The sequence below is a fragment of the Thalia democratica genome, chromosome 6, assembly GCF_965202585.1.
Source record: "Thalia democratica chromosome 6, ktThaDemo2.hap1.1, whole genome shotgun sequence".
Classification (NCBI taxonomy): domain Eukaryota; kingdom Metazoa; phylum Chordata; class Thaliacea; order Salpida; family Salpidae; genus Thalia; species Thalia democratica.
The window spans coordinates 25,387,097-25,459,185 of NC_139170.1; the positions used below are offsets into that span (position 1 = coordinate 25,387,097).

The 72,089-nt window shown below is 26.5% G+C and overlaps 2 protein-coding genes and 2 non-coding genes across 9 annotated transcripts in view; all 4 read left to right on the plus strand.

The window, feature by feature from the left end:
- Positions 1 to 8,641: 8,641 nt before the first annotated feature.
- LOC145839550 (S phase cyclin A-associated protein in the endoplasmic reticulum-like) lies at positions 8,642 to 51,732 on the plus strand. Of its 6 annotated transcripts, none has more exons than XM_082947149.1 (31): positions 8,642 to 8,757; positions 11,106 to 11,202; positions 11,282 to 11,383; positions 16,296 to 16,474; positions 17,081 to 17,181; positions 18,244 to 18,336; positions 19,014 to 19,330; positions 19,758 to 20,092; positions 20,612 to 20,815; positions 21,471 to 21,579; positions 22,798 to 22,927; positions 24,144 to 24,327; positions 26,176 to 26,289; positions 28,241 to 28,363; positions 28,785 to 28,927; positions 32,126 to 32,207; positions 33,334 to 33,482; positions 33,602 to 33,668; positions 41,991 to 42,094; positions 42,448 to 42,513; positions 42,656 to 42,782; positions 42,878 to 43,017; positions 43,241 to 43,364; positions 45,552 to 45,697; positions 45,862 to 45,963; positions 46,120 to 46,269; positions 48,395 to 48,680; positions 49,549 to 49,710; positions 50,034 to 50,225; positions 51,096 to 51,141; positions 51,202 to 51,732. In XM_082947149.1, the coding sequence occupies exons 1-31, from the start codon at positions 8,716 to 8,718 to the stop codon at positions 51,303 to 51,305; spliced, it is 4,320 nt and encodes a 1,439-aa protein (XP_082803275.1). In that variant the 5' UTR covers positions 8,642 to 8,715; the 3' UTR covers positions 51,306 to 51,732. The 6 variants fall into 6 exon arrangements, with proteins under 6 accessions (XP_082803275.1, XP_082803278.1, XP_082803277.1 ...); XM_082947152.1 differs by having other exon boundaries at positions 49,561 to 49,710; XM_082947151.1 differs by having other exon boundaries at positions 28,788 to 28,927.
- LOC145839631 (U1 spliceosomal RNA) lies at positions 36,886 to 37,049 on the plus strand. Its single transcript, XR_014370080.1, has one exon. It is a non-coding gene; the product is annotated as a U1 spliceosomal RNA (small nuclear RNA).
- LOC145839639 (U1 spliceosomal RNA) lies at positions 38,339 to 38,504 on the plus strand. The gene has a single exon (XR_014370085.1). It is a non-coding gene; the product is annotated as a U1 spliceosomal RNA (small nuclear RNA).
- A 13,709-nt stretch (positions 51,733 to 65,441) lies between the features above and the next one.
- LOC145838907 (piwi-like protein 1) overlaps positions 65,442 to 72,089 on the plus strand; it is an 11,466-nt gene continuing 4,818 nt past the window's right edge. Inside the window, exons 1-8 of the mRNA XM_082946528.1 lie at positions 65,442 to 65,481; positions 65,653 to 65,763; positions 66,585 to 66,797; positions 67,844 to 67,925; positions 68,040 to 68,175; positions 68,998 to 69,134; positions 70,677 to 70,848; positions 71,639 to 71,760. Coding sequence (XP_082802654.1) covers positions 65,442 to 65,481; positions 65,653 to 65,763; positions 66,585 to 66,797; positions 67,844 to 67,925; positions 68,040 to 68,175; positions 68,998 to 69,134; positions 70,677 to 70,848; positions 71,639 to 71,760 — 1,013 coding nt within the window. The remainder of the gene's footprint in view (positions 65,482 to 65,652; positions 65,764 to 66,584; positions 66,798 to 67,843; positions 67,926 to 68,039; positions 68,176 to 68,997; positions 69,135 to 70,676; positions 70,849 to 71,638; positions 71,761 to 72,089) is intronic.

Consider the following 72,089-nt stretch of genomic DNA (forward strand, 5'->3'; position numbering starts at 1 on the left):
TTATCTAAACTTCACGATAGAGATATTAAAATAAGTTTTTGGGTAAATTCAAAACTTTTGTATTTAAATATTTCTTTCTGCGTTTTACTTCATGCCAAGTACTAACTTTATTAATTTAAATTACGTTAGTTTGCCAGTTGAGCTCGTATTTTTTAGTCAAAAGTTTTGTGTTTAAAACACAATTTTAATTAAAAAAATAACCATTAAATATATATTTTTACTTAAATTAAATACATTGATAAAATACAATATAAAACTAAGGCTCTTCATATACTAATCGAAATTTTGATACGTTTTTAAAGAACCATAATAAAACAAAAAATGAAGTTACTCTGCGTTCAAGTAAAGACATGAATTCCAGCCATTAAGTTATTTCCTCAAGGGTAAAATTTTTAAGTGATTATTTAAAAGTGATAATACGATCAGACAAGCATAATACAATTTATAACTATAGTCTAAATCAGGGTTTCCCAAACTTTTTTGCAAATGGCCCCCCTTAAAGAATTTGAAAAAGCAATGGTCCCCTTCAGCAAGAATACTCTTTTTCTTTTTTTGCAACTCAAGAATATCTAGTGTAAATTTCTAAACTACCATAAAATACACACAAGACCTTTTTTTTTGCTCTTCATCTGCAACTCAAGAATATCTAGTGTAAGTTTCTAAACTACCATAAAATACACATAAGACCTTTTTTTTTTGCTCTTCATCTGCAACTCAAGAATATCTAGTGTAAGTTTCAAGTTATGGCCTCATGCCCCCCCTGTGGCTCCTTTACTGCTCATGCCCCCCCCCCCCTCTTCCCCTTTTGCTGCTCGTGGCCCCTTGAGTATATGTCATGGCAACTTGGCCCACTTTGGGAACCCTGGTCAAAATCAACTCACATGTTTTGTTAAACACTGACGAGATTCTTGATGAATTATATAAAGACTAAGATTTTGTTATGTTCGCTCTTTTGGACTCTGTTTTTAATTCATCTGGAAGCTTGGTATAATATTTTTTTACATATCTTAAAACTTTAGATATTTTTATTCTGTCTTTTTTTCTTCATCAACAATTATATACAAAAAAAATACTAAAACACATTTAATTCTAATATGTTTTATGAGCTGCAACTATTTTTTAGTTAATGTGTAACTCTATGCATACGGTAGACGCTTTGTTTATTTGGACTGGAGAGGATCCAGGTTCGACTCGGTTTGGACTGGATATTATACCAAACAAAAAATTTATCTAGTTTAAGCTATTAATTAGTTTTCATAAAAATCTAATTTAAAAATACTGGAATACTTAGATAGGGATTTCCCAAACTTATTTTCGTAATCGCCCTCCTTTATTAATTATCGCCTCTTTATCAATTGATTCCCAATCAATTTTTTGTTGCCTTACTCTGGTTATTGCCCAAAAAGAGTGATATCGCCCATTTAAAAAATATTTTTTATACGCACTTGATTTTTTTACTTAAGAATGTAAACTTTTTTTTTAAATCTCACCAAAAGTCAAGTATTGAACCTAAAGTAAAAAATTTTAAAATTACTCTCGAGTCTTTAAAGTTACTCAAGAGGACTAGCCCTTTGGGAAAATTTTAGTTCTATAAATTAAAGGTTTAAAAACTTTAGAATGCGTAAATAGAAGAAGTTTAATCGATGCTTAGTGGCATTTTATAAGTAGCGGGCCAGTTTTCCTAGAAACAGCTGTTCACAGGTCGCACTTCATAGAAAAAAGTCTTCTGCGGGCCACACTCATTTAAAATAATTGTATAAATCAACAAAAAAGTATTATTTAAATCCGTAAATTAGATTTGAAAATAAAGCACTAGTAATTATTAATAAGAACCTAACTGTAATTTTTTACCACATTTTTTTAATAGTATGGTTTTAGCAAAGAAGTATATCGGGATACTAAGAATTTAGATTAAGGGTCGTAGTTTGTCGACCGCTGATGTAATAATAAGAAATGAGCTACGAATTAAAAACAAAGTTACATTGGATAAAATTTCAACTAAATGTAAATATATATAAGTAAACAAAAAAACTACCTTTTTAATTATAGAAGTATTAAAAAAATATTAGTTTTAAATAAACATTTTCAGAAATATAAAGGTCAGTTTTAAAGATTAAATTTCGGTATATATTTTTTTTATGGATAAGGTTTTACAACAATTCAAACTTGTTTGTACTGGCACACAAAGAAATATTTTTTAATGAAAATTAAAACAAAAACAAACTAAAGTCAAGTGAATCTCCAAACTATTTGTAGAAATTATAGTTTTTTTCATGTAAAACATAAATATAGAGCTTTGCTTTAAAATTTACAATTCAATAAGTTACAGGCATTTGGTTGTCGCAGAGATAATTTTAAATATTTAAATTTGCTCGGGCGGCAGTCGTAGTTTTTGTTTTACACATAAACAGATCATCTAATGAAAATTTAAAATCTTCCAAAATTTTACCTCAAACCTTTTTTTTTACTTTTTATTTCGAAGCTCACAATATCTAGTTTCAATTTTTTTATCTGCAGGCTACATTTACATTCTTGCGGGCCGCACTTTTACCCTTCATGGGCCGCAATTTGCCGACACCTGCTATAAACAAACTAAGTAAATTAATAAGTAAAGGAATTATAAAATGAAACTTATAAAGGCTGTTCTGTATAAAACAAAAGCAAAATTGTTTTTATTAGATTTAAACAAAATGACTTTGATAAATTATGTAAAAACTTAGTTGTAAGTTCGTATTTTTCATATAACTAAACTTTTGTTCTTTCTATGTTTGCAACTTCTTTTAAAGTTACATAACGAGCGTACATTTAATAGCTTTTAGAAGTTTATGTATAAGATGTTTCCTTACTTAGTTTCAAGAAGTTTTTCTTCGTAGGATGCAAGTTTGGTAAAGCTTTTTGGTTTAATTTTTGTACTCTAACTTTGAATTGATCTGTTAATGTCATAATACTTTTTAAAATTCTTGCTTGTAGAACTAACGCATTTTAATTCGCTTCTAGTAGATACCTTAGAGCAGGGGTCGGAAAACTGAGGCCCTCGAAGTGTAAATCTGCGGCCGCGAAAGAAAAAGTTGCGGCCCGCGAGCATGTAATTGTGGCCCGCTGAGCGCAAATATATTTTAAGTTAAATTTTTCGGTAATTTGGATTAATTTTGTTTTAAGTCCCTGCATAACATTTTGAAACAATTAGAAGACTTTACTGTTTTGGCTTAAAAATGTGAAAAATACAGATTAGGATTAGAGCAGTTTTTTTTCAGTTTCATAATAATTTTCTTTTTACAACACAAACTTATTATCTTAAAAAGAATGTTAAAAGTACTTGGACTCAGTTATTTTTAAAATACCTATTCAGTAAATTGACTAAATGCAAATGATTTTCATTGTGTACAAAAGTAATGCACAGTAAATAACCAGAGTGTCATTTCTTTACTGTTTAGGTATTTTGTTTAACATTTAATTTATATCAAAACTTTTTCAATAGATACTTTATCAATATATGTTATACTTGAGTGTACACAAAAACATTTAAAATAATACAAAAAAAGTTTTTTTTTGGCAAATTTTTGTTGCTTTAGAAGTTTTCTGTGCACTTTAAGTAAACTACTTGCACATCCATGTACATAGATGCTCATTTTTTAACCACGTTCTTATTTAATAATCAAATTAGATTAAGTGTAATTTTAGCACAGATATCCATTTTAATTTTTTTTACACATAATATCTAAGTGTGTACAGACACATTTAAAATAATATATATGACTTAAATAAAAACGGTTTTTGTTGTTTACTTATTTTCATTATTTAAATAAACATTTTTGGAAAATTAAGTTAGTTTCTATGCGGTAAATACAATATGGACAGATGCTGTTTTTTTAACTACTTATTTAAGACAAACTAGAATTAGGGATGGTAAATTTGTTAATTCTTTTTATTGTTAATCAAAGTAGTTCAAACTTAATCAAATAAATAATTTACCATCGCCACACAGTTGCAAAGTAAAATTATGATGTATGTTTTGTTCAATTCACAATTTGGTTTTGAATATAATATATGTTAAATTTTAAGTCTTGCAGGTGCTATAATTTGAAATATTCTTTATATTATTGTAAACATATAAGTGTGAACAATCAGTGTTGCCAATAAATCTTAAGTTATAAAACTTCGAATTTGACAATTTAGGCTAAAAAATCTAGAATAACATGAAGTTTGAAAATTAAAAAAAAAAACAGAAATTTTTAACGGTTTTTACATGTGAAGTAATTAAAATTCGATTTTACAAAAAAAAAGTCTATCATATAATTATTTAATTGTGTTTTAAGCAATTTTTTTAAACACCTTTAAAGTAGCTTATTAGTGCCTTTTTAATGTTGCTATGCTATTTTAGACTGTTTTTTCTTAAACTTAATTTATACTAAAATTAGACCCAAAAATTTTACTTTAAAAAACGTGGAAGAAATTCAAATGACCAGAAATTTTTTAAATTCTTTTCAAGGATTAAAATATTAGCACAAATATTTTTTGTTTAACATATGTTGTTTTTCATACAACACAGGAAAGACAAGCATTTGCAAAATTAATAATAATGGTGGTTTTTAGTATAATGACCAACTACTTTAATTTTCTCATATTTAATATCCCTTGTAGGTAAACACATTTTTATAGGTTCGCAGTATAACGTTCTTTTATTGTGTGTAAAATCTTGACAGAAATTATCATAGTCATTATGCCAGTACACAGTAATTAACTAAACTGTCATCTCTTTACAAGTTAGGTAGTTTATTTTACATGTAGTTTATAAAGTTTTTTTTATAGATGTTTTATCACTATAAGATATATTCAAACGTACACAAAAGTTTTTAAACAACATAATAGTAAGAAAAAAGGTTTGTTTCATTTTTATTTTGACACATTTTGATTTATATATAAGTTTTCTGTGCACTTTAAATTAATCCCTATACGCACCAATGTACAGAGGTGCTCATTTTCAAACCAGCTTTTAAAATAATACCTAAGTTAGAAAAACTCCTCTAATTAGTATTCCCAGCTAAGCAGTATTTATTGTAGCAGTGGTATTATCTTAAATTATCAATTAAAGTCCTATTTTGATTTATGCGACTTTATAATATTCAGACATTTCCTAAATACGACTTTTTGTTGTCATTGAGAAAATAAACAAAATGCATTTACTACAGCAAACACAAAATTTTAAAAACATTTTTAACTCTTAACGGTGTCTCTTTTTAAGTATATACTTTTGCTACTTTATAACTCGACTTGATACATTTTTCTGATCTGACTGTAGTTACTGAAGATAATACTGAAGTTACTGCATGCTTTGTTGAAATTAATTTAAGCGCTTTGTTTGTTGTTGCAATAACTCCTAACCAAGTTTTATAATTCTTATATTTCATGTTTTATTTCCCATTTTCTGTTTTTTAAATGCAATACTTTAATTGAAGATAAAGAAATTGATAATAGCTACAATAAAAAAGCTCTTCTTCATTAATAACTTAATAAATTTTTATACTTTACTAAAATTTAAGAAGCTTTACTGTCCATTCAAACTGACTTATAATAATTTTTTTTTGCTGTATATATTTGTTTCACCGCTAATAAACTTCGATTTTTTTTATTTAAAACAGGGTTTCTAAACACTAGATTAAACCTGTTTTTGACATTTCAAAAAATCAGGTGTGAGTATGAAATTTCTATTTTACATACTTCGAATAAATTTTGGAATTCTTAGAACAGTTTTTGTGATTGTTGTGTAGTTTATTAATTATTATTTTTACTAGACCTTTTTGTTTTCATTACAAAACCCAAATATCTAGTGTAATTCTAAATTTCTCGTGAAATGTACCTAGATTGACCCCTCATAGCCCTCTTTTGCCTATTTGCAGCTTATCGCCCCTGACTTGCTAAAATAGCGCCAAAAAGGACCAAATGACCACTGTAAGAAACTCTACTCTATACTAAATAACTTAACAACATTTTAAACAAGTTTTAATAATTTATTACTTAACAAATTTTAGAATCATGTCTTGGACTAGACGTTAAAAGGTATCCGTGGTGTGCGACTCGATAACCGAAAGGTTTTTCGTGCACCAGGTCTTTGAACCAAATATTTTGAGCGTATTTTTGTCGTTACTTAACCAATATATTATACCGTTTTATACCTCTTTTTACTATAAATACTCGATTATTGGTTTTTTTCATATATTATCTGTGTCCTGGACAAGACGTTAAAAGGTATCCGTGGTGTGCGACTCGATAACCAAAAGGTTGTTTGTGCACCAGGCTCTAAGACCAAATATATTGATCATCTTTTTTTTTGTTCAATAAACTATAAAAATATGTATCATTTTAAAACTTGATAAAAACGAAATTGTTAAGTTTAAATCACTATAAGAATTAACCGTTAGAGGCAGCAAACAAAAATTTAAACTGAAGAAATATTTGAAACAAAAATTAAAATTAACAATGTTTTTAATATGTGTAAAGTGTTTATCATAGTTTATCATAGTCCTTGACAAGACCTTAAAAGGTATCTATGTGGGGTGCGACTCGTAAACTGTAAGGTTTTTTCGTTCACCAGGTCCTATGACCAAATATTTTGAGGTTTTTTTGTCTTTTAATATACAATAATTTTCTGTAAAGTAAAAATTGATTAACTTTTAAATATTTAAGGCCATAGGGGGAGGGTAAACCATGTTTTTTACAAGTTGATCTTATTTTAAAGAGTTTTTTTTAAGCTTGAAGATGCTTTTTATCCTTTTAAAAATTTCAAATTATTTTTTGAGATATGACTAGTCAAAGTTGGGCTGCATAATAGGTTCCCTATGGAAAGAGAAAACTAAAACAGCGAAAAAAGACTATTTTATTTAAAATCTATCTCCTCCTACATTTTTCAAGCAATCTTCTTCAAACTTTCACAGTCTAATCTTTATACAATAACAAAAAACGTTACTTTAAAATTAAAAAAAAAATTGTAAAAATATTATTTTAAGAAAAAAAAAAACAATTTTTTTATTTATTTTTGTGATAAAATTTTTATTTTTTTACATTTTTAAAATTCTAAAGTAACGTTTTTTCCTTTTAATATAAGGAACATTTCCTGAAAACTTGAAGAAGATTGCTTAAAAAGATAGATTTTTAGTGATTTTTTAAGTTTCCGAGAAAATTGACCCCAAATTTTTGCGGTCCATACGTCTGTATTGGAAACTTTTTATAAAAAATAAAATATCTCAAAAGTTAAATGATATTTTTGATTTCTATAAAAACAGGCTTGTTATTTGTATTTGAAGCTTTCATATAAAAGACAAAGTTAATTTTTGTAAAAAAAAATGTTGGACCCCACCCTATGGCCTTAATAAAAACGGTGTTAGAGAGTTAATAAGAATATGTTAGCATGTTATATTTGAACTATAATGATAAAAATGTTTTTACTTTGAAAATAAATATAACTTTATAAACATTAGTTGAATAAAAAAACTAATAAATTACTTTTTTTTTATCAAGTTAAGCTCTGTTTCATATTTATAAGGATAATTTTTTATTACTAATTATTTTTTTTGCAGATTTTACTTTCAAAGCTTTAGTTAGTATAAAATATTTGTGTAAGAATTATGTTTGAAAGTGTGTTGAATAAATTTTTTTTGAAAAATTTAAGTGACCTTCAGAGAATTGCATGTATGTCATCATCACAAGCAAAGCTGGAAATAGCTAATATGCTAGGATTAGACAGAGATAAATTGAAATGTGATTTAAAAATGGCTTCTTATGTAGATTTTTTGCACCAAACAACTCAGTTTGTTTTGTCAGTTGGTATGCCATTGAATGAAGCTTTTAATTGTGTTTTGTTTTCAAAGCAGTATTTACAAAATACAACAAAACTTACATTTTCTGAAGCTCTTTTAAAATTAAAAACTGATTTAAATGTTTACTATAAATTAGAAAAAATTGGTATTGTTTCATGCAAACTTCTTTGTAGACACCTCACTTTTGTGTTATTAAACAACTTTAAGTTGTATAAGCATGTATTTACTCAAGAGCCACAAGAGAATAGTAAACAAAGAACCTTGATAGTTGAAAGTGTTTCTAAACCACAACCCTTAAAAAATTCTAAAACAAGTGAACAGCATGAGCATTGTCGTAAACTGATATCTGTTGAAGTTAACAAGTTAATTAATAAAGCATTAGATAATGCATATCAATCAGAAGTATGTGCCCAGTTAAGTTCTCTTAAAATTAAAACAAAAGAAGTTTTAGAATATTGTACTCATAAGAATAAAAGTAAAGTATGTATTGATAACGCTCTTAAGATGGGAACACCTATCATTGAAAACAATTTTTTGCTTCTAAGAGAACAACTTGTTATTGATTTAAGTACTTTAAAAGGTTCTGTTGAAGCAGCTTTAATGACTAAATCTATTAAACCAGTTAAAGATGTTTTAACGTCCTATGAGTTAAAAGAACTTCATATAGACAAAAAAAGTTCTATGAAAAGTGTAAAGAAAAGAAGAAAAGTATAATTAAAACTGTTCTGTCATTGAAAAAGCTTAAGTAAACCTAATTTTTAATTAAAAATATACAATTTTTTTTTAACTTGTGTATGTTTTAACCTTAACAATTTTTTAATTTTTACAGGGCATTATTTATCTATTGTATACTAATGATTAACACTATTTAAAAGATAAATATCAAGGCAGATTGACTAATATGAGTTCTCATGAAGTATCTAACAAGACTCCATCACCAAGGGTATGTATGTAGTTTTTAAATATTTTTTTAAAGTTATTTATTATAATGGTATCAACCATTTAAAAGAAAAATAAGCTGTTTTTTTGTCTGTAATCAATTTAAAAATTTGTGCTTCTAAAAATAGGGGTAGGGAGTACAGCACATTTTTTTGGTTATATTGTGATATTCATTCATATCAATATGATTTGGATGTGTTTTTGCTTCATTAAGAAGAATCTGAAAAAAAAAATCCAAAAAAAAAATATACTTGCAGCCCAAAAAACTAATTTCAACCCCAAAAATCATATACTTTTTGAAAACAGTAATAAAACCACTTATACTTGCCAGGACTTATAATTTATGTGTTAAATGAAAGCTTATACCTATTGACATATATTTTAAGGCATATTAATTGCTTTTGATGTATTATGACGTCATAATCACCATAAATGTGCAAAATTTGTCTGTAAAATGTAGGGGTAGAGAGTACAGCACATTTTTTTGGTCATATTGTAAAATTCAAATCAGTAAAAATGATTAGGATGTGTTTTTGCTTATTTAAAAATAATCTTAAAAAAAGTTATAATTTTGCAAAAAAAATAGTTGCTGCCCAAAAAACTGATTTCAACCCCAAAAATCACATATTTTTCAATTTTTTGGCATCAACTTTTTTTTTTGCAAAATTATAATTTTTTAATTATAAAATAATGACATATATAAAAAGTATATACTGAAAACTTTTCATAAACCTGACTATATCTTGTATGTCACTTATATCTTTATTATAAACTTTCAAAATGGTTTTATCTTGGTCAGCATGACTATAACATTTACTAGATTTTTTTAGTTATTAATTAACTTTGAACTTTTTTCTATGTCAATAAAACTACTAATGGCCTATAAAAAGCTGCAAAAACTAACAAAGTTATGTTGGTCAAAATATGGTTTATTCTATGTTTTTACATTATTAAACATGTGGTTGAAACAGGTTAGACAAAGGAATCAATTCAAGTTGAAGATTGATGTATTAAAAAATATTTTCTGAAAAATTTATACAGTTACTGAGTTTCACCGCAAACAAATTTTAATACTGTGATTGTTATTGAAATTTAATAATCTCACTCAAACTGAATATTATATTTGAACAAGATTCACAGTTTAAAATTCCGTTTGCAGTGAAAAACTCAGTAACTGTATAAATTTTTCAGTAAATAATTTTTATGCTTAGTACACTTATATAATACAGCTTTACTTTAAAGAAAATTATTTTAACAAACTGTAAAAAAGTTAAATCCACCTTTTTTTATTAAAAAATATATATTAAGATTATAATCAATACTTGATTTTTTTTTTGCTGTTCAGCTTTTTCCGACCTAAGTATTATTTATTTTAATAAAAATATACTACAAAAGTATAGGTATTTGTTTGAAAGCTTTTCAAGTAACTTGTTTTGCGTACTCGTGTTATTGACTTTTATCACAGGAAAAATTGTTTTAAGTTTAAGGTATACTACTGCTTATCAGGGGCAAGGCGTGATAACATTTATGTTTAAGGGCATAGGGGGGATCTGACATTTTTTTTTTACTAAAAATAACATTGGATCTTATATGAAAGCTATAATTACAAACTACAAGCCAGTTTTTAAAGAATTAAAAAATGGTTATTAACTTTTGAGATATTGTAATTTTTATAAAAATTTTCCGACACAAATGTATGGACCACAAGTTTTTTGGGAACAAATTTTCTTTGAAATTTGAAAAATGACTAAAAATCTATCTTCTCCTTTATTATTTAACCTAGAGACCTCAAACATTCAGGGAATATTTCTTTTATAATTTCAAAGACTTTGAATGTTGGAATTTAAAAAAAAATTAAAATTTTACATAAAAAAAAACCAAAAAAATAAATGTTTTTTTTTAAATAAAAATTTTACTTTTCAAAATAAAAAAAAATCCTGCACTCAATCTTTTTAAAATTTTAATAATACACTTTCTGTGAAAATTTGAAGAAGATTGCTTAAAAAATGAAGGAGGAGATAGATTTTTACTGAAATAATCTTTTTTTTGCGTTTTTAGTTTGCGCCATCCATTAGGAACCTATTGAGGTCACCAACTTTGATCGCTCATATCTCAAAAAATACTTTTTGAGTTTTTTCAAGCGGTAAAAAATTTCTGATAGCTCAGATAAAACTCTATAAAATAAGATCAACTTGTAAAAATCTAGGTGGACCCCCTATGCCCTTAAAACTTCAGTTTATGTTAAAGTGCAAAAAATAGATTAAAACAAAACATTCAAGTATAATATATAGTTATATTCGAGTTAGTGTTTGTTACTCTGTGGTTTTAACAAAAATAAACAAATTAACACAGCATTCATGTCAACTGGAAAATATGAAGAAAATTACAGAAAAGGAAGGAAGATTAGCAAGAAATCTTCTTTCATGGAGCATTCCAGTTGACGATAAAGGTTTTAATTGAGAAATTTTTAGTTATCTTTTTTCTTTAAATATTCATGCTTTTTTAGATATTTAATAGTTTTGTTTTAGATCGAATGAAAAACAAGCGTTCTAGATATAACAAATACTCAAAGAACGGAGATGCATGTAATCAAAAAAATACTTCTAAAAAGTATTGTTACGGACGGTCTAGTAAGTTTCTAAATTATTTGTGGTTGTAATAAAATTTTGTAGCAAAGTTTAGTCATTAGTTAAATAAACATTTTCTACAACTATTTAAATTAATTTAAATTTTTCTCTAAACTATAAAAACGTATTTTGTAAATATATTTATGTACTTTGTTTAAATATATTTTATACAATATAATAAGTAGTATTTTTTATTATGACTATTTTTTACTTGGTTTTTAATTTTATACCAGGGTTGTCTCACACTCAGGATACCTCAGGCAAGTTGAAATTTATTTTCAACTCAGGCCATCTTAAGCTAGATTGGATATTTTCTTAAATCCCAGGATAGACTATTTACATTAAGACAGAATTCTAAATTGTGATTTTGATAATGATTAAATATTTGAAGGTATTTCAGATTGATAAACAGTGTTTTTTTTTGTTTTTGGATCATAATTTGTTTTTCAATATTCTCTCAAGTTTAGGCCAATTCAGGATAGTTTTTGGCTGTTTTTTTTTGCCTCCAGAAGTTATGCTAAATATTTTTAATAAAATTTTCTATTTTACTAAGTTGTAATCTATAGAATTAGTTTGAAACTTTTTAAAGTTTAGGCTGACTTAGTTTAAAATTTTGACTAATTTCTAGGTACTTTCTTAGCACTATGTCAATACTTGTATTAATTTAGCTTTTATTTGTAAATTTCTTCATTCATAGAACTAAGAATTATTTCTTGTGGCTACCTCTACTTTAGATGTTTTTACTTTTCCTGCCATAGCTATACTAGTAGACTATAGCTAAATTTAGTGACTTTTTCTAGTTTTTGGTGACTCCAGCTGTTCTACTTATTTTAAGAGGCGTAGTGCTAATAAAAGCCTTTTATTTTTATATATTAATAAATATTTCTTTAAAAACTATATCTTTAAATAGATAAGATTTTTTTTTCTGTCTATTGAAATTAAATAATGATCAAAAAACTTGACTTGGTGTAAAACAAATTGTTTTTTTTTTAAACTATTATTTCTAAAATTACTTGCTAATAGTTTGCTAATAAAAATTATATTTAAACAATTTCTCTGGAATGGACAATAATAACAACCAAACTCCGTGGAACTATGTTAATTGCTTAACACAGAGAAATGTATGTCAGTTGAATAAAGCAAGTACTGTGCTAATTGTTGTTATTATTGTATATTCCAACAAACTCGTTTCGTTAGGATCTTTATTAGCAAGTAGTTTTTGAATATTTATTATTTTCCCATTGCTCTCTTCAATGGAAATTTCGGAGAATCTCTCTTTTATGTTATAAGGTAACAAGAATAGAACTTATACATTAACAATTACACTCATATTCATCTCTTTTATCTTCAACTTTTATGCAGTACATATATTTTTAAAACTACTTTGAACTGTGTTATTTGTTTAACTTAAAAAACACAAATTCTTGACTTTATAAACTAAAGTTTTGAAAGATATTTTACTAGGCACACTAAGGTTTTAGCAAAAATGTTTTTTATATTATGTTTGCTGTAAGTTATTTAATATATATTGTATTTTTTGCATTCATGTTCTAACGATATCCATCAATATCAAACGGCTGGTGCTATTTGTTAGACGTATAAACATTTAAAATAGTTAACTTAAAATATAGGTAGAAATTGGCATTTCAAAAGATTACAAACTTAATAGTCGCACGAGTTTGTTTTTTAGTTCACTTTTTTGACAAATAAGTTTAGCAGTACTTTTGTTTCAAACTTTTGTCTTAATTTTATGAAAAACTGTTTAACTGTTAATTATTGAAGTAGTTAAAGTTAAAAATTTAGGACTATAAGTTGTCTGTTTTGTTTTAAATTAAAAGCAATCTTAAAAGGTATAAATTTTCAGTCGTTGTATATAAATCTTGTCTAGCTAGATTATATTTCTTTGAAAACTATATTTAAATTATTATAAAATAAAATTATTTAAAAAAAAGTTGAAAAAATATTTTTTTTTTATATTTCTAATAAAATTTTTATTTTTTTACATTAACAAAATTCTAAAGTAACGTTTTTTCCTTTTAATATAAGGGAAATTTCCTGAAAATTTGAAGAAGATTGAAGAAACTTTGTATTGAAGTTACAATATTTCAAAAGTTAAATGATATTTTTGAATTCTATAAAAACAGTCTTGTAGTTTGTTTTTAAAGCTTTTATATAAAAACCAAAGTTAATTTTTGTAAAAAAAAAAGTCTGATCCCCCCTATGGTCTTAAGTTAAGTAAACACATGGTATGAAATTATTCTTGCCTGAAAAATCCAACTTTTTTAAATTAAAGTATTCAAAAGACAATGATTTTCAAAATTGATTAGTGACGTCAGCATTGTCTTTTGCCGTGCAATGTTCATTACATTGTCCACTAGGCAAGATATCTGGTACACTCGTTTTGAAGACTATCAACAAAAACATTGGCGAAAGTCTACAGAGGGTTGCCACTCGGTCAGGAAATCAGGAAAAGTCAGGAAAAACTTAAAAAAATGACAAAAGTCAGGAAAAAATGGGGGGTTTTGAAAAAAAGTCAGGAAAAGTCAGGAATTTTAATAAAATTTAAAAATAAAGTCAGATTTTGTCAGTTTAAATTTACAAAATTCCTTGTTTTCCAAAGCCTTCAAATGGTAGTAAAATTTAATTAAAAGTCCTTTAAAGTCGGAAAAAGTTTCCAAAATTTTCCTAGAAATTTACAAAAATATTTGATTTAGTTTCCAATACCTTCATCTGGTATAATTTAGTAGAATATCCTTTATACAACTGCAAAAATTTTCTATTAACATATTTAACAAGTACCCTACTTGAACAAGCAGATTTTGTAAGCTTTTTAGTATTGATGATCTGTAGCAAGGACATTTCAATAGTGAAACTGTGATATATACACAAAAGTTTATCTACCATAATTTTAGAATCAAAGTGTTTTTTGTTTAAGTAAACAATTGAGTTCTTTATAACTAAGCAGTTAGTTTAGTATTTTATGTAACAAGTTAATGTGTCTACTTTACCTCTTTATAATTTTTTCAAAGTTGTTTAAATTTATAAAATAAGCTATAAGAGAGGTATTAGTGGCTGATTGTGCCATCGAAATTAGACCATACATTAATTTGTTTTTTCATTATTGGAAGTTAGGTCTAAAGAGTAAATGTCCTGACAGCAGGTGTTACCAAGTCGTAAGGGATGCGGTGGCTGATTAACTTGTCTTATTGAAGATGCATTTCTTTAGTTATATAGCATCTCTCATGCAACCTTTTTTGACACTATACCAGAGTACTCAGCCTATTGTTGCCTTTATGCATGAGGACATTTCGTGCTTGGTGATTAAATTGCTGTGTATTTTTATGAAAGACAGGATAGTTTCGAACCTCAGCCTTCCCAAGTTATTCAAGATTGAATTAATGATCAAGCCTCCCTGAAACCTGCACTTGATCTTGGTTGTGCAGCATCCAATTTGCTTTCAAATTTTAGGAAAAAAGACCTAGTTGAGGAACAAAATATCTTAAATTTTAATAAAGAATGTAGAGTATTTATTATAAAAGCCGTTGAAAGTCTCCGGAGTAGAACATTTGTTTATCTAGATCAGGGTTTCCCAAAGTGGGCCAAGTGGCCCCCTAGGGGGCCATGACAGATACTCAGAGGGTCATGAGCAGTAAAGGAGCCACAGGGGGGCCATGAGGCCATAACTTGAAACTTACACTAGATATTCTTGAGTTGCAGATAAAGAGCAAAAAAAAAAAGGTCTTATGTGTATTTTATGGCAGTTTAGAAACTTACACTAGATATTCTTGAGTTACAGATGAAGAGCAAAAAAAAAGTCTTATGTGTATTTTATCGTAGTTTATGAGTAATCTATATGTTGAAGGGGGCCATTATTTTTTCAAACTCTTTAAAGGGGGCCATTAGCAAAAAAGTTTGGGAAACCCTGATCTAGATAAATTCATGCTAAGAAATGCTAAAAAATATGTCTTTTTTCAGACAAGCTGTGTTTATAAGGTAATTATACAAGTATTTTGCTGATAGAGCTGTTTATTACAAACATCAATCATACACAGATGGTTCAAGTGATGTACTGATAGTTTGATGACTGTTGTTTTTAACCTGTATTAAAATTTGATTGAAAGCTTTATATAGTTTCAAGTGTTAGATTATATATTTTAGAATAAATTTACTTTAAGAGTTTGATTTAGAAAAGTCAAGAAAATTTTTATAAAAAGTCAGGAAAAGTCAGGATTTTTTTCTCAGCTTGATCAGTGGCAACCATGTCTACAGAACCGAAGCCTGGACTTTTATATGCCGTGAGACAAGCTCAAGTTTACAAGGTTTGATCATACAAATTCGATCATCAGACCACAAGCTTTCGGTAGACTAAGACCGGTTTTGTCCTGATTAGGACTCATCAGTCGGTCACAACCGAAAAACTTGCAGTCTTCATGAAGGTTCTTTCATGAAGACTGTAAGTTTTTCGGTTGTGTCTGACTGATGAGTCCTAATACATTTAGCTACTTTTATGTAGTTAAACCAGGTCTTAATTCTGTGGTAAAGTTATTCAATATTTTACGTAATTTTTAACTTGAAAAAAGGATAAGTTGGCAATACTCCAACTTAGCTAACTCCTAAAATACTTAAAACATGAAAAAAAAAAAACAATTTTGAAAAAAAAATACCAAAATAATCAATGTATGCTTACCAGTCCACTGTGATCTTGTCTTTACATATTATGTTTAGTAATTGGTTTCCCTAAATACTATATTAGTAAGTGTTTTTGTGCAACTATTCATTCTTAAAAATGGCTTATATTTTTCTACATATATCTCATACACTTAAGCTATAAAATCAAATGGCATTGAAAAAGAACAACCAATTTATATACTTTCCTTACTTAACATATTTTAAATTTTCTCAATAAATTTACTAGGGTACGAAACAAAAGAAAACGAAAAGATAGACAACGAAAATAATTCAGAAAGTAACCATAGTTCCAAAAAAATAAGTTTTAGAGCCCGTTATTGGGGATACTTGTTTGATAACTTAAAGAGAGCTGTTGATGAAATTTATGCTACATGCCAAAGTGACTCTAGTGTTGTTGAATGTAAAGTTAGTATAAACATTTTTAGTGCTTGCTTATCTAAATAAAACAGTTTAAAGTAGTAGTTGCTTGAACTTTTATGTAGTTTATAAAGAACTAGTTTCATAATAAATTTAAATATGTTATTTAAGATATTAATTTAGAGACTTCTAACCAACTAAGTCAATCAATAACTCAATATTAAAAATTTGTTATAATTATATTTTTGTTGCCTCTTGAAAATAACATTATGTGTGACTCAGGGTTACCACAAATTCAGAATAACTTACAACAGTTTAAAAGTCTCCAGATAACTCAGGCTATTTTTAAAATTATTTAAAAACTCAAGTTAATTCAGGCCAGTTTGTTTTTTTTATATAAAATTAATTATATTTATTTTAAATGACATTTAGTTGTTCCATTTTCAGTATTTTGATATTTTATAACCAATTTTGTTCAAAAACTAGATTTTATTGGTTTTTAATTTTTAGTAAAAGATTTTGTTTTCAAAACACTGATAAATTTCATAGAAAAGTTATTCAGCACTTAAACTTATCTATGATGATTATCTAAATATAACCTTTATAAGTATAAGCTCATCTATTGAATAACAGTTTGTTTAAAAACAATATTAGGAAGTGCTGTTAATGCTTGACAATTACCGTCACGACTTTAAAGCTCTAATGAATTGGATTCAACTTGAAGAAAAGCTTGAGAACACAGATTTAAATGACAGGTAATTATTTTTACATTATAGATGTTAAAAGTAGTGATCTACTGGATCTAAACTTATCCAAATTTGGAACACAACCAAATATCAACAAAACTTTAAATAAAAATTTTAATCAGAGAAATCCAAAAATATAACTACTTTTAAATGAAATTTATGTTTTGTAGAACACTTAATAAGCTGTTTGTTTCTTTCCAGTTTATTAAGAGCAGCTTATTATGTCTTCATTAATTTATATGTTAGGTCTTTTTTTAATGAATTTTATCTGACTGAAGTATTAGTAAGGATTTTCTTGTCCAGTTTTCAAAAAATTTATCAAGCCTTGTATATTCATAAATAATATTTAAAAAGTATGTATATTAGTTATGTACAAAACTGCATAAGCATTTAAAAACACGTGAAATAAAAACATAATAGAAAATTCTGAATGTGGTCACAGGTAAAAGTTGGCAAAGTTAATAAACCAAAAACTGCTTATATAACCTCATTTAGTTAGAAACTAGAATACATGAATGTGTTAAGGATGGGCAAAGTACGACCTATGGGCTGGTCTTGGCCTGCCAAGCAGAAACCTCTAGCGTGCGTTGAGTTTTTTAGTTAGAAAACAACTTGTGCATTATAGTTAAGATAATAAAAAAGCTTTGCAAATTAGCTTTAAGTTTTATCTTCCGTACACAGTAAAACTTAAAAATAGTTATTTCATTACACTTTTGCATTACAAAAATTGAAAAAAAAAAGATGACGATCGTGGTACTAATTTGAAAAACATATCCCCTTTCCAGTAGGTCACTAATTAAAAGAATTTGTTAAAACTTTTTGTTGAACATTTTTTTGTATAATTCGCTTGCGTGTTTTTTTTTTGAAAGTATGACTTGTTCAGTTGAATTTTTATTTTAATTGTTTTTGGTCATCTAGTAAAGAAATAGCAGGAAAATAATTTTTTATACTATATTTTGGTAGAAAATATACTGAATAATCTGAATTTTATTTTTATCAACATTTTTTTAAACTTTTAGATACAAATTAACATCTATAGCACTCTTTTTAATTTAAAAAAAAAATCTTTAGGCCTACGTCTTTGAGCTGGGAAGTCAGAAAGTCTTCCCTAGGCCCTCCTAAAAGAAATCAAAACAAAAAGAAAGTTAAATCTACTAATAATAAGTAATTTTCAAAGTGTTTTTTATAAGTTATTTTGTAATTTTAATTGTAGATTTCTAGAATGAAAGGTATAGTGGTATAGTAAGTAGTAAACCTTTTTTGAATATAAAAATGGACAGCTCATATTAACTAAATACTTATGAAAAATTATTTATAAAATATGTCTTAACTCTACACAAAAAACTCTCAAGAGATCTTTCATTAATTTAAAATACTTTCAATCGTTCTGAAATAAAGCTTATATAAATTTTTAACTTTTATGTAAATAATACTTAATTTACATTTTTCTTTAGATTTTTTCGGTTTTATTCTTAATTGTGCATTTATTGAAAAAAAGTTTGATTTTTATTTTAGTCTTTATTTGCTGTAGCTTATTTATTAACATCTTAAATACCTATATCTATTAGTTAGTATTTTCCAGCATTATTAAGAAAGTTTTTAATAAACAAAAGATATCTTAAGAGTTTTTTATTTTGGATTGAGATAGTTTTTTAATATTTTTTATTATAAGTAGTTGCTATTTAAAATAATAGAAACATTAAGTTTTATTTTGCAACTTATACTTTTCTGTTCCAATTTAATTACAGCCAAATTTTAAACCATAAGATGTGAAGTATGTTTGTAGTTATTTTTTTTAACTACCAATCAAAAAAAAAAGTTTTTAATCATAAATTTTTAAGAAAGAAAACACTTCCAAAGCAAAATGAAAAGCCGAAATTTTCAACGTCTAATATTATCAGCTTACAATCAGGTGATAAAAACAATGAAAGTCCTATTCAAAATCAGCTATTAGCAACATCAAATATTTGCAAATCAAACAGTATGTCGTCAGTTGCTACTTGGGCTGATAAAGTAAAAGGAATTACTAATAAATCAAATGTTGTCACAAATAACTACCAAAAAACTTCCAGTGCTCCTTCCGAAGTTTCTGTTTCGTCATTAAATAATGTACAGTTGGAAAATGTTAATGAAAAAAAAACTGTATCTGATGCAGAAAGTAATTTTTTTAGTAGTTTTTTGTATAGATTCAAGTTTTGAAACTTATTTATTTCAATTTTTTTTGTGGTTTTACGCAAAATGTTTTATAATTGTTGCACTTTTTAATAAACTTACATTGAAAAAACTATTTATTTTTAATAATGCTGATCATGTTAAGTTTTAATTTAAAAATTTATGCATATCTTATTCGTTGAAAAAATATATTTGTGTAGTAGAGTTGTTATGTTAGCTATAAATAACCGCTTAATATTTTTGTCGCCAAATAACGTATCATATATTAATATATGATATTTGTAAGTGGTAGTTGTTAAGTGCTAAGATAACTGCTACTAATTGGTTCTTAAATATATTTTTATCATGTTTTCTTATTACTTGTTTGATCAGCAATAAATTTTTGTTTTAAAATCTTCTACATAAACGAACAGCTGGAGATGGATGGGAAAAAGTGTCTCGTTTAAACAAGCAATCTCGAAACAATAAGCGATCTTCTTTTGAAAGTGAAGTAGTTGTTACTTCAGACAAAGTTACGAAGTCTTTTAAAAGCAGAATGTCTCCTCAGACAAAATTATCTGTCAACAATTTTAAGAATAAAGAAACAAAATCAGGCTCCTATACTTTTAAACGTGTTCAGGAGAAAGGAAAACGAATTCGGGCAAATACTACTCCTCTGCCTAACTTTAAATTAGACAAAGCTGAAACTATTATTAAGGCTAAAGAAGCCAAGTCAGATACAGTTGTAGTTACTTCTAAAACTGATGAGGTAGTTAGTTTACATTCAATACATACAAATGACATTAATATAAGTTTTCTATTTTTGACGACTTAGTAGTGAATAAATCAATTTGAATTATCTATAAAATGTATCTTGTGATAAATAAATGTTTAGAGTTTCAATATGTAGTTTCTACTGTAAAGTTAATCAGCAGTTTCTATCGGTGAGATAAAATTAAATACAAAAGAATATCATAAAAATCAATGAATTAAAAAAAAAGTTTATGTAACGGAAGCATTCTTAAATAAGAATTAAACAGTCCAAGTAATTAAAAAAAAACTAATAAAACCAACTAATTAAAATATACTTTTTTGCGTATTGGTTCTGTAAGTATATCTTGACCTTAAGGCGTTTGTAACTTCCATTAAACTGAAGCTCAAAAGTTCTCGACTAGTTTTTAATTTAAATAATGATTTCGTCATGACTTTTGTATTTTACATATCAATTTTTTTATTAACTAAACATAAAACTATGTAAAAGCTTTTAGTAATTTGATTAATTCCCAAGGTCAGCGCAACGCAAACAGAAGAAAATAACCAGCTGACGTTGGATAGTTCTTTGGTAAAGCTAGAAGAATGGGAAGCTGACCTTGCAAGAACTTTGACGGATCAACACGACGCCAACATTTTGGTTGCTGAGCAACGGGAGCGCGACCTCATGCGACAGTTGAGGGAAGTTGAAGAAGAAACTTCTGCAGAATCAGATACATGTGTGAGTTATAGACTTATCTTAGTTGTTTGAACAAATAATACAAGTTAGTTATTTGTAAACAAAGTTTGTTTAAATAAAAGATGTAAGCTTTTTTTGGCTACCTTTTTTAGGAACTGTTTTTCATTTACACATAGTATAGTTTTTAATTTTTTAAAGACATTGATCAAAATAGTGTTTAAAGTTAGACGTATTTTTTGCTTTGTTTTACATATTGTTTTATATAATTACTATTTAATAAAGTCAAAAAACTTTTGACATGCAAATTTATTGATTCCTGAGAAATAGAATTAAAAATAAGTTTCTCCAAAAGCTTCTATTCGCATGAATGTTTCAGTGCTAGACTGGACTGAACCTATTCTTACGATAGATAATTGTTTGATATTTAATATTATTTATTTTACATAAATAATCTTTTATCGTTTGATTTTTTTTCCTAGTACTGAAAAACTGTAACGAATAAAAATATTTTATAATATTTTCTTCTCATGGGAATTAGTATATTTGTTAAGGTATTAGTTGTTTTCTACTTTATAAAACAATATTTAAAATAGTATATATGATACAATGCAAAGTATGCGTCTGACACTATCTTTAAAAATTTCTTAGCATAACGTTTTTTTTGTGTTCAAAGAAGCTAAAAGCTAAGTACACACAGGAAAATGCAAAGAGTATGACTGGTACGGAAGATCTTTTGGAAGAAAAACATTGTGATTATAGTGAGGAAGATAATTACAATTACTATTATCAGGAATTCGTTAAAAAAGGTAGCAAAATTTCAAAATTAGTTCTCAAAATCTTTTAGGTCGTCAAAAAATAAATACAGGGTTGCCACTTTACCTGGAAACTTGGAAAAACCTGGAATTCGACAACTTAGGCGAAAATAACCTGGAAAAACCTGGAATTTGAGAAATTTTGAAAAAAACCTGGAATATTGAACAAAAAAACCTGGAAATACCTTGAATTTTAACAATTTTCAGATGTTCAGTAGTAAAATTTCGATTTGACCCAAAAAATTTATCATAAAAATAAAAAATTTTTGTCATCATTAAAATTTTTTTTATAAAAAAACATATTTAAAGTAGCTTTATATTATATTTTCAATGTTTTTATACTATATAACACAGTTTTTTTACCTTAGACTTAACTTTAAACCAAAAGTAGACCCAAAAATGTTGAGTATCAAAAACCTGGAAAAATTTTTGAAAAACAAGTGGCAACCCTGTAAATATTGCTTTCCTTAGTTATTGCTTACAAGCTTTTTGACAAGTGATATTTATAATAAAAAGCTTTTTTCCCTCAGTTATTTACAAATATATAGAAATTTATTGAAAACTGTTTTCTAAAAAGCAAAATACTTTTAACAAAAAATGTCTTTTAGGGGAAAACTTGTTGTAATTGATTGACTGAGCTAAACTTACAGTTGTAATTCACAATTTTTTGATTACAATATTATGTTTAATTTAGTTATAACCTATTCTTAATGCTTACTTAATATTAAATCTCTAAACTAAGAAACATTTAGCATCATATACTTGTCTAAAAAGCGTTCTTTAAAATATATAAAAGTTATTTTAACTTTAGATACAACTATAATTCATGATACAATAAGTTAATTCTTTTTTTTTAAACATTGCCACGTAGTAAATCTTTAAGTTTTTGAAAACTTCAGTATGTCTATATAGCCATTTTTACTTAAATGTAGTTCTAAACTTTTAAAAACTAAAAAATGTTATAAATTGTGTAACTAATTTATACTGTAGCATGATATTTGTATTGGTATTTGTAATTAATAAAATTTTACACAGTAATAGTTGTGTTCAACGTTCCTGTTTTTGAGGAAGTAGTTGTTTTTTTTAACTAATTCTAATAGCACCACAGTAATATAAACTAAACTTATATACAAAGCCTTGTAAATTGTGTACTTCTGATACGTTGCTATACTTTTGTGAGTGACAACACTTCACACTAAACAATGTTTTAAGCTGAAAAAGAAGCAGCAGAAGGAACGAGTTGGTTTGAACAAGTTGAAGCGTACAACAAGCTCAAGCAAGTACGAGAACCTGGAAGTATTATCCAAATGCACGAAAAGCTTTCTTCTCCGTCTAGAAAAAGGTTAAATTAAATTTCTAAAAATAGATTAAAAATCTATTTACTTAATAGTTGTTAGTTGTTAAAAACTGCTGTGATTTATGGTTGATACGTAATTAAATTAAAACAGTAAAAAAAATCTGTAAAGTGTTTATAAAAACTTGATTTTTACTAATAAGTTGTAATTGGTTTGTAAGCGAAAACCTAAATGTTTTAAGTAATATTAGAGTAAACAACAAACAATATTGTCATTTAAAAAACTTTTATTTTGTAATTACATATTTTGTGTCTATTTATCATGCATTTTTTAAGAACAATTTTGATTTGCTTAAGATATAAAACTTTACTATAGTTTCTCAACATAAAAAGCAACACAATTACTTTACTTTTTTAGCCAATTATCATATAAAATCAGTCTTCACGGTATTCTAAAAATAGCAAGTAAGACGACTCCAATGCAAAGTTTACAAAAATTATTGCGACTTAATGCACACAAAATTAAAGCTGCTATTGTTCCTTATCTAGCCGTTGTCGGTATTAAAAGTATCATTCACATCCCGCTTATTAAAATCTGTAGGCTTATTAGTGCACTCATAGTTTATAAATCATCTTTTCTAATGGAAATTTGCCGTTATTTTACTACATTAAATGGTCAAAAAAGACCAACGAAAGATTTTGACGAAAAAAATAATAATGGAATACTGTAGCAGATACGCTATTTAATATTTTAATTTTTGCTATGGTTTTCTTATATCTGTCATTAAATGCATAAACACTAGATAGTACTAGTTTTCATGAACTTATTTTTAAGTACTTAGGTGTCAGAAATGCACGCAGCGTCAATTTCGCAATCAAAAAAATCCAATTTTGAAATGAATAAGTAAAATTAAAAAAATTATTGGAAAACAACGTTTTAAATAAAAAATTTAAGTCATAAAAATTCTTAATTAGAACAATTTAAGTTCGTGCAAAAGTGATGCTTTGTGGAAAAGTGAGTCGTTCCCATTTTAAAATGTATGTGTTTATATATGAGCTTTTTTAATAGGAGCAAATCAGACTTACAAGATTAAGTCAAAATAAGTTGCATTCCTCTTCTTTAAATTTATCTAAAGTTTTACATTAACAATTATTACAACTTCAGTTTATTTCGACAGTCAAACATATGTATTTTAATAACTTAATAAGACTTTTTAATAGTTAAGTGTTTGGTTTTGTTTTCATCATTCAAGCAAAATAACAGAACTCCAGCTGAATCGAAGCGTAAATTAGAGGAAAAGCATCGAAAAGCAGAAGTACGAAGACAGGAAATAGAAAAAGCAAAATCACAACGAATCAGAGAGTTAACCGAAAAGGTACAAGAAGTTAGAACCTGGAAGAAAGACTTGATAAGGAGCAAGCGAGAATTGCTTCAGTGCACACAATTTGTTCGTTATATTTTTACATATCTATGTTCGATTTTTCAAGTGTTATTGTTTTGATTTTAACTGAAACCGAAGTTATTTTTTAGTTTAAGTTTCTTTTAATTTTATTTTTTGTTATATTGGAGTTAGTTGTGTATTTAATTATATACTAACAGGGTTGCCACAAAACCTTGAATTTGAGAAACTTTGAAAAAAAAAAAAAGGAAAAACCTGGAATTTTGAACAAAAATCGCTAAAAATCCTATACAAATCTGAAATTTTAAACAATTTTACATGCCAAGTAGTAAAATTATGATTTGACACGAAGAATCTATTATACAGATAAAAATAATTTATCATCATCAATTATTTTTATTAAAAAACTTATTTAAAGTAGCTTTACAGTATCTTTTCAATGTTGTTATACTACTGAACATAGTATTTAACTTTAAATTAAAAATAGACCTAAAAACGTTTACTTTCAAAAACTTGGAAGAAATTCCCGAAAACCAGTGGCAACTCTATACTAATTAATATATTGTATTGCTAAACACATAAATCCTACTTTATTTTGCTAACTCCGGATAGCTAGAAGATTTTAATCAATATTTTGGTAAAATTTTTCAAACAATTTTTTTATCTTTCATTTGTTGTTTAATATGATAAAGTTAACAATCAAATGTACGATTTTTTTTTTGCATAAATGCTCTTTTGAAAGATGATCACTAGTTTTTATTTGAAATCCCAAAAAAACCTTTAAAAATAAAAATTAGTAGTTATCATTCTACAGATTTATAAAATATTGGACTAACTACATTCCAAGTAGTTACTTTTGGTAACTGTCGGTTTGGTTTACTATATCAGGAGTTTTAGAATGTAGCCTGTATCTTAAATGATTTCTAGTGCAAACTTTTACATAAATTTTTATCTTAAGAAAAGTAAAACTACATTATTTTTTCTTTACTTTGTATTTAAAGCTTCAGGAAGTTTTAATGCAAACAGTATAAATTAAGAATACCTACTAAACTTATTTCTTTCTTTTTTCTTAAAATTACTATTATAAAGAATTATCAAGTTTCCAACTCTTATTCTCAAATGCGTTTAAAGTATTTTTATCATTTTTTTTTTCCTAAACGATCTTTTCAAATGATCATACCTACTAAATCCCTGCTACTGCATACAACTATTGTAAATGCTTTTGTAATGTTTTTAATATTAAAATAGTTACATAACCAAATTCAAAAACTTATACTTCTGCTGTGTAGAAATTAAGAAGCGTATGTTTAATAGTTGTTAAAAGCAAGTAAGTAAAGCTTTTTAGCCATTAAAATTCATAAGTTTTTGGTTACATGACAATTCAAATCAGTACAACTCAAACTCCGACAATTTAAATTCCTAAAAAAGTATTTAAAAGACTATATCTCAAAAAGTAATGTAAATTTGAAAAAAATAAGGAATACATATGTAGATCTTATTAAAATCTACAAACCACTTTTTTTTGCAAAATCTTAAATATTTTTAATGATATTTTAAAATTACTGAAAATAACTATGTTTTTTACTTTATTCAAGCCATATCTCAGAAAATATTTAATGTTTTTCAAGCAGAAAAAAATGACTTGTAGATATTTGTATGATCTACACATGTTTTTTTTTTATTTGACAAATATTCATTACTTTTTTAGTTTGGCCCTTTCAATTTTTTTTAAGAATTTGAATTCTTGAATTCTCCGAATTTGAATAGTCTTGCACTCTAAGTTTTCAGTTATGCCTGAAAATTCAGACCAATATGTTTTCTTTAAAGAGTAGCAACTAAGTAAACATTTTCGTGTTTTAACGTAGTTTTTTAATATCAAAAGTACTTATTAATTAGGAAAAACTTTCACGTGCAAAAGAACAGCGGGAACAAAAATTGCTCAAAATTAAGCTTAAAGCTCAAGCTGAAGATACAAAAGTTAACGAAATCGCGTTTATAAATGAGCTACAGGTAATATTAGTTTTGATTTTATGACTTATAGGCTCATTAGTTTACCATAAAGTATTTTTTAACTTTACACTATTTTTATATAATATAAACCTTGGTTGCATGGAAAAGAACATTTATTTTAGTTTTAAGCAATCCTAGTCAATTACAAAGTATGCTAAGGATGTGTGTTTAGATAGATATAGTTAAACTTACAGATGGCATGATAGTAATTTTAAGTACACTCAATAGCATTGGGTTTTTATTTACTTTCCGTTTATAAATGTAGCTATCTATTTTAAACTTTTAATACTTATTTATTAAGATTATCATGGGAACAGGTCAAATGGCACAAAGTGACACTTTTTCACGAGAGTAAAATAAAACAAAAAATATAAAATCTTAATAATAAAAAATAAAATACCGATCGAGGTTTAGGAGTAACAGTGATAGTAAAGAAAAAAAAACGGAAATAAAAGTTGTTAATAAAGATTATAAAAAAAGAAAACATAGAATACAACTAAAAAAATAAATTACTGAAAAATCATAAAAGAAAAAAAAACCGACCGAGGGTAAGGGTTAGGGGTAACAGTGATAGTAAAACAAAAAGAAAATAATTAAAACTATTAAAAAATATATAAATAAAATTTTCAACCCGTGCAAAAGTGGCCCCTCGTGCAAAAATGTCCCTTCCTGCATGTTTGACACTTACCCAAATATTATATATTATATAAAATTTAATTATATGTTTATTTCTATAGCTTACTAGAATGCGAAACTTAAGTTAATTTATAAAATTGCACGTCCTTGTAAAATACTTTTTTTTTTTCTTATTAATAAAGCTTTTTATTTTTTGTTGCAATCTAACTTTCTTTACCAAATTTTAATAACGCAGTGTACCAGCAACTTGACATGTAATTTGTTTTTATTTTTTTTGAAAATTAGTATTCTTTAATTTTAGGTCTTTAAATCAGATTTTTAGTTTTGTCTATAGCAGAAGTTATGCCAGTTGGCGCGAGGCGATTTGAAGGGTTTTCGGATACATTAATATGTTTTTTTTAAATAAAAATTCAACCTTAAAACAAAAGTCCTTTAAAAATATTTTTACGTCAAATTATTTTATTTCTTTTTAGATAGTTTAAAAAAAGTATTTCAAAGGTTTTTCAACAAGTTTAATTAGTAATTTTTAAATTTATTTTTAGTTTATTTGTCAAAAAATAAAACTAACATTGAATAAATTAAATAGTTTTCAGATAATTCGGATTTTTTTATTAATTTTGAGACACTTCTAGCTGACGTATTCCTCAAAAAAAAACCCTATAGGACTTTTTGGATTTCAGTAGAAAAATTTTTTTTTTTAATCAAAACTTAATATTTAACATCTTGTGAACATTTACAAGTTGTTTCAGCACAAAATTTATTTATGTATTAGAGACGCGAAATAGTTTCGTCCTCATTAGGACTTATCAGGCATATATTGTCATGATAAACTGATTTTTAAAACTAGCGTTAACCATAGTCTCACATTTAAACTGGCAATGTTATTAAAGACATAAAGTTCAAGGAAACATCGGCAAAATTCTACAGAGCCTAAGCAACGAATACTTAGCTAAAAACATACGAGGTGTGAAAATGTTAAATTAGGCTTATAAATTGTAATTATTATAATTTATTATTGCTTATTTTATCAAATTTTTGATTATTATTTTTATTGGTACTACAATTATTTTGTAAAACTCGATCCGCGGAATAATTTTTTCTATACAAAGCGGCTAGCAAACAATCTTAAAATATGGCCCCTTACTTGTAAAAGGCTGCCGAGTCTAATAGAACGATTCATCGTGATTTTTCTTCTTGGTTACTTCTAATGAATACCAAACACGTCACAAAATTTTATGAAGATTATTGTCGATGTTCTTACGGTTAAGTTCAGTCCTAGATTAAAACTAGTAATAGATTAAAACGTTTAATGTAGGAAAAAAACAAGCGACACGAAGTTCTAATGAAAATTGATGAACATGAAACTAGATTGCAAGAACTTGAGTCGGAAAAAACTAAAGTAATGGAAATAAAAACTGCAAAAGAAGAAAGTGTTAAAGTATGATCAGTTGCTATTAGAGTTATTGGCGTGTTTAGCTACGTGTATTTTGTATGTATTTACTAACAGTAAAATTTTCAGTTTATGTGTTGTACTAAAACTTTCAAAATTTATGCAATGTTAAATAATTTGTATGTCTTATTATAAAGTTTTTGTAGTTATTTTATAAGTTTTTTTTGATTAAGTATATTCAAGTTTTACAGCTGTATAAAAGATTTAACTATTTTTAAATACTATTTAATATATATTGATCATTATTAAACGTTAAAAAAAATATCTACAAATTTAAATAATATTTAAGAGTAGCAAAACATACAAATATACCTAAAAATGTTTTTTAGAAATATTTTGTACTTATTTATTGATTAGCAAAAGTGTGAAACTATATTTTACGTTTATAAATTAGTTCTTTCTTTTACAGAAGAGATTGCGTGTCATTGAAAAAGAGCGTCAAGACAGAATTGATGAACTTGTTGTTAAAAGAAAAGATAAAGAAGAAAGAATTGAACAACAAAGATTAGAACGTGAAAAGGAACGGCTTAAAGTAGCTTCAGAAAAAGCAAGGTTTAGTCTTATTTTTGGCATTCAATATGCTGTGTATATTTTTTTTTGTTTTACTTTACTTCTACATTTATGGCTTCTTTATTTCTAAAATTACTATAATGCCAATTTTTTCACTAAAAACAGGTTTACGACGGTTCAAATTTAACAACTCAAATTCCTACAGTTCAAATTCTGACAACTACAAACTCTGACAATTCAGATTACGACTTTTTAAATTCTGAGAACTCAAGTTACCATATTTCAAATTACGACTTCCCAACTTTGAACAGTTCAGCATTCCAAATTTCGACTTAATTTTTTTATTTTGATAATGCAGGATTTCCAAAAAACCTAGAATATGATAATTTAGGCAAAAAAAAATCTAGAAAAACCTGGAATTTTGAACAAAAATTACTAAAAAACCTAGTATTATTATTTATTTTTTACTTGTAAAATAATGAATTTTAAAAAGATACAAAAAATCAAACATATTCAATATTATTTTTGGACTTTTTAGAATTTTATTTATAATTAAACACGTTTTCCATGTTTTTGTAATATATAAGACATGTTATTACCTTAGATTTAATTTTATACCAAGATTGGACAAAAAACTTGTACTTTTAAAAACCTTGAAGAAATTCAAAAAGCCTATGGTAACCCTGTAATGACTTGTTATATTTAATTTTTATGATTACAGTTAGTGACATTGTAAACGCAAGTGGTGCTGGGGTTATGCTTAAAGGTCAAGAAAGGGATTTTGCGGTCAATAATTTTATTTTATTCTGGATTTTGTTTTAGTATTTTAATCTTCTTTTTTTCGAAAAGACTTAAAATGATATGTAATATATTTATTTTAAATTAATCACAGAGTTAATCATATAAGTACTGCTTTAGATGTAGAGCTAGACGTTTGCAACGTCACTTATGCGCCATGTATAATACCAAACTTTTAAGCTAAATCAAATCACCCTCAGTAAGTTGTCAATTAAGTACCAAAATCATTCGAGAAAAAAATTACAACTGTATCTGAAAATTAAAGTTATTTATTAGAGTTAAATAACACTACGAAAAAGCGTCAATCAAAGGTTACAAGAACCATTTGTAGGGGTAGGTGTCGGAAAAGCACAGCGTCACTTTAGCACGGGGTGACACTTTAGCACGGCGTGACTTTCGCACGGGATGACACTTTAGCACGGTGTCACTTTAGCACGGGGTGACACTTTAACACGGAGTGTAACTTTATCACTGATTGATGCTTTTGCACAAAATGATTCTTAAGCACGGTCGATAAGCGCTATCGATAGTTTTAAGTAATTTAATTAAATACGTGTAAAATTTTTATCTAATTAAACGTTTAAAATCAAATTTATATAACCAGCATGCTGTTGATTATGCAATTTAGGCACTTTAAAGTGTGATTTCAAGAAAGAGTGTGTCTTCAAAAATTATTTTTAATAAAAATATTATCTAAGTAAGGAGTAAAATGTAAGACAAAGTTTGGCAGTCTTTTCGAATTATATTTAGAAAAATCATTTGTAGGTAGCAAAACGTTAGAAAACATCTTTAGTGGCCTGTATTTTTTAAGAAAAACTATACTTAATAACAAAAATAAGTGCTGAAAAACAAGAAGTTGGTAAATTAAATGGTAACTAGTTTTAAAAATCCTTAAATAATTAAATTTTCTTATACTGTATTCTTTTTTACTTCTGTTAATAAAATAATAATACTTTACTTACATTTTATTTAATTATTTTGCGTGGCTGACATGGTTAAAATAACTTTATGTTTCTTTATGTTTCGCAGTTTATTAATTGTAAATACACCATTTCCTTGACTCGATTTTATTACAACTAGTCTAAATTTAAATAATTAACTGTTTTCTAAATCCTTTTTAATAAACAATAGTTCGTTTAGCACCTATAAAATATTAAGTTAATAGTAAAAGTTTAATTTGGATTTGATACATCGACTTTATTAACATGTCAACTTAATTTGAAAGTAACTTAAGAAACTATCTACGACCTATCTTATAATAACGCGTTAAGTCAGTTAAACGCTAAACCCGCATATATAAGAGTAACAATATCGGCAGATGAAAAAATGCAAACATGAGTACAAACACTTTTGAAACAATCGGCTTAAAATAATCAAATAAAAATTATACTGATCAAACTTCAAATTATGCTATTTCTTAAAATTTAAAAGAATAGAAAACCTAAATAGACAGAGAAAATAGTAAAATAGTTTTATTTACTTTTCTTGCAGTTTATATATATATCTTACACATTTATGTAACGTATTTACTAATATACTAGTATTTATTAGTATTTATACTTTACTCACTGAAGTTAAATTAAGCTATAATCTTATTAAATTACGTTATAAAAAACCTTGAGCTCGTATATGTTGCTAGGTTTAAACAAATAGTTTTACGTTTAAAATATGATAGTAAATATTTAAAAACGTTAGTTAAAATATCTTAATAAAATGATTTGGTATAATTCTTAAAATTACTTTTATATTTTAATTATCAAGTTGAGGTTTGCCATAGAGTAACTAGTGTAATTTTATATTAAATACGAAGTTTTAGTTGAAGCTTTAACTTGAAACATATTAAAAGCTTGTAGTATTATGTTGCATAGTTTATTTTTATATTTTTCAACATAACATATGAGCATAAACAAATGTGTCATTCCATGCTAAAATGACGCCGTGCTAAAGTTCACCCCGTGCTAAAGTGACTCCGTGCTAAATTGTCACTCCATGCTAAAGTGTCACCCCGTGTTAAAGTGTCACCCCGTGCTAAAGTGTCACACCGTGCTAAAGTGTCACCCCGTGCTAAAGTGTCACACTGTCCTAAAGTGTCACCCGTGCTTTTCTGACCCGTTCCCATTTGTAGTAAAACTCTAGTTTATAAAAAAAATTAAAGAAAATTAAAAAATTCTATACCTACGCCACAATATTGCTTATCAGTCTAATATTAAGTGTATAGATTAATTTATTTTAAGTTTTCTAACCTGTTAAAATATTATGTTATAAAAAATAAGTTTTGTATAAAATGTTTCTATGCATTCAATATTGTATTTACAGTACTATGTAATGAATAAAACTTGCACAGTTTATAATAAACTAAGTTCTTTAAAAAACTAACATTTGTTGTTTGATTAATATTTATTCTACACCAAAAAGAAAAGTTAATATTTTTTTAATATACAGAGAACGTGAACTAAGAAAAGAAGCATTAGATGCTGCTCAAAAAGAAGCTGTTAGTGAGCTACAAAAGAAGATCAAACAAAAAGTTTTTTTTTATAACTTATTTATAATATTTTCAAATTATGGCATACAATTTTCATTTACAAAGAAATTATAACCATATATAATAACATAAAAGTACGTGTATTCGTTATTTAAACAACAAATTTTTCCGATATTACTTACAATTGTTTTAGTTCCTAATGCACATGCATCAAAGTTAAGTTTATTGAGTGAAAAATTACAAAACTAACCAACATACACATTAGGATGTATTTTACTAAATAATAGTTTATCTAGTCGATCTTTAAAAACTGCAAATTTTCAAGTGTTGTAAGTTATGGAATTTTAGTTTTTTGAAATAAATATTTTGATTATGTACACAGAGTTGTTGCCTTTCTTTTCTTTTTAATTTTTTTCGATTTATATTTATCTAAGCTTCATAAACTACACGTTTTGCAATTTTTTGGTTTTGCTTTGTTTTTCAAAGTATTCCCCATTTTAAACTAAAACCCTTGCTCGTAACTTTTAAGTCCCATTTATAATTCACAATCCTTTTTGTCTGTTGTTGAAGCTTTTTTTATGGTTCCGGTCCTTTTGAATATTGTGCTAGTGTAGGGGTTGGCAACGTACGGACCGGATCCGGAGTGAAAATGACTGGCTTGCCAATGTTAAGCAAAGTAAGTGGAATTCGGCCCTCGAAATGTAAACTGCGGCCTGCGAGCATGTAAATCCGGCCCGCTAAAGAAATTTTAATGCTTGTCTTTTATGGATTATTGTTATATTTTTTAAATTTGTTATTGTTTACTTACTTATACAAAGCTTGTCCAAAAGCGAATAACCTTGCTTCCGGTGCAGGTGTATTTCTTAATTGGAAAACATTAAAATTAAAATTCTAGTGTTCTTTGGAAAACTCTGGTGGTGTAAACAAGTGGATATGTATATGAAAATTAGTATGAATAAATTTAAACATTTAATACTCTAACTTTAAAACATTAAATCGGCTTTGTTTTGATTTTTTCATAAATTTTAAACCTAATAACACGTGTAAAACGACTTAATTTAAGTTTTGGTAATTGATCCACAAATAGGGTCCGGTCAGATTCAGGTGTAAAACCTGTTAAAAACTTTCTATGTATCGTTTGTTTCTTAAAAATATATTTATTTTTTAGCATAATGAAAGCGAACGAAGACACCAAGAACAACTAGATATTAAAAAAGAAAGAGCTGTTGAGTTATCTAGTTTGGGAAGATTTTCATCTACAACAACAACTCCACCCAACATGTCCTATACTATGACAAAAAATGAGCAACTTATTTTGTATGCTTTTAGTGAACGTAGTATATATAGTTCATAGAAACTATTAATAACATGTATCTTTCAGTTTTTATAGTCAATGATAAAACATGATTCATTATAATGTTAACATAATTTTTCAGAAACAATATTGATTCCTTACAAAGTAAACGCGAAGAAACCGATTTGACTTCAAATTTAAATGTCAAGGTATTTATTGTTAAACTTTGATTTAAAGTAATGATTATTGTTTTTTGTTTTATTAGCCCGTATTAATCGTCTACTTACATCATTAGATGTACAACACATTTTCGGATAATTAAGTCCCCTGTACAAAAGATCAACTATGTTTGAGATAATCTCTATTTTAATTGCTTCAGTGAATATTTGAAATTAGTAGTACAAGTTGTAACTCGAAAATTGAGCTAAAAAGATAAATAAGTATTAACTGCAAAGCAGAGATAGAAACCTGAAGATGTTCCTATTTTTCTTGATATAATTAATTTGTTGGTTGGCATACCTTGTGTTATACCTTTTTGTTAACTAGCTGGTGCTATTAAATAGAATTGAAATATTTTTCTTATATTTTATTTTTTAAATTACCTATTTTTTAAATCTCAAGATATGAAGTTATGTTTATGATACTAAATATAAAGTGTTTTAAAGTTTATAACATACTAATAATTAAGGTCATCGGGGATCAAAAAAAATTCAATTAATATTGGCATTTTTTTGTAATTTTTGAGTATATACTATAAGTAGTTGTTATAGAACAAAAAAGTATCAATTAATTTTTGAAATATAACCAATTTTTTAAAAAAATATCTGATACAACCAACCATATAGAATAAAGAAATTCATGACCATTTTTCTCGGAATTTTGAAAAAATTATTAAGATTCTATCTCAGGTTGCCTTTTTACTTGAAAAACCTGGAATTTAATAAATTAAAAAAAAAATACTGAAAAAACCTGGAATTTTGAACAAAAAACCTGGAATTTTTAACATGTTCAGTAGTAAAATTTCGGTTTGACTCAAAAAATTTATCATATAGGTAAAAAAAAATTGTCATCACCAAAAATTTTTTTTATTAAAAAACACATTTTAAGTATTTTTACAGTCTCTTTTTATACTATTTAACACAGTTTCTTACCTTAAATTTAACTTTAAACAAAAAAAAAAAGACCCAAAATTGTGTACTTTTAAAAAACTGGAAGAAAATTGAAAAACCTTGAAGAAAAAAAATGTTTAACGAGTGGCAACCCTGCTATCTTCTCCTTCACTTTTAAGCGCCTTTCTTCAAACTTTTCAGGAAATAATCTTTTTGAAATTACGATCAACTTGTAGGAAAATAATTTTTGAAGAAAATAAAGTTTAAAAAGTTATGACCAAAATTAGAAAAAGTATTTTTATATTTTAAAATTTTTCATAATAAAAAAAATCTGTTTGCTAGAAGTTGTTCAAAATTTGTTTATGATTATACTGAGAAAGTTTTAAATCAATTGCTCAAAAACTGAACAAGAGATAGATTTTTAGTGAACCAGTCTATTCTAGCTATTAAGTATGTGCCTCCTATAAAGCACCTGTTGAACTCCCTATCTCTGATCGCTTATATCTCAAAAAGTACTCTGAATTTTTAAAAGCAGTAAAAAAACAACTAGTAGTTTTTTATGTAAAAAATAAGACTAAATTTCAGAAAAAGTTATTTAGCTCTTCTATGGCCTTGAAGTCTTAGGAATTGTAAATAGTTAAAGTGTATATCAAAGGTTTGATTGTTAGAAAACAATTAGAGGTCTCTATTTCATAAAAGGATAACAAATATTTGTTTAATTTCTCAAAAGGTTATTTAGCAAACTAAGTTTCGATCAAAGAGCTCGTCATTGACAAGTTATAGTTTAATGTATTTTGCTCTGTAATTTTTTTTTTCTAAAACGACCATGCTTATTGCCTAATTAACCTATTAGCAAAATATCTCAATTCCATTTAATTTGTTCGTAATTATCTAGTTTTTATTTGTACAGAATACAATGAATATAAAACTGAAAATCTCACCGAGGTATGTAATCTATCATCGAGCACTATGGGTGCACGACTATATTTGAAAAATTTATTGTTAGAAAATATTTAAATAGCCACAACTTAAAAAGTGTTATATATTAAAAAAAAAAAGTGGTTTAAGGTCTAATTGATTCATACAAACTCTTTTTTGCATGGTTCTTAATATTTTTTGAGGTAATTTTATTATACGTTTTATAATATTTTTGTGATGTTTGAAAATTCTTTTTTAATACTTTTTTACTATCATAATCTTATTAGTTAGACCTACAACCGTTTTTTGATTTTAACATGTATTACTATTTTCTTTGTGGCCCTTTAAATATTTTTCAAGAATTTTAATTGACGGAATTTGAATTCTCCGAGTTTGAATTGTCATCTGACCCACAAGCATTGAACAATATTATACCAAATTTAAACAATATTAAATCTATACTTAAATATCAGTATGCACAGAGTTTTCTTTTTAGTCAACAACTATGCACAATTTCAAAAAAGTTTATAAGTCTTCATATAAATTACTTTAATTTAACATTATGCAAAACTAACAATAAGATTTTTTTTTTTGGAAAGTGTGTTATCTCCCTATAGATATGTCACAGTTTGGTCTTTGCTGTATTTCAAATTAATTAACGCTTTTAAAAATTGATTTAATATTGCTATTTAACAAAAAGTTTCATATCATTTATTTCAGTATTTGAATTTAAAAGTCATTGTTAAAATAAGTATAGTTGAGATAGGTTTAAGTTTTTTTAAAAGTTTACATGTATAGTATTGCACCCATACACATTAGTTTGCACAAAGTTATTTTTGGAATGCACAAAAATTTAAGGGTGAACTAATTTATTTTGGAGCTAGATAAATTTTCTTGAGTTTAGGATGAAGTGCAAAAAAGATAAAAAGTCGGCAAACTGAGAAACGAGGTACTTTTTGGCTAAAAACAAAGTTTTTGAATAAAAGAAAATTTTAATATGTATTGCATTTCTACTGGCATATATAAAAATTAGATAACCAATAAATGTCAATTTTATTAACAAAACTATGTAAATACAAAATAGATTTTTAGTGAAAGTTTATTTTTGTAAAACTGTTTCGCTGATAAAACACTTCGTCAAATCATATAATAAGTTTATGTTATAAACTATCAATGTCTAACAAAAAGAAAATAGTAAAATGGCTGTAAGATTACTTATGACTTTCTTTATAAAATAACACAGTATGTTCATTGTTCAATCGATTAAACGCAAGAACCTATTTTTTACTCAAACTCTCTCATTTCAACTTTTTCTTTTTCGTATTATGACGTCACAATAGAAGCCACAAACTAACGATTCTTTCTTTTTGTTTGAATAGAGGCTCATATCTGAGTAGTTAAACTTACCTGACGGGAGTCTTAACAGCGATCAGGCAGGCTGTTGACTCAGGGCGAGGTTTCATCATTGCACTTTGAAAGAACTGACCTCTGCGATTGTTCCAAATGTGAACAACTCGGCCGTAGAATTTCTCCCACGGGGAACATGCGTTCGCGCAGTCCCCTTCCAATACCTTTATAATTGCGACATCTTAAACTAATCAGGATTTCCAAAAACTTGGGGTTTTTTCATGTAAATGAATGAAGTTTTAATAAGCTACAAAAAATATAGAACATAAAAAATTATCTTTTTTTTTTAATTAAAAAACACATTTAAAATAGCTGTACTGTATTTTTCAAAGAAGTTATATTTTTTTGCCTGAAGTTTAATTCTTTACAAAATCTAAACCAAAAAAATTGTTTTCTTAAAACCTAGAAGAAATTTACAAAAAACCTTTGGCAACCCTGACTACTCTAATTTACTAAAAATGTTGTACTAAAGGAGCAGCGTTGTCAAAAATCTTTGAATTTTAAATAATTTTTACATGTAAAGTGATGTAAATTCGATTAGATACGAAAAAGCTATCATATAGTGAAAACTTTGTTTTTTATTAAAAAGAACATTTTAAGTAGCTTTGCAGTATATTTTCAATGTTGTTATACTATTTAAGACAATTTTTTACCTTCAATTTTGTTTTATACAAAAAATGAACCAAAGAACTCGTTCTTTAAAAAACCTGGAGAAATTTTTCAAAAAACCTTTAGCAACCTTGTAAGGAGGTGATTATTTTGTTATACTTGTATAAAAACTATAAACATAAATCTACTTTAGTTTATTATAAAGTTAATAAAACCTTTGTATAACTTTTATAACACAGTAAAGTATAAACAATTTTTTTAGATTTTAAATAAGCAGTTATGAATTTGTTAGCTTGAGTTACATTGTTAAACTTAGTGATTAAAAACGAGTTATTTTTAAATAAGTTTACAGCTCTAAAAAATAACTTTGAGATATCTTTATTTTTACATATAATTATTAAGCTTATCTACTCAGTTTTAAACATTTTTCTAAATAAAAAATGTAGTTAAGCTAATATATTACAAAGCTGCTTTATTTATTTATATTAAATTTAAATTATGAAAACCTTTTATTAAAATGTAAAAGTTTCGTAATAACATTTATTTTTTCACGTTTTAGGTACACAGTTTGGTTTTAATATTTTAAGAAAGTATTAAATGTCTGAAAGTAATTATTCGTTAAGTAAATAAATTTAAAGATTTGTAAATATCTAAATCAGGGTTTTAGATTTTTTTAAGTAACAAATCAAAAGGGAAAATCATCTGTTGCAAACTATTTTAGTTCAACTCTTTTGAGAATGTGCATTGTTTTCTCGTATTATAACTTCATACAAGCACGCACATAAACAGTTTATTCTCGTTTTGTTATTCGTCAGGAAATGTGTCGGTGAAAGTTTAAAGTAACCTGACGGGGGTCTTAACAGCCATCAGGCAGGCTGATGACCCAGGGTGAGGTATCACCAGTGCACATTTGTGACTACTGACCTCTGCGATTACTCAAAAGAAAGTAAATTGGTCGTGTCATTTGTCACTTGGGTAAAGATGCGTTCGCGCTATCTCCTATATAACCTACCATTGTAAATTCATGCAAAGTATTTCTTGTAATTAGACTTCAAAACACATTAGTTATAAAGTACTAACTAGTAGTTATTTCGGATTTCTTTAGCAAATCTTAGCTGTATTTTCGCCATCAAATTGCATGCACTAGACTGCACCGTACGTCTTTCAACAACATTGTTTAAAGACAATAAGGAATGCATTTTAAATATTTTTAGAAGTTTATAAGTGTTTTGATAAATCAACTGGGGATTTTAACTACACAAATTTAATTAATTAGTAATTTCAAAAATTGTTTGCTTAATAGTTTTTTAATTATAATACTTCAACGCTGTTTGTTTCAACTGCTAGTTTGACTTTTTTAGTTTGCATAAAAATTATTTACCTAAAAGGTAACTTATTGATACAGGTTATAAATAAAATAGTTTTAAGTATCAATTTGTGACACTTAAATCATAAATTATTTTCTACAATTTTTTTTATTGTGGTACGTTTTTGTCAGTTAAAGTAGAACGATAAATTAAAAGTTATAATCTCTCAGTAAAAATCACAAAAAATATTGAAAGTAATAAAATTAGAAAACTAAGTATTCAAATTTATATTTAAAAATATGATTTATAGCATTAGTCTTCACGGTGTGCACTGTCCGCTCGCAGGGCCTGGCAGCCACGAGGGAACAGATACTGCCTCTGAGTAACTTGAGATAGTCTTAAAATACTCTTACTTACAATATTAGAATATCAAATATGCATATCAACATATGGAATCAATAACAAATACTAATAATAGTATGAACATTTAACAGGATCTAATAGTTCTAAATTATTATATATAAATACAGATAACTTAAACTACCACTAATATACTAAATAAATCACTAGTATTTTATAAACAACTATTTTTTACTAAATTTTATTATTAAACAAATTAGAAATGTAAACTTGCAATTAAAGATAATAATAAAGAGAGATAAACAGCGTTTACAAGATACAGTTCACCACAGGTTGCACCAAGTTTTCTGAAGCCTTAACATGTTACTTTCAAAACAAATAATATCACTCTCAAGCCCTAGCATTCAACTCTGCCTATCTAAAAAAATGTCTTCAAAAACAACAAAACTTATCTATTGTTACGTCATATCTTTTGATTTTAGCGTTCTTAGAAATAAATAACTATTTTGTACTTTTTCGAATAAGCCTAACATTACAGCACAAACTGTTTTTTAGTGTGCATAGGAAAAAGTATGAAGTTCATTTTTTATATTTATCTATAGTTTAGGGTTAAACGTAAATTCAACCATGTTAGTTTATTTTGTTTCATTTTCTTTATTTGGTATACATTCTCTTTATTAAATTACGTTAACTCAATGGTCGGCAAACTGCGGATCCCGAATATATAAATCTGGCCGCTATACCAAAAATTTTTGAAACTATGGGGTTTGTGATGAAGAGTAAAAAAAATCTCAAGCATAACATAATTGAAGTTAGATATGAAATTTACACTATATATATATAATGTAAAACTGTGTAATTAATGTTGTTCAATTTGAACTAATTAATTATCCTAATATTACGTAATATCTAATTTTTATAATTTTGTAACTGTACTTAGAAGTTAGCCTTTAGTTGAATAAAATACTTGGCTGAGGACGCGTGTTGAACGCAGAAACAGTTGTTCCAAGAGAAGTTTATTTTTGTGCAACTTTGTTTATATATATTTATAAAAATAGAAAAAAATTGATTTACTTAATAAACCAAGTTTTTTAACACAGAGCCCACCTTAAAGGCTTTTTTATTAAAAAAGTTTATTACAAGACGTAAAAACTTGCAGAACTCAAGTTTTGTGCCTACGCACTCCTCAAGTTCAAAATAAAGTACAAAACATTCAAATAAAAGTTTAAAATTTAAGCATAAATGCATTATGACGTAATTTTAAAACTGTTAAAAATCATGCAAAACGGCTTGTGCTATAATTAACTTCCCAATCGACAATAAACTGGCAAAAATTCGTAAAACTTCAGTGAGTGAGTACAAATTTGAACAAAAAGTTGAATAAGATAAAAAGTTTTATAAAAATTGAAGTCTAAATTAATATAAGGTGAAATTAAAACTTAAAAAGCGATTTTTATATGTTTATAAGTCAGTGCCGCTGCGCTTTAAGCCACAACATACTTTGAAAGCTCAGTGTCATTTTGAAAATGATAGCCAGATATGTAGGTTGTGTCTCAAAGAAGCAACAGCCGTTGTGTATGCACTGAAAGATAACCTACCTAAACAAAAGAAACGAGTTTGTATCGTCTTGAAGACATAATAAAAAATCTTATATTAATTTCATTTTTTATTTAACTTTTTATTTGATTTATTTAACTTGTTCAAATTTGTACTCACTCACTAAAGTAAATTTATGAATTTTTGTTTAAGCCGTTTTGCATGATTTTTACTAGTTTTAAAATTACGTCATAATGCATTTGTGCTTAAATTTTAAACTTTCATTTGAATGTTTTGTACTTTATTTTGAACTTGTTTTGCAGTTGAGGAGTGTGTAGGCACGAATCTTGAGTTCTGCAAGGTTTTACGATTACATGTTTGCTTTTCATTGAATAAAATACTTGGCTGAAGACACGTATTGAACGCAGAAACAGCTATCCCAAGCAAAAGTTTGTTTTAATTATATATATATATATTATGGAGATTATAATAAATAAAAAATCTTTAGTTCTAACTACGGGAAATATGAATCTTACACTATATATTCTTAGGTATAAGATTTTTTTTTATTACTCTAGATATTTTTTATTTGTAATAAATATTAAAACAAAAAAGTTACGCTGCCCTACCACTAGCAGCGCACATTGAATAAATTACAAATTGGAATGCACAGAGTTTTGTTTTTTCAGTTTAGTGTGCACAGATTTTAATAAGCTTGAAGACCACTAATCCACAGTATCTCTAGCTAGATAATAAGTCAAGTATTACTTTGATACTCAAATTAATTTAATTTATTCACACTGTTTTTAAAATCTTGCCTACAATAAGATGGTTTTTGTTCATCAAAGTTTTAACTTTATTACAAACTCAATTTGCGTGTAAGGATATTCAAAATTTAAGTTGCTCGATTGTCCCTGTGAAAATTTTTAGCACTATGACGAAAAAGCAATAAAAAATAAACTAAAAACTACAATCAAAAATGATTAAAAATGCAACTAGAACAAGAACGGATGTTGAAAATATTTTTTGTTAGAACGTTAGCTAATACTTTATAGTTTATAATATTATAATTCAACGGTTAAACAAAAATCTAACTAATACTACATAGTTTTTGATCTTTTTATAATTTTAGATTTTTTTTAGCTAGGCATTCCTGTCTATATATCAGCGAATGTAGACAACTTAGATAAAAAGCAGAGCAATAAAAGCTCGATAAATATTGATTAAGTAAAACTTAACAATGTACAGTTAGTATATGAGTTTTGAGATTTTTTTTACTTTACAGACACAATCTGGAAATGATACTGAATTGAATGAAATATTTAGCTGTGAATGGAAAAAATCTATGAAAAAAAGATTGAAAAAAATTAAAAATAGAATGAATTTAAGGTTTGTTTACTAATACTAGTTATAACTTTCTACATTTCAAGTTATATCTATTAGAATATTTAATGTGTTTGATTAGAACTAGTTAAAAATAGGCTTTTGTTGAAAGCTACATTGAAAATTAAAAAATACTAAGTTTGTATAAATTACTTTTAACATAATACCAATTAATATATAAGTTAATCTATGTCGTTAATTTATTGCACAAAAACGTCATTAATTTGATAATTTGCAGAGCCTAAACGTTTAGGACTATTTTTAACGATTATGTTTTGTACAAGTGTTTATATATAAAGAGTAAAATTACAAGTATAGTGTTTATTTATATTTTTTTAACTTTTATATTGATATTTCAGAGCAGATGAGTTTTCAAAGCATTATGAGAACTGTAAAAAAACATTTTCAAAACCGGTAAAAAGCAAGTTGGTCTTAAAAACATTTATACAATCAATTTATGAGCTAACAAAAAAGTTGTTGCTATTGTTTTATTTGCTATGAATTTTTCACATAAAATTTAGTTCTATTTTGTTGCTTTTAAAAATAATAGTTTCAATTTTATTTCAGAGCCACTCGTCTTGTCAGCGACATTGATAAGCTGTTTACTAATAAAAAAGCAGTATCTTGGAACGCTAATCAAATAACTTCATTAGATCGTTCACTAAATGAGATGATTCGATTGCTAGAAAAACTAGTCAGTTTGGTTTTGTTTTAATTAAAATTTAACAATTTTTGAAACTTAAATTGTAATAAACTACTTTGTTTCAACAAACGATTAAACAATTTCAGAGTTCATTAACAGCTACCGAACAAAATTTGTTTAGGATGGCAGGAGGGTTTAGTGTTTTAATGGATGTAATGAAAATTGGAATGAATAGATTAAGTTCATCTCAAAATAAAAAAACAAATACCTTTAAACTACCTGAAAAGTTTGTTTTTATCTGAAACATTTAAATTAAATTGATTTTAAAATAGTTTTTTAATTGTTGTTTGTGTATTTTTGAAATTTAATATAGTGTAAATTGTACAGTACTTAAAAGTTAAATAGTTTAAATATAAGACTATTTATGTAAGACTTTTAATACTTACAAGCTTCAAAAGTTTATGTTTACAAGTACTATAGTTTATTAATTTACATATTTTCAAAAATAGAACATTGACATCGGCAGCTCAAGTTTTTTATCTATCATGTCTAGGTTGTCAAAATAATCAATTACTCGTTATTTACATGAATTACACTAACTACCTTGTAGATCTTCTACTGGCACTTATGAAGGTAACTTATGTTTTTTTTTTTTTAAACTTAATACATATTTATTGTTGCTACTTTTCTTAACTTTTATGTTTTTTCTTGTTTATAATTGTCTAACATTTATTGATTTTGCATTAAATGGTATAAATTATGAACATTAATTTTAATCAAAGATTTGAGCTGATTTTTATTTTATACACTTTTGAAATTCTAAAAAATATTTGGAAATATTTATTTAAACTTAACTGCAAGTAATTGAAGTTAAATGACAAGTATTTTTAAATACTTGTTGTCTTTTTTAATTGAAAGTTATTTTGATGAAACACTTATAAATGTTTATAGAATTATAAATTTCTTAAATGTTTCCACGTACACAAACATAGGTAACTAAGGAAACTAAACTTTGGCTAAGCATAACAAAGTGCATTTATAACTGTAACGATAGTTGTGTTAGGAACATGGGTTTTAGTGGTTGGTACTTTCTCAACTTTGGCGTGTTTGTTGTTTTTGGACCAAGTTTTGAAGGTGGAACCGAAATTATTATCTAATATTACACGCATCTTACATTCTATATTAGGTTATAATATATTAGGCTTAACAAACTAAAATGCTTCCAAATATACTATCGTACATTTCATCACCTTTTTAACTGAAACATCAATTCACGCACACGACTATGCTTCCTAGATTGGAAAAATATATGGTACGTTTTTGTATGGTCAGCAAGTTGTAAATGGTTTATTGTACCTATCATTACTATTTAGTACCAGTTGATTTCTTACTTTAGAAACATAAGCTATCCTGTTTGAAATTCAAAAGAGTAGGCAATTTATTGACTTCGTATTTAAATACTCTCATTTTGACTAGTTATCGTGATTCATTAGATTTAAACAACGATGATTTTTTTAATATGATCTTATGATCTCAAAGTTTTTGAATAATTTATGTGATAACATGCTTTAATAAGAATATTTAATACAGTCATTATCAATGTATATACTTTGTACAAACCCGGGTTAAAACTAGTCATCTACCGGACCCAGGATTGCATTTTTTTCAAAGAGCTGGATCTGGTCACCAGATCCTAGTTTAAAAAATAGATATAGAATTCGGTTTCAATTGCTTAAAAAGAGCAATATTGTCAACAAAAAAAAATATAAAATAAATTTGTTTCAAAAAGTTCGTTGAAAATACACAAGAACACCAGTTATACCGCAGTATTAGGACTTTTACAAATTGTAATTGATTTTTACTGTATGTATACAAATTTTTGTAAGTACAGAACAGGGATTGAAAAACTGCGGCCCGCGAGGGTGTAAATTCCACTAAATCAGAAATTTTAAAACTTAAACTTAATATTATGGGGTTTGTAATGAAGAAAAAAAAAAGGTATTTGGTATAATTGTCCAGCGATTTAAAACTTACTCTGTGTTTTGTAATAAAAAGTAAAAAAAGAGACGTTGTAACAACAATTGTGTACTGCAAAGATGTTGATTTTTTAAATTTGATCCGCGATCACCAAAAGCCTGCCAACCTCTGGTATAATCATTAAATTAAAAGAGTATTTTAATACTCAATGTAAAAAAATTGTCTGATCCGAACGCATCTTGATATTATAATGATATCCACAACCGGCCGGATCTCAACTTAAAAACGTATCCAGACCCTAATTTGTGGATTCGGTAGATCACTAATTAAAACTGGTATAGTAAATTGTTACACTTTGGGATAGATATATTACTGGAATTGAAGCAGACTATATGTATGATGGAACTAAAATATGTTCCCTATAAAGTATACAAACTATAATAACTCTCATAGAAACATAAAACTTTTATAGTTTAAATTCGTCTACCACTACTATCTTCTATAGTTCTCTAAAAAGTTATTGCTTGATTCATTTTTGCAAAAATGTATAATACCATATAGTTTTAAAGAATTACTATATGCTAGAAAATCTTCAAAGTATTGAATTATAAATACTAATATAAATAGTGATTAAAGTGGTTGAAATAGACTTAAAATAATTCTGCTTACTTCGTACAAATTGCATTCATACTCACTTTTTTATGTACATGACTTGGAATAAATTTTATCAATAATAAAAAATCAGTTTATAATTAAGTAAAAACCTAACTGGAAAAACTTATTTCTTTTCATTTCTTGTCCTTGTACTTTTCCTGTACGTTTTTCACCAAATAAAAATTACAGAGCGTTGATCAACAGCTGTTAGCAGAAGAAAATGTTGAAATAGACAATGCCATTCCAATATTGTTTAAATCAATAGCTCTCATACTTAGTAGTTACGTTAAAGCTAACCCTTTTAACAAGAAAATTACATCAAAATCAAATAAAAAGTAAGTTGAGTTTTATAGAAACAAATACAATGTTTAAGATTATTTTATGTTAAATTTTTTAAGCTGGAACCAATTAGTATTGTATAAATTAAGTATCAAAATGTTGAACTTGCACTGTATATGGTTTTATTTATAAAAACTAACATGTACTATAAATCTAATAGGTCACCAAAGAACATAGTTGATGTAATATGTTCATTAGAAAATGGAACTGATGAAAAAATCTTAAGCGAAATTTTTTATAAAAAAGGACTTGACCTGATAAGGTTGCAAGAACTTTTTGTAACCAACTTGGTTTTGCTTTTATTATAACACAAAATATTTGTTTATGACTTTTTTTTCATTTCTTTATGTATAATTTTTTAATTAGTAAATTTAGTTTTTAAATAGTTATTTTAAATCAAGTTATTTTAAATTTGTAGTTACGTGGTTGCTAGTGGAATTTTACAGTTACTGAACAAACATCTAAAACGAGTGCAGTATTTATCAAACGGTAACAACAAAAATGCTCTTTTTTTTTTGGAAAGTTCACTGCACTTCTTACAAGTTGCTACCACATATGTCGCTTTTAGGTATGATTTTTGAACATTAATTAAAAACTACAAATTAGTTGTATAGACAACTTACTTCTTAAGATTTCATATACACAAAATAAAATCTTAAAAGCTAAAATAGATAACTAGTTAACAGTTTTTAGAGCTGCACTTTTAATATTTCATATTTTGCGTAGTGTAAATTGTTTATTATATGTCAAATGTGATCACACCATCCAACTTATTGGATTTGTGTTCTTAGTTTTTGAATATATATTTTTATAAGTACTTTTAACAATAAGTTGCACTTCTCAAATATTAAACAAAGTAATTAAAATTTAGAACGGTTTAAGAAGCGTTTTGAATTCCTAACTAAGTTTTACAAAATCATTTATTAAATATTAAGTATTAGTTATGAGTGAATATAAATTGCAATCAAATTTTAATTGAATGTTTATAATACAGCGTTTCTACGCGTTAGACTAAATCTATAATTTAAAAACATTTAAAAGATGAAAGTTTTTGTCAGTTCAAATACTTAAATTCTTATGAATTTATAAAAAAAGGTTTGAGTTTAAAAAACAGCTTTAAAAGTAGATTAATAGATTGAATTTCTTTTCAAATAAGCATTTGGCTTTTGTAACCTTAATTTTAATAAAATTTTAGGCATTATTATTAAAGTGTTAGAATTTGGCTGTGCAAATACTTTAATTTTTTTATTTTCTAAACAAATTTCTGTATCTTTTTTTTCTAGATAGATAACTAAAATGTTGATTTATTTCTAAATAAAAGTTTGATTTTTGTACGAAAAAAATAAGGTATGTGTCAATTTTTCACTTTTTTGTTGACAAATTCACGAATTGTTTGCAAAATGATGAGTACATTTATCAGGAGTATCATAAAATTAATGAATCAGTATTAATTTTGTTGAAGTTACTTTTAAACTGTAAGGCTAGCACTCTCAAAAATATTGTTTTATATGTCATTAGCAAATACACAAAAATTCAAGTTCCGACAACTCAAGTTCTATAATGTTTTTCGGGGTCATATACCTAGTTAATGTTTTAAATTTTTTAAAGTAAAAAATTAGTCAAAAAATATATCATTAATGAGCTTACTTCACAATTAAACTTGTATACTAGATCGTTTCATCTGTTAACTTGGTGCTTACCCACGAAGGTTAGAAAAAAACATCAGTCCAAATTTGCAAAACCCTGCATAGTAACTACCTAGTAAAAGGGAATGCTAAAGTATTACTATGAAGCACTTTTACCTGAAAAAATCATACTTGGATTTTACAAAACTGATAGAGTTTAATTTTTTTTTGCCAATATTAAGTCTAAAATTTTAACAAATGCAAGTGCAATACCATTAGTTTATTCAATTCAGTTTCATATTAGGCTACCTAAAAGTATTAATAACGAACTTTCTCTTCTATTTTCTTCACAATTTTAACAATGGTTGTAAAGATCATGTATACAGAATTGTTTTATTATTTGGTTTAATTTTAGCAGAGATCGGCAAATTATCAGGGTTGCCACTCGGTCAGGAAAAGTCAGGAAATCAGGAAAAGTCAGGAAAAATTTTAAAAAATGACAAAAGTCAGGAAAAGTCAGGAAAAAATGGGGGGTTTTGAAAAAAAGTCAGTAAAAGTCAGGAAATTTGATAAAATAAATAAAAAAAAGTCAGATTTTGTCAGTTTAAATTTACAAAATTCCTTGTTTTCCAAAGCCTTCAAATGGTAAAAATTAATTAAAAGTCCTTTAAAGCCAGAAAAAAAATCCAAAATTTTCCTAGAAATTTACACAAATATTTAATTTTATTTCCAATGCCTTCATCTGGTATAAATTAGTAAAATATCCTTTATAAAACTGCAAAAATTTTCTCAAAACATATTGAACATCTTTTAATAGTTTAAAGTGTTAGATTATGTATTTTAGAATAAGTTCAATTTAAGAGTTTGATTTAGAAAAGTCAGGAAAATTTTGGTAAAAAGTCAGGAAAAGTCAGGAAATTTTTCTCTGCTTGATCAGTGGCAACCATGAATTATGTTAATACTTCTTTAAGTAAGTTATTGTTCTTTTCTCATAGTAAAGAATTTTATAGACAGTGCTACTTAAATAAAATACATTTTATTGTAGAAACTATACTTTATTTATTTCAGAAACAACTTGAACTCAAGTCCAGCTTCTAACAATACGTCTTTATCAAGCAATCAGTGTGATGTCACACACTTGGTCACCGTTTTACAATGCACGGATGTCATGGGAACAGTTAGCGTGCTTTACGGTTTGTTACTACACGAGGGTGCCCCTCAGCGGCCAACAATGCTTAAAGATCATCCGAGCGGCAAAACAGTGTGCAATATTGAGGGCCGAAAGTTGTTTGTCACCTCAGCTGTGTTCAGGATGCTAAATGCTGCCTATACAATAAAGCTGGAACTATTGCAAGTTTGTGTTTATAGTTTTTTGTTAGTTTGTATCAGGGTTTACCAAAGTGAGCTTTTTCAGAAATTTAGCGGGCCATAAGCTGCAAAGAGGGGTCGTGAATAGTAAAGGGGCCAAAGGGAACCATGAGGCTATAATCTGAAACTTACACTAGGTATTCTGGATTTACTGATGAAGAGCAATAAAAAGGTCTTAGGTGTATTTAAAGGTAGTTTTTTGAGAAAGTTGTCGGAGGGGGCCATAGCTTTTTTTTCTTTAAAGGGGGCCTTATGAAAAAAAGTGTGGGAGACCCTAGTTATATATTAATTAATTCATTTATTCAAGCAAACTAAATATATATTTTTTAACAAAAATAACAGATGCCATGTGACCCCTTACACCAATTTAGTTTATTCACTAAAGTCTTTACAGTTTTGTTTTTGATTTATTGGTTTCTTTTTTATTTGATATTTTTGTTAGTTTCTCTGAAAATATTGTTATATATTTTTTTAATTTGAACTACTTATGTTTTTCTTATTGTGTGAGTTCAAGCTACTAAATAACTACGGAGCCTTACTAACTTTTGAAGAAAGCTTAAATATTTCAATAAACAATTAAAAACCATAAAACACTCTAATATTGTGTTTAATTAAGCTATACAACGTTGTAAATACTTATTTGTATTTTTTAACTTTCCGGGGTACATGAAATTAAAAATAAAAATTTCACAGTAAAGTTTTTAAAAAGTGTTTTTTTAATGATTATTTAATTGAAAAAGCTCATAAGTTTGAATAACTATGTCTAAAATAAACTAAACACTGTAAGAGAAAGTATATATTTCTAAATACAGCTGAAAAGTAAATTACCAGTGATTTTAAAATACTTTGTTTAGAAAATTTTGCAGTCCAAGGGCATAGCTTTGGAATTTAGACACATTTGTTCTCATTTGATATGGTACTGCTCAAACAAACTATCACAAGAAAGCAATGAAAATCTACTACATGATGTAATCGTTTGTATTGGCAATTATTCAAATTTAAATCCTACGAATCAGGTTTTTTGAATAGTAACTAAAACATATTTATATAAAGCCTATTTTATCATAATTAGTTTTTACATTTTTTAATTCTTTTTAATTTAAACACTTATAGCACTAATTAATAGCTATAGTGTGATTTCTTTAAAATTGAAAATTTGTTATCTAACTAAAATATCATTAATACGGAATACTTTTTCGAATAGGTTTTGAATATAAATAGATGATAAATTTCTAAATAAAATTAAGACTAACTATAATTTATTTCTAAGTATCACTTTGATTTAACTTTACATCTATAAATATATATAATTTTTAAATAAAATACATATTTTTCATAGAACATAATGAATTCGGGAGTTCAACCAACGATACTTCAGCAGCTGGTCAATCTTCCTTTTAAGTACTACAGCGACCCAGATTTTACCAAAGTTTTGTTTCCAACTTTAGTGGCATGTTGCTATAACAATGATGAAAATTTAAAAACACTAGAAAATGATCTAAATCGAACTATACTATCAACTTACATTGAAGTTTGTTAAATACTTTTTGTCATTATAAGATAATAGTTTTTAATTTTTATTACGATATGTAGTTAAAATCTGACAATTTTTGCTTCCATACACTTAAGAACTTAATTTTTAGCTTAAATGTCAAATTAAAATTTGTAACGGTTGTTTAAGTTTAAGAAGTTTCATATTCTTCCAGGGTTGCCATAAGTCAAAAAATTTAGAATTTGAAAAAAATTTTATCCAACTAAAGCATTTAATTGAACTTTTTTAATCTTTTTTTTACACATTGTAATAAAACAGTCCATTTTTTCAGTTTTAATATTGTGTTGAGGTATTTGAAAATTTATAAAACTGTATTGTTTTATGTTCACTACGCGTAGGATACCGAAACTTGTAATAAAGTTCTTAGTCTAATATTGCACCCAATACAAACACTATAGACTCAGTAGACTTTTAACTCTAAGTTATGAAATACTGTATAGTGTAGTGTGGACTATATATAAAATGACAAAAACAATTGTTAAATAATAACTTACTCTTAAAAATAGTAAAATTTACAATATTATTTAATATAACTGATAAATTGCTTTTAATTTACATTATGATAATATAAATTTTTGAAAATTTAGAAAACGTTTTTCGTTGTCAGGACTTTTAAAAGATTTCTAGCAGTAACTACATACATACCATTACTCTTACATTTTATTTTCCTAACAGTTGCCTTTACAAACTCATTAACCTAATATGACCTTAAAACAACCCTAAAAATTTAATTTTCAATCTATTTTAAATCTATATTAATATATGTATATATAAAAAAGTTTATATAGTTAACCTGTTTTATTTTACTATTTTCAAAGTTTTATACTAGAAATAACAAAAAACTTTCAGAATGAAATGAATGAGGAAAATACACCAAAACCTGAAACAAATAAACGTTTGTTTTCTATTGATTTATAAAAATATAATGTATTTTTCAACTTAGTTTATATTTTAGAAAATAAAGACTCTAATTCAGAAGATAATATACGAAAACTTTCGCAACTTTTCAACAAAACAAACATGGAAGACGTTTTCAAATACTTTTCCAACATTTCATAAACATCTTTTTTGCATGCTTAAAGACTTTATAGTACTCATTAAAACTCTAGCTATGCTTTATTTTATATACTACTATTACTTACCAGTTTTCTATTTAGTTAATAACACATGTTCTACTTTTTTACTGGGTTACTTTTTCACTTGATCACTGTAAGCTGCACAAATAAGCAGGCTGTTAAAAAACTGTGCATTTTTGGAATTTAAATTTCAATTTTTTTATTGGCGAAAGCTTTAAATTTATAAGTTAATAAATGCGTTCTTGACAGAAAGAAACTATGTTTGAATTAATAAGTTTGTAGTTTTAAAATTTATTTTTTAACTGTTCCAGTTAAGAGTATATTTTTTTTAGTAAAATATACAAAATTAAAAACTGTTGTTTATTTATTAACTATGTTTTCTATCTTTTTATTTATGTTTAATATTCTGAACTCCCGTTGTTTTTAGTTGCACAAAATGTTGTTTTGAATCAATTATTTTTTGTATCTAATAATATTAAACTTTAGCTGTTAGTATGACCTCTTTATTTAAAATATTTGACTTTTAATTTATGTTGTATTATATCTTTAACTTTAGGTAAAAAAGCTAAAACATATATAGTAAGTTTTCTTCGAACGATTAGCTAAACTATAATAATAGTCAGTTTATAAACAACCTTAGTATAATTTAAACCGTTTTCTTGTGTATGGTGACAATAGTTTTTTTGAACACCTGAAAGAGTTTGTACCTTTGTATTATTTTATCATAAATTCAACAAAAAAACTAATAACTCGTTTAAAAGTTTACATTTTAAATATTTTTAATTTTAGTTGTGCAATGCATGATTAAGTACCTTTTTTCGAAAGCTAAATTGTAAACACTTAAGTTATAAAAGTGTTTTTTTTGTATTTTTGATGTGCAGTTTATTTGTTTTTATTACGACAAGTTTTCTAAAAGTCTAGGCTTGTCTAACATAGATAGCTGCGCTTTATATTTATTTAGCTAACTTACTTTTTAAAATTAAACTAAAAATGCATGGAATTAGAAAGAAGTTTTTTTCTTTTACTTTCAGTTAAAAGCGGTGTTATACCAAGAACAACAGATAAATTAACAAGCTCAGATGCAACCAAACGGTTGAATTTACAAATAAAAAAATGAGTAAAAATTTAAAACATAGATTTTTGGTATTGTTTTAAATAATGTTTATGGCATTTAAGCTAAAGGAGGTAGAAGATGGTATTGCTGGCTGAGTTGGTTCTGCGCGCGCTTGTTGGAAAGTAGTTATCTTACTGGTATTATGATGAATACTTAATGGTTTCTTTTTATCTTTCGACGTAATGTTTTAATTAAACGAAATAAAATAGGTGTAAATTAAATAAAACTGTAAATTAAGAGAAAACTAAAAATACTAATTAAACGATATATTATAAACAATTTACAGCATATTTGTTCACAACAAATTTTTAGACGTTTAAACTTTTCACAATGAAACAGAAACTCAAACATAAGTATATATAATACAAGTCTTGTAAATTCTAGCAAAAACACAATTAGTATATTACAGTGTTACACACAACTGAAAGGACACTAAGTTTTTGATATTTATTATTTTTATCTTTTACTCTTTCAAATGGTTAGCTCAATTTTGTTCCATTGGTTAGACAAATAAATAGAAACGTAACAAGTTAACAGTAGGACTGGACCGTGTTCACTTACCTACTTTTTTTAATTACCTTCATTCACAAAATCATAAATGCAAACATTCTTTGTTGTTTAAGTAAGCTGAAGCACTTAGATTTATATAAATTTATCTTTTTTGTTTCAGGGTGTTTAAAAATTCTTAGAGTACATATTTAAGCAACCTTAGTAAAACCTCTTGAACATTATGTAGGTTTGTTTTAAAACAGTAAAAAAATGTTTATTGACATTACCTTTGTTTTTCTAAAAACTATTTTCTACTGCTGTTTTTACTGAAAAAAGGTTTTAAACTGTTCAAAATAATGCTTCTCGAGGTAATCTTTATTAACTTATTTAGTTATAATATTTAATAACTTTTATAAAATCGATTAGCTTCATGGAATCAAATAGAAGATTGAGGTAAAAAAAAGAAGCTTTATCGTATACGCTTAAAATTGAGAGAGTTGTAAAAAAAAATCAAATGAAACAAATCTGTAAAAAGCTCACCTAATAAGTTTAGTTGAATGTTATCATTAATGTAAATACTTATAAAAATCAATTCTTAAAAAAAAAATTTAGATGCCAGTAAAGTTTTTTAAACATTTTTTTTGCAACAGGGTACAATGGACTTTTATTTTTATCTAATACTTTTTAATTAGCTTACTTAAAACAACAAGAACTTTATAATATTGAAAGATTAATAGGTGCAAATGAGTCGAATATTTAAAAGCTTTATACTATATGGAAATATGTTGCCAAACAAAATTGATAACTCATGGGGTCTCAAAAAACAACAAAACTTTTAGAAGTTAAAACATGAAACTCTGATCTTCAACGATTATCGTACCTATAAGATTTATAAATGTTTCGACTTGTTTTAAAACAAGAATTTTTGTTTATTTCAAAAATAATAGTAAACAAAAAAACTATGTTTCAAAGTAAACATTTTAGATATTTTTGTCAGGAATAAAGAAGTAAGAAACAAAACTTATACTATATACGACATAAGTATAGAACTTAAGTTTAGTAAACATTAATTGAGAAAAATTTTAACAATATAAGTTAAAAAGAACTCATGTAGGCTTGAGTATAAATATTATGAGATGATAATAATATATTACTTGGTTTTAAGTAAAATTTAAGTTTGTTCATGTGAAAAACTTCTTAGGATATGATACAATTATTTCCTAGCTTAAATTCTTATCTATTTTACTTACATACACATACCTATTATTATAGAGAACTATTTTCCTTACTTTATAATTCATTTAAGATTACCTATTTATCAAGACTATACTTTGTTTTATGGTTTATTGAACAACAAAAAAAGCGCTTAAATGTTTAGTCCTAGGACCGGGTGTACGAAGGAACATTTCAGTTATCGAGTCGTACACCACTTGGATACAGTTTAACGTCATTGTGCAGGACATCAGGACGTAAAAACCAAGATAATGTTATTTAACGAGAGGTAGCAAATACATATACAGTATAATGTGTTGCAAAAAAAATCAACTTTTGCTGTTCAAAGCTAGTGCTACAGAAAAAAAATTCAAACTTCAAATAATCTTAATGAAATGTATACTAAGAAAATCAAGTAAGATTTTTGTAGTGTGTATGCATGGTCTTTATCAAGTATCATTGCAACATTTTGCTAAAAATTTTCTTTTAAGCTGTTTTTTTAGATGATTATTCATAAATAGTGCAATAGCACTGTGTCATATGTTCGATTTGTTAACTTTATTGCTAGTTTATTGTTATGTTCTTATAAGAATTTTAGTTAAAATATTGTTAACTATTAATAATTATGGTACACTGAGGCACAACTTGATTTTCTTTTATCGGTCATGGAAAATACTTTAAAAAGTCCAACATATAGAGAGGTTAGCATTTAAAATTTTATAGAAAACGATTAAATATATTGTTTTATATATAGTCCGGGACAAGACGTTAAACTGTATCAAAGTAGTGTACGACTCGAAAACCGAAAGGTTTTATGTACACTAGGTCAATGGACCAAGTATTTTTAGTGCTTTTTTTGTCGTTCCATAAAGATACTGTTGTTAACTAAGTACATACCTTTAATTTAGTTTAAACAACATTTTTTTTTTTTGAGAATTCTAAAATGCGTAACCATGTTGGACACTTATGCAAAATTTATTTTCCCTTGTGAGTCCAAATTTTGATAATTTAAAGAAACTAATGTTTTTCACTTGATATTATATTTTTCCTTTAAAAAACAACAAATAAATATAGTAAAACTAATTCTAAAACAAAACTATTTTTTAGAAACAAAATAAGTGTTAATTTATAATGAGTGTGTTTCTGATTTCTTGATTGAACTGGAAATAACTTGTTAGCTAAGGGAAATGAGAGAATTAAATGAGAGATTGCGTGATCTACAAGTCCAAAGTTCATCGTAAGTTCCAGAAAAAGAGACGAAAAACTATAAATACGCATAATCAGAGCGTGAATTAGGTCATTTACCTCGAAACAAGCACGAAGCGACACTCTGCTGCTCGCAAACTTGAGCGTTAGCCGCCATCTTGGAAAAGCTAGCTGATCTCCGGGAAAACCTTCTCTTGGCGCTCTGAAAATAAGTCGCCATCTTGGAATTGCTAGATGACCTCCGGGGAAACCTTCTTATTCAACAACGTCGACGGGGCGAATAACTCGATTTGAGTTGTTAACGTGTCATAGTCATAAGCCTATGCATACTGTAGCAGATAACTTCTTTGGATCAATTTGAACATTGAACTCCACGCATAAGCTCAAGCATTCGGTGGCATAACTTGTTGCTTTTATCTTTAATTTACTTTATTTCATTATTTTATCTTTTTATCTTGCGCGCTCTACATCCGGTGTCAACTAGGAAGTATCAGTCCCTACGTTCTGAACCAGTAAACTGTACGAGCAACCATTTTTAACAGTACAACTAGAATTGTGAACTGCAAGAAGCCTTCTCAACGCAACTAAATATAAAGGTGGCCCCGAAGTTACTACTGCTAATCCGACTCCAGTTGAAACTACCGAACCTGTTACAGAGGCGGTTTTTCACATAAAGTTAGAGACCCCAGTAATTCGGAGTACATCAACCAAACAAGTGCGTAGGTTCGCGAGTGGTAATTATGTATGAAAAATATTACTTAACAACTTTTTTTTTACGAAAAAAGTACTATAGTTACAAAACTCTCTTCTTTGATATTCAATTGTTACTTAGGTAATAAAAAACTGCTCACTTTTAAAACTTTGCACAGTTTATCAATTTAGTTTTTGCAAAATAGTTACAACGCACGCTTATAGCAACTTTAATTAAAAATTCTTTAGGATATAAAAATAGTGATAAAAGTTTGAATCAACAAACAAACTTGTATAAAGTATAGTTTAAAATTAGTATAACTAGTATAGTATTTTTTTATTATACTAGAACTACGTATGTTTTACAGTACATATTTTTACCTTCTGTGTTTTACAAAATCGATTTTTAAAGCTTTTTAATTTTGTTGTCTAAAGAAAGCTTAGGTCAAAAAAGAGCCTTACATTACTTTTACGGAAACGGATCAGTTTTGCACGAAGTCACTTTTCCACGAAGAGTCATTTTTGCACGAAAGTAATAAGAAAGATTACTAAAAAAATGATAATAAAAGATTACCGATCAAGGATAAGGGTTTGGGTAACAGTTATAGTAAAATAAAAAGAATAAATAAGTAAATAACTAAAAATATTAATAAGAAAAAAACGACTAAGAGTAAGAGCTAGGGTAACATAGATTGTAAAACAGAAAAAAAAGATAATAATAAAAATAAGAAGAAGAAAAAAGTTACCGACCAAGGGTAAAGGTTAGGGGTAGCAGTGATAGTTGAAAAGTATTAATTATATAATAACATTTGAAAAAAAATACCGATCAAGGGTAAGGGCTAGGGGTAACAGTGGTAGTAAAAAAAGTAAAATAATAAAAATAAAATAAGTTTCAACCCGTTCAAAAGTGTCCCTTCTTTCATTTTTGACACCCACTCTGTTTTAATAGGTTATTCCTGTAATGCGATAATTTAAGAACCAATATAAGAAAACAGTTTTGGCTTTTAATAATTTTACATATTTTGAAGAAATGCTAAACAATTTTTTGTTTAAAACTTTTAACTCAATTTCTTTCATCAAAAAATGTTTATATCGTTAGTGCTAATTTTGATAGTTACCTTATAGCACTTAGGCTTATAAAATAGGAACTTTTTCATAAAAAATAAGCTGCTAATTCTTATTTGTTTTGTATATAAAATTCTTTTTAAGGCAATAATCAAATAACCCATTCACAAATCATTTTAAATCATTACGATTTTTATATTTTTTAGTTTACTGTAGTTTCTAAAATGAGGCATAAAAATAACTTTAGTAATTAGAATTTCTTAAGTTAGATTATTTCTAAGATAACTTAAGAAAAGGACGTGAAAAGCTGTACTTTACAAGACATTTTTAATCAAAAAATATTTAGTTACTTTTTAGCTACTCTGTTTTACAAATTAATGGATATTGTAGTTAGCATATTTACCATACTTTTCGGCTATTTTGTCTTAATTTTTATTTAATTCTAATATTTGGGATATTTTGGTATTTTCGTCTATTTTCTACTCATTTAAAATTAAAGGAGTATTGTCGTAAAATTAGCGAAAATAGGTAAAATCAAAAGTTTTACATTTAAAAAACAAAAATAAAATATCTGTATATAAAAGCATTAAGTACACAGATTGTATACATTGGTATTTGATAATATGTTTTAAGTTTCATTTTTATTTTGTTGAACTAATTTTTTTATAAAGTAATTAAATCTTATATTTTTATAGCAAGTAATTATAAGATTATCATTAACAATTTTATACAGAATTTTTTTCTAGATTACTGCTATTATAAGCATTGCGCCTGCTTTCCGAGAGAAGAGAGGAGTCTTTTTTTGCATGTAGCAAACCGTATAAAATCAAGCGCCGCGGTAAGGGCGTAGTCATTTTTTGTTTTTGTCATTCGATGTGGTCTTTTGTTTTGATCATCAGATTCGTAGAGGCATTCGACATAGGCATTCAGTTTTATCACGCGACGACGATAGGCTTTCCGTTTTATCGCTAGACGACTGTAGGCATTCGATACAGGCGTTCTAAGTCAGCACGAGACGACGACGGGCGTTAGAAACTATCACTAGACGACTACAATCAGTTTCAATCTAGTCTTTCGATTTAGTCCTTTTGAAACCAAATCCCAAATCCATCTAGTAACATATTGATGAAACAAACTATTCTGAGCTCTGACCTGCACGTGTGTGAGTGTCTCTTTTTTATATCGTATTGTATTTTTTTGAATTGTAGAACAAATTTTGAGTGCGAATTCACTGTTTAATAACAGTAAAATATAGTTAAGTAAATTTAAGTTATTAAAATTAGAGTATTGTAAGTTAACCTTTTAATTAGAAAGTAACATTTGATTTAATTAAGTATTTACTACTTTTAATTGACTACGGTAAGTTGTCAATGTAATACTAAGACGAGCCTCGATTCATCACACCTTATTTCCAGATCGCATTACTGAGATCAACCTCGGTTAATTGCGGTGAATTCTTTCCAGTTCGCATTACTGAGATCAACCTCGGTTAATTGCGATTCACTTCATCACGGAACCTCTACGGTTGGTTAACACCTCGAAGAGTGAGTTCCAATAGTAAGAAACCCAAAACCCTTTCGACAACCAACCTCACTAATTTGGTCAAGAAGCACGCGAAGCGTGCACACTCGGCCGATAAGGCGTCAAGTTCCAATAGACGAGCCCAAGAAAGTAACCCCGAGCTGTTAACAGACTCTCACATACCATCAACCACCCAACAACATTAGAAACATATAAAGTAGAAGAGAATATAACAACAGAGGGTTATACTATTAGTTTTCTTTTTTGAGTTTTTGAGTTTTTTTTGTACTTATTTAAAAAAAAAAAACGTCTGTTTGTAAATATTTTAGACAAATTAGCTTAAAGATTATAGACTCATTTTAGGACTATAATAGTACTGTGCTTATAAAGTTAATTATTGAAGAAACAGTTTATATTACGAGATGTGTCAAAATTAAAGTTTCATATTCTTGAAATTTTATTCACGGATAACAAAAAACTTATTAATTCAAGAGCTGAATTAATTAGAAAACGCATACTTTTGAAAAATACTACTTGAAGTCTTAAGAATTTTTTGGGTTTATTTTGTTTTACTAATTTAGTTTATTATTTATAAACCCTGATTTTATTTTTTGTCAGTAAATCTTTTGTGCTTAGTTTTATTCCTCTTTAGTTTTATAGTTTAACTTTGTGCTAATTTTTTTGTATTTATTGTTGAAATTTTGTATTGTACTTAAGTTTAAGCCAATAATTTTGAATAATGAAAATTAAAAACAATCCCTTATGCTACTAAACAAATAAAAATTTTATTGAAATTACTAAACTATTATTAAATGATGAAAGTTTTAGCTATATATATGTAGTAAACTTTTACTTTCATTTATTAGTTAAATTTCAATTATCATCGTGTCAAAATACGTGAAAAAATTTGAAATGAGATAAACGAACCTAAAAAAGGTTTGAATCTTTATTTATACTTACTTCTACTTATATTTTAACACTTTATAAACTAGTCGTAACTATACTTTAAATCATATCTATTACACATTAAATTATTAAAAATACATGGAAAAAGTACAAAAAATTGTACAAGTTTCAAAAAAATCAGTTTATAATTATATGAAAATATAAACTCTCAAATAGTTCTTTTTAATTTCATTGCCAACCAGACTTTGAATTTACAATAAAAAAAGTAAAAGATTAACTTTGATCGACAATAACATAGTTTTAAGGCAAGAGCCGACAAACTATGGCCCGCAAAGCAAAAATCTACCAGCCACAAAGTACTTTTAAGCTAAAATAAAATTTTCCTTAAACAATTTTTTTTTTTTTTGTAGAAACTAACTTCTATACTTTTCGTTTATTACTTACTTTTTACAAATGCTTTATTGTTGCTTATTTTTAACATTTAAGGTGTAAACAGTATTTTTATACTAGATATTGATAACTTTTTGACTATTGGTAGTAAAAATCACAATACTTACAATCTCACTTCAGATATGAGTGAATAGTACCTTTTAGTTGCCAGGTAGCTCAAAAGATCTGCAAAAAACTCTGATGAAAAGTTTTAAAAAAGATTCGTACCTAAATGTTCAGTATACATAGCACTTAGTATATAAACGTTCGTTAATATTTACTAACCTATTCCAATCGTTCAATGAACAATAAATAAGTCTGTAGTTTTTTTTTTTGGAATTACGGAATGAGAATAACTTTAGAGTTGCAACTTTTCAATCAGCTTGATTTTGTAAACCATCATCGTTTTATAGCAGCTATGCTGCAGAATCATTATCCTTAACCACAAGCACCATTGCTGTTCTTTAGATATTGTTTGCTCTAGAAAAACAAAAAGCCTACCTTCCAAAGCACATTCACAGTATTAACTGTAATACAAGCAAACTGTTGGTATGCTACAAGTTCAAGCTACTAGATAAGAAGTTTCACTCGAAAGAAGCAGTCTGGTGGACAAAAACTGATAAATTGTTTAGAAAAATACCTGAGTAACAGTTTATTATCGCATAGATCAGCAATTCTTAGCCTGAAGGTAAATTCCCTTGTTTTAGGGGGTAAATTTTTTCCATCACAAGTTATGTAAATAAATGTTTATTGTCTTTTTAATTTATAAGTTAGTATTTAAATGTAATCTTTCTCTTTAAATTTTACGATTTATAACATTTAAAGAGCTTAAAGTTAAAGTTTTTTTTTCCTCAAAATAAAACAATATTTTGTACATTGGGGTAAATTTGGTAACAACCTTACAAAAATGGGTAAAACATGATAAAAAGGTTAAGAATCGCTGGCATAGATGATAAAGCTCGGAAGTTGGATTGCTGGATAGTCTGCAGCACGTAAATAAAACAAATTTACGTCAAAACTAGGTTATTGATTTGAAATTGCAGTATAGGTAAGTTAATATTCACGAAGGGTCAAATATGCACAAAAACGCTTTTGCACGACGACACTTTTTCACGGCATCAATTTTGCACGAGGGGTCACTTTTGTACAAAGACACTTTTGCACGGGTTAAAAAAATTTTAGTTAGTTTTATTTTTACTTTAATTTTTTATTAACTTTTTTTTTATCACTACTACCCCTAACTTTTACCTTCGGTAAGTAACTTTTTTTTCTCATATTAATTTTTTAATTGGTTTCTTTATAGCTTTTATTTTACTTGTTTTTTACTTATTTTATTTCATTTTTACTATCACTGTTACCTAACCCTCACCCTCGGCCGGTAACTCTTTTTTTTTCGTTTTGATTTTTTTATATTAGTCTATCTTTTTACTTTTTGTCTTGCTGTTTTTTTTTTTACTCTCGTGCAAAAGCGTATTCGTGCAAAAAAATTTATGCAAAAGTTTCCCTTCGTGCAAAAGTGTCTTCGTGCATATTTTATCCGTTCCCCTGCAGTATAGCTGATTACATTCGTTTTAAAAGACAAACTTTGAACAAGCAAACAATATTCTTCTAAGCTAAAAAAGTTTTGTTATATAGCTGGGAGAAAAAAAAAACAAACCCGTCCGCGAATGTGCATACAATTTTTTCTAGTTCTCAGTCAAAATGTTGACTGTAGATTATAAAAGCATTCATATCAACAACGGTGTAGGTCCACACCAGAAAAAATAACCTCATCTCTAAAAACGGTATAATACTGACAGAGAAAATAAGCAAATAGTTAGATATGGTAATCATAACTTTATTATTACGTTAGAAAATTAAGTCTACAGATGTTCATGTGTTTTTTACAGATTGAAACATTTTTTTACGGAGGCAAGCTCGATTTTCTAAAAAGTATTAAGATTATAGATAACCACCCCAGATCTTTTTGTATTTACACAAAGTAAAAAAAAATTAGAAAAACGTGTTGTATAATTGTAAACACTACATGATGGCTAATTAGGATTTTGAACAAAACTTAAAATATGTAAAAGAAGTTAAGTTTTTTTTTTTTTAAATTTATGTAGCAATTTGCAACTTGATTTTTAAGAGTATATAATAAACTTTTCGTTATTTATACAATTTTCAGTATTTCAAGTTCGACTTCATTAAATACTTTTAGTTTTGTAAAATGACCCAATTAGCTAATATTTAGTATTTAAAATGTATACAAACATACTTTTGTAAAAAATAACTACAATTTTACCAATTTGTTTACAATCTCTTCATAGTTTATCATTGTGATATATTTCTACTTCAGAATCGCAGTTTGATAATCCGCTCAGCGGTAAATTTAGTAACTGCCTTAATTTTTTTTTAATAAATCTTTCAATATACGAATCTTCAATTTGAATTGATTCCTGTTAAATCTCCTTAAGCTATATGTTTAATTTTTGTTTAAGCTTATAAAAAGAGGCTATATATATTTTTTTTTGTTTTATTGTTTTTCACAAAATTGAGCTTGCCTCAATAAATGTTTCTTGATATTATTTTCAACTTAACACAATGTGTTGTTGTGAATTAAGATGTTTTAAAATCCTTTTTTTTTCCAACTGAAAACTTGAAGGTGGTATTTTTTAAGCACCTCAAAGTATAGTCAATATATTTTGTAATCTAATTGATTGTGTAAAAACAGTTTATAAATGCAGATTATAACAAAACATTTTCAATTAATTTGTGCAAGTGTAAACATTTACACCATTATTTACTTGTTGAACTTAACTTTTTTTGGTTAATTTTAAACAAGTGTAACTTTTTATTAAACTGTTGTGTTTAGATTTGAGTTACCGTAGTAGTATTTTTGATTAAGTCAAAATGGTAAATAAAATTTTTAAAGTATTTCTTACTTTGAAATAGCCAAAAACGTTTTAGAACTAAAAGTAAAACAAAAAGATAGATAAAATCTTTTACAAAAGTATAAGTACTCATTTATAGTAGAGTTATTTTTTTGTTTTATTTAAGCTAACAAGAAGATAACTTGTTCTCTTTATTTTCAGAACAATATCTTTAATAATACAAACAAAGAGTAATTACAAATAGACTTTTATCTTTTTACTGATTAACTAAGTATTTTTAAAAAAACATTAATTTTTTTTTTTAAGCTTTTTTTTTTCTAATAAAGAAATAGATTTTAAATCCTTCAATTCTTAATTTGTAACGATATTTACTGTAAAAGATTTAAGCAAAAAAAATATTTGAAAAAAATACCATAAAAGTTTTAGATACTTAGATTTTTTAAAGTAAAAATGTTTCTCTATTATTTTCTTGGTATTTAATTTTTTTGCAAAATTTCATTAGTTTAATATAAAGGAGGGTAGCATTTTTTTTAAGAATATATTTTCTAAAATGTGTCGACAAGCGGATTTCGATCTTATAGCAGTTAACAATTATAGTTTTTTATACAAATTAACACCAACACAAAACTAGAATCACTTTGATAACTGTTTTTTAAAGTTTAAAAAGTGTTTTGGAAAATTTAAGTCTGAAAAATAATTACAAGTATAAAAGTTTTAATAGTTGTCAACAGCGTATTTAAAGTTTAATTAAATAAATTATTGTATTAAAAAATACCAAAAAATTTCGACAAAAAATTAGAAAAGTTTAATTTAAAATTAAAAATTAATTAAAAAAACACTGAAAGATTTTTCGTGCACCAGGTTATATAACCAAATATTTTGAGCGTTTTTTTTTCGTCGTTCAATAAATAATAATAACAATAAAACCAATTAGTTAAAAAAAAGGTATAATGTATATTTAACTGTTTTTTTGAAAATAAAGAATTCTTTGTTTTCAAAATTACAGCCGTTATCTTGTTTTTGACAAATAATTATAAGTTGATTTTAATAATAGACGACCCCTGACTAACAGGTTTTAAAGTATTTTTAAAAATTGTTTTTAAAATGTGTTTACCATAAGAAAAATTTAAATTTCAAATTAAATTTCAAATCAATCATAACAATGGTGATGAACAACATATACTAAGTTGGAAAATATATATAGTTAAACCTGTTAAAATTAAAACAAATTTACATACTGTTTATTGCAAACCGTATAAAAGCAATATGATAATTTAATTAGTGTACCATTACTTAAATAAATTATAATTATTATCAAACAACATTTAATAAATTTCTAGAATAACAAATGTAAATTTATCTAGTTTAATCAGGTTCAAAAATAGTTGTTAATCTAATTTAGACACATATAGTCAGTATCAAGAAAAAGCTAGTTATAAAACTTATGAATAAAAAAGGGTGGCTACTACCATATTAAAGGGTAGCCACTAAACATGGAATCCTAGAATAACCTGGTATATAGCAATATAGGCTAACTAAAAACTGTTAAAATTTGTAACTTATTAAGAAACTCAGGAAAATATCCATAGGGGAGTAGATCACTTTTTAACAATTTGATCTTTTTTACAGTTCTATCTAATCTACAAGATCCTTTTTACTGATTTTAAAAATTCAAAATAGTTCTTGAGATATAGAAGATAAAAGTCGGAGGCAACAATAGGTTCCTTACAAAAGGCGCAAACTAAAACAGCAAAACAACAACAATTTAACTTAAAATCTATCTTCTTTCTACAAATTTTGAGATAAAAACTCAATTAAACTAGCTGATTAAGACATAAACTAGCTGATTAAGACAGTGTTCACCTTAAATTAATTTTAAACCAAAATGAACAGTAAAAAAATTCTGGGAGAAAAAAAAAAAAAATTAAATAATAATAAAATATCCTCAGTTTTTTGAATTTTCTGATGGCATTTATTAACTTTTAAAAGTAAATGATTATTCTTTTAGTTGGAGTGTTGTTAAATCAATACTTGGTCCATCACCAGTTTCTAATGAACTAAAGTATGATAAGTACAAAGGAATTGGTATAGAAAATTAACATTAGGTTTTAGATTAAAGCTCAAAATAAAGCAGTATTAATAGAATGCAAAATATATTTAATTTTTGATATGTAGTATTTTTGTAAAAAATCAAATAGGAAGGTATTAAGTCAATATTTTGGACCACAATTTTTTCACTGTCAAATTACTTAAGTTTAAAAAATCTCTAAGAATCTATCTAAAAAATATGATATTTGAATAGTGTTTAAAAAGTGCTGCCTATTTTATGTTTACACATTTGATAATTTATATACACTTATGTTTAAGGTAATACTATGGCAGGCAAAGAACATGATGTTAAACCTAAAATTCAATACTTAAAACAACTTTGTTGTAACTTTTTTATTTTCTTTGTACAAGGATGTGGACTTAGATTGGTCATAGTTTATGGCTTTTTTTATACTTGCTAAAAAAAGTTATGCACAGATAACTGAATGCTGACTTGTATATCAATAAATTTTTATACCATAACTAGCTTTGTATTTCAAGATATAGTGTCTTAAGTGAAAACACAATGAATAGAGGTAGAGCAAGGGGAATAAGAAAGCTAGATTGTAAGTTGTGAAGTTTATATTTTTCAGCTTAATATAAGCTATGTTTTTCAATCTGTATTAGTTCTTTGACAAAAGTTATAAAAAATAATGGTTTAAAAATTTTACCTGAAATTTTTTGTTGATATTCCAAACTACCTAAAAACTACAAAAAAAACTTAAATAAAAAAAAAGCTAGTGGGAAACCTACTGTTCCTGGATCTCAAGCTGGGTGGCCAGCTAGACCTCAACAAAATCCTAATGTTGCTCCAATGGCACACCATCCAATTACCAGCAGACCAGCAGGTTAATAGAATCATGAATAATTACACATCTATCAAATCTAATTTTTTGTTTCAAAAATAAAATATAAGTTCTTATTTTGTACAGAGTTAGAAATAAGCCTATATGTACTTGATGTATATACATAATAAGGTTATTATATGAATTATATATAATAATTATATGAATATGAATTATATATATATATATATATATATATATATAAAATTCATGTTGTATATTAAGTCAAATATATTTAGTATAATTAAACCATACTTGAAAACAATGAAATGTTCGATCTAAATTATTAATTTGTAGCTAGTTTATAGGTTAAAACGTGAATAATATTTGGACTAAGTTATTTAAACTTGTGAAATTTCCGTACAATAATGTTTCAAGGTATGTAATTCGAGTAATTTTAATAGCTAATGACTTGATTTGAATGTTTATAAAACGAGAAAATGAACAATTAAATGAGTAATTTTTTAATATGAGAGACTTCATCTAATATCTCAATACTAACAAAAAATATAATGTTATAAATGACCAAAATATTTTAATAAAACTGTTCCAAAAGAATTAGTGGAACATTTCAAAATATTTAATATAAATAAGTAATAATTCTGCATTGTTTTACTATAATAAAAGAATTATCAAACCAGAACTTCACAGAAAAGATTAAGGTAAAATATGAAATAGAACAATCGTACATAAGTTTAATTACATTTTGACACTTAATGATATATTTTGCACTATTTGATAAAACTTAATATGTAAACTATCATTTATATATATTAGATATAAAGGTATATAATAAAAAGATATATAAATTCTTTTTTTTCAAGGATCAGAAGTTATTCAGCTTTCTGAAGAGGGTAATAGAGCTTCAGTTCTTGGTGCAGGTGAGGGTCGAAGAACCACAATGAGAGGAGGCAAAACAGATGTCACCACTGTTGTTGGCCCATCAGGAGAAGGTGCTAGTTTAGGTCCAAAAAAAATGTTTGACCCTAGTATGTTTGGTCTTGGTACTAGACCTGATCATGCAGTTAACAAAATTGGTTAGTTAATTTAGTTTAATTCTAAGTATAGGAATTTGTATTCTTCAATTGTAGAAAATAATTGCACATTATTTATTAAAATTGGTGTTGTATTAGTTATTTAATTTGATTTCAAGTCTTACCAAGTGATTTAGCTAATGGAAAGAAAACCTGGTTTTAATTTTTCTATTAAGTCAACTTTAAAAAAAGTCTTATCAACTAAAACTTTAAATTTTTTTTATAAGGAAACATTAATATTTTCAAAATTCCATTTTATTATTTAAAAGCCATGTAATTTTTTATTGAAGTAATATTCATTTACGTGATTTCTCCGGTTTTGTTACAAAATTCAGCTAGTTGATTTAAATGAACCTTTTTTGAAATTTGTTAGATAAAAAGTAGTCAATTATGTATTATTTTAAATTTGTTTAATTTGTTCTTGTATGGGATTATAACAGTGTTGCCACACTTAGGGGCTACTTATCCATTATGACCAACTGACCTCAGTAAAATATTCAAGAAAAACTCTTGCTGTTTTTATTTTTTTCCAAAAATCTCAGGCTAGTTATTATGTCTCAAATTATTTTTTAACTTTAAGAAACATGTTTTATGTCAGGGGTCAGCAAATTACTACTTATGGGCATGTTTATGTTATAAATTTTATCAATACTATAAACAAAAAAATATTAAAATTTGATTTAATTCTAGCCAGTTTTTGCTTACTAGCTGGCTTTGTTGCTTAAAAGAGTGGGAACTTCAAAATAAATGTATATACCCATTAAAAATTACTCTGCTTGCTCACTAATTTTCTGAAGCTTGGTTGAAAACCTAGCTACAAGCTACTGTTAACATAAGCGTGCAGTGAACACCAATAGAAAATATATATTCTGATTAAAATACAGCTTAAATTAAAAATAGCTTTATACTATTGGCCCAGTTTGCAAAACCCTGGTGTAAACAGTGTAGAAATATATACTAGAATATGCTAAATTAATTTATTAATATTTAATAAACTCTGTATTTCAACCAATTTTATGATATAAATTTATGCTATATTCTCATACAAGGCGAATATGGAATTCCAGTTCAGTTATCTAGCAATTTTTTCCGACTAAATTGTTCTAAAGACTGGATGCTTTACCAATACAGGTACATGTTTTATTTTGCTTTTATCAGACTAAACTTAAAGCTCAGCATCATTAAAAAAAATTGTAACTGAACAAGTATTAATAGTAAATTTAAACAACTTGAATCTATCAACAGTGTTTCGTACCATCCAAATATAGATAGCAAAGCTGCTCGAAGAGGAATGATATATAGCCAAAAAGAAAAATTTAAAGGAGTTTTTATCTTTGATGGATCACAGTTGTTCACTACAAAAATGTTACCTGAAAAAAAAGTTAGTAATATAACAAATGAAACTTCAGACAAAAAATTCTGAAGCATAATTCAATAAAAAGTTTTATTTTATTGGTTTATATTACTAATTTAAAAAGTTTCTAAAATAATAGATAAATACTTAATTCAATTAAAATGAACCTTTTTTTTTAGTTAAAAAAATAATAAGTTAAACATTATACTCAAAAATCATTACAAATTAATAATAAGTCAATTACATATATTAAAACATTAAAAAATGGTTAAACATTTACATATAAAATGACAATAAAAGCTGTAAACAATGTTAGTTTTAAGGTAGTTTTTTAGCTTTTTAAATGTCCTACTTTAATTCCCAAATACCATTAGGGGCATGTAACATTGTTAAACTAAGTCTTGCTGCAGTTTTAGTTTTAGTCATTGAACCACCGTGGGATACAAGTAAATAAACTCTAAAGACCAAATAAGGTCTGACCAACTGGTGGAAGTATAAACATACATAAACTTTGCTCAAAATCTAAACCAGCAATAAAGAGAGTTTACCAAGAGTATATTATTACTAAGACAACTAACTTCAGCTAAAACATTAATGTTCAGTTGAGAACTTACATAATCTTTTCAAAAGTGAGCAAAATCCTCCCTCTAAGTTAAGGCGATTTTGACTACCAGAGGTAATAAGTAGCAGAGATGTGAATAAGTAAATGTGTAATTAACTATTAAAAGGGGTAATTACCTTTTTAGATTTTGTAGGTGAAACTATGAACATTAGTTTGAGAAACCCTACTTAGAAGATTAAATTTGAAAAAGCCAATATACAACTTTCACTATTAAATTTTTTAAACAGACTGAATTTGTGGTAGAACAAAAACCTGATAGAGATGGAAATCCTCGTGGAAATTGTAAAATAACTGTAACACTGGCAGACGAGTTACCTGTCAACGATAAGGTCTCACTGCAACTATACAATATAATCTTTCGAAGGTTTGAAGTAAAAATTTTTAATTTAAATACTTGTATTTAAATTTGTAAGTTTATGTCTTTAGATCTTGAAAAATAACAATAACTATCTTACCAATTTTTGAAATAAGTCTAATGTTTAGATTCAAATCGCAGAAAGTAAATTTATGCGTTTATTTACATTTATATTCGAACTTTCTAATTTTCACATAGGTGTTAACCAAAAGTTGTACATTAATTTTGCAGTACACCTATGTGATTATTGAAAAAAATTTCTGTAGTCTGCAGTTTTTGTTTTGATAAATGAGGTTTTGAGTCTCTAATTATCATTTTAAATAATTGAATTTAAGTCAAGTTATGAAAATATTATAAACAAATTATCTAATACGAGTCTTGTTGTAATCTAATGGGGTTTTCCCTAATATTTACTGAGTCAACAAAACAAAAAAGTTTCTTTTTTCATAATGTTTTATTTTTAGTTAACAAAAAATTTATAAGGTGTGTGGGTAAGGTGGGTTAAGAGTAGAAATAAAATTTTTATTTCATTTATATTGCTGCCTCAACAATTATTTGGGACAACTCTGTAAGATTACAATCGGACCCACCTAATACATTTAAACAGACACTAGCTAGACTATATTATAATTATGCTACTACTGTGCATAACATGTGTTCTTTTTCAAGTGCTCTGTTATTGATGTTCCTTTCATATCATTCTTAGTTACCATCAGCTTTTGGTTGATTTAGTATGATTCAAAACACATTTCAAACATGTTTCCCTATTTTTATTACTAAAACTCTAGAGGTCTGACCAATATAACAGTTTGAGCAAATGCATTTTAAATTTCTATCAACACAACTAATATACTCTTTGGGTAGTAGACCTAGGACAAATAGCTATAATAAGTGAAAAATGTTCTAGCTTTTGCTGCTGCATAGTTAACCTTTTCTGTCATTTTCTTAATACAGCTTTTAATTCTATAATTTAAAACACATGTTAAACAGGGTTGCCAAAAAACTTTTAAACCTAGAAAAACCTGGAATTTGACAATTTCGGCTAAAAACACTGGAATTCGAGAAATTTTGAAAGAAAAAAAAACTAGAATTTTAAGACAATTTTAGCATGTAAGTAGTAAAATTTATCATATAGATAATTTTTTTTGTCATCGTCAAAATTTTTTTTATTAAAAAAACACATTTAAAGTAGCTTTTGAGCATCTTTTAATTTTTTTAATAATATTTTACACGGTTTCTTACCTTTAACTTTATGAGCTAAAAATCGACCCAAAAATGTGTACTTTTAAAAACCTGTGGAATTTTGCCAAAAATATTTGGCAACCCTGGTTAAAACACTTTTAGAAAAACACAATAATCTTAAGCAGTGTTGAAAAGTATTTTTAATATTACAATATTATAGCTTTATTTGAAGAATAATATTTATAAAATAAATTTAATTAATACTAAAACAGTCAATAAGTTAAAGACTTTTCTAAAAATGTTTATGCCTTCATAGCAAGCACAGCTTTTCGGAATAAAATATAAGTTCTAATCAATTTTATTATACAGAGTAATGACCAAGCTGGATCTGAAACAAGTTGGCCGTAATTATTACAATCCTAAAAATAAAGTAATTATTAATGCTGGCCGCGGCCTTAACTTTGAAATGTGGCCTGGTTTCCAAACCAGTATTTTACGCTACGAAACTGATATTATGCTTTGCTCACAAGTTTCTCACAAGGTTAGTTGTATAGTGTAATATTTTTGTACACTTATAGGTTTCCAAGTTTATATCTCTTTGAAATTTTTTAGAGTACTACAAGGAGTATTCCAATGTGTTCCATGAACTTAATTGTGTTGAAAGTTATGTAAAAGCCAAAATTTTCATTTATTTAATTTAAATGTATTAAGCTTGTCATTTTAATAAAAGGAGTTCGTTTATGTTAGCATAAAGCAGAAATTTTAGTAAATAAAATGTAAAAAAGCTAGTTCACTTAACATATTTGACATGTTCTGATAAAGTTTTACCGCAAACACTTCAGACAACTTGACAATGCTTTTTTGGAATTTTTGATTAAGTAGAAGAGTATTTTAAGCAGCTGATATTATATTTTTATATGCATTGCATATAGTTATTTAATTTTTAAAATGTTCATTGTTTTGTTTTTTAATACAAACGATTTAAACTTAAGTTAAATATTTAGGTTACAAAGTTATCAAGCATAACTAGTGAGATAAGCTCATCAAATATTTTAAATATGTTAAAATTGACTGACAACTTAAAAAATAAATTTAAAAACTTAAAATTAAAAGTAAAATAATTTGGCAAAAGTATGTGGTGTTTTATAAAAATCAACTAAAAACATGCGTATAAAAATCAACTAAAAACAAATCTAGTGTAGGTATTCGATATATAAGTTTTACAAAAAAGAGAAATAAATGTTTAGTTTAGAATTAGTTGCACCTATGTAATTTTTTTCTTGAAAGGATTAAAACTGACTTTATAGTATGAAATTGAAGTTTTTTTTTAGTTGATGAGAAACAACACTGTTTTGGAGTTTTTTAAAGATGTGCTAAACAAATGCAGGCAGAGATGTCGTAATTTTAAAGAAACTCTTGAAGCAGAGCTCATCGGTCAAGTTGTACTCACAAGGTTTCCTATAAAAATAGAATATTAAGATGGTTTTATTAAGATTAGATTATTATTTACATATATAATTATATGATGTAACGTTAAAAGGCGTTAAATGCTGGAGATCCTGATAAGCTAAGCTTATCGGAATAATTACCACAGATGTTCTTGTGCTAAAACTTTATTTCAACAAACGGCGTTTCACTGCTCTCAAATAAATTTAAGAATATTCTTAGAGCTTTTTGAGACTCCGTAGACCGGTTCTTAAATTTATTTGAGAGCAGTGAAACGCCGTTAGTTGTAATAAAGTTTTAGCACAAGAACATCTGTGGTACATATATAATTATTAA

Excerpts from the sequence above, each read along its gene's own strand:
- LOC145839550 (XM_082947149.1), top strand. The coding sequence starts at position 8,716 with ATGAGTTCTCATGAAGTATCTAACAAGACTCCATCACCAAGG. Across the intron at positions 22,928-24,143 it reads TCTTCTCCGTCTAGAAAAAG|AACTCCAGCTGAATCGAAGC; the intron begins GTTAAATTAAAT and ends GCAAAATAACAG. Across the intron at positions 51,142-51,201 it reads AAAACCTGAAACAAATAAAC|AAAATAAAGACTCTAATTCA; the intron begins GTTTGTTTTCTA and ends TTTATATTTTAG.